The following is a 72,089-nucleotide window of genomic DNA, read 5'->3' on the forward strand; positions in this document are numbered from 1 at the left end:
ACGTGAGATTAGATCAAACGAATAGAAGGGCTATTTATGTAAATTAAACTGATTATAGATATGGCAACTGACGGAGTTACGAACGTGGAAGCATAAAAGCCACTATTGTTTATAAGGCACATGAGTGGTATTTTTGTAAATTCCGGGAATGCACTAGATGTGAAAGTGAAACCATCGGACACAAGTGGCGGCGACTGATAGCAACTTCGCCGTTGTTTGTTTGTGGTTGGGCTTCGGTGGATCCAAGCCAGAATGATTCCTATTGGCGACTAAGGATGTGTTTGGTAGTATTGGCTGGTCCAATTTTTGTGCGCTGCAGAAATGACCTATGGGATTTATAGGAAAGAAATGGCAAGGAATTTTTGCTGTAACAAATTCATCAACCAAACACAGCCTATGTAATTTCAATTATTTTAGAAAAATATTGCTTCATCATTCCAGCTCATATTAATTTATTTGTCACGTGATCAGTAGTTCAGTACTAGACTTCTGCACAATCTTGGCATTGAATCGTTTTTCTCTTCTTTCTGTCTGCGAGTTTCGATCCAATGAGGAGATCGTTCAATGGGTACCCAATACACATCCAACCGTTGGACTGTCAGGGCACATCGATTGGATTGTAGAAAAGACTTTTGAATTATATGAACAATAAGGGGTGGGAGTTAATGATGAACCTAGAGTTCAATCACAATTTAACATCAACAATAACAAAAAAGATTATTTTTTTCAAGTTAGGGGGAAAATTATTTCTATATAAAAAAAAATCGAATGAAAATATACACAAAAAAAAAAGGAAAATATTGATAGAAACGTGCAAAATATGAATACCATTTTTTTCCATCAACTACTACTTACATCCGAATTATGTTCTTCACAATTTGCATTTCAACAATTGAACTACCATAGAACATATTCAGGTCATTATCTCTATAGTTCTTTGGTTGAAAACACAAAAAATTGCCTTCTATCATGAATCCATTGATGCTAAAAAACAAAACTTTTACTTTTACATAAACTTTTGTAACTTAGAGGTACAAAACTAAACAAAACTAAGGATCCAATTTCTCTTCAACCACAGTGAAGGGGAACCCTTGACCATGAGTCTATACACTAGTAGGATGACATCATTTTGAGGGGAAGTGTACTTTCGACTCCGTCTAGTAAGGATCATAGTATTTGTTACTATGAGGTCATAAGTGTTTCGCTAACCCATGGTAGAGGAATAGTTTCTCACATAACTAAAAACAAATTATACCCAAACAAAATCTCGTTCAAATGGTAACCAATGATCCAACTACTCGTGAGTTGTGACATCGAAACCCCCCCTCCCCAAAAAAAATTTATTTGTGACTGGGCGTAGACTGCATTGCGGCACAGAGAACATCAGCCTACAAATTTATTTATGTAACTTCTATCTTCTAGCATTGGTCAAGCAACCGGTTGATCCAACCCCCACAAATATCTTCATCCTTGGATGAAACCTTAAGCCAAGTTTTTGTCAAAGAAAATTTTAGAAGTCAAGAAAATGTTCTTAAATGGCTGCTTAAATCTACCTACCACATTTCATTGTTGCTTAGTTGTTAATATACATTTCATCCTCATTCCCCTCTATTCTTGATAAGTTTTAGGCCAAACATATTTTTTTATGTGGTGAAATAGAATTTTTAGAATAGAATAGGTCCAAAAGTGAACAACTTTGCAAATTAGTTTAGTTTACAGCTAGATATGCACGAGGGATAAGTCCAATAAAAGGTGGTCTTATGATAAAGATGGGGCAAGGGGGAGCTTTCACTATCCAAAGATTAGGTAGACCTCTCTAAATGATAGAAATAGCCTATTATCCTGTCAAATAACAGTTTCTTTGACCTTTTAGTCTAAGAAAATGTTTTTTAATTATTCTAAAAGAAGAAAACCTTAGAGAAAATGTAGAAACATTACTTGGATAGGAAGCAAAGTTCTTTTTCTTATGGATTTGAAATTTCCCATGTGACCTAGGCTTGAAATGAAGAACATTTAAAGTCTTTTTTGGCAGATGACAACTGAGCTACCTTGTGGAAGATTTCTCAATCATTTTAATTGTTTTTGTTAGCTAACTCAACTTGGAATGCAGTTACAGATAGTTATTAGTTTTGAATACCCACCCTTCTTAAGCCATTGAAGGAACCTTATAAATTGATAAAGTCTTTGTTTGTTTCTAAGTAACAACTGGATAAAAGGAAAATTCTTAAATATAATCCAAATTTTTGGTATTGATTTTACTTAGACATATCCTTTAACCTTGTGTTTTTTTACATGAAAACAAATGAAGCCTAACACTAACAACCTTTTGATCCTATGGATGCTATTTTAATAGGACTTCTAGGGAATATATCATCTACTTGGATCTATTAAGATAAGCTTATCTTCATGACCCATTTTTCGAGCCACGTGCTAAATTTTGAATTTTATTCTGACCATAAATATTACTGTTTTTTATCCTTGTATTCTCAACCATTGAATTGAATCAAAGTTAATTGCTCCTTTAAATATTTTTATAAGTTATCTAGTTATAGTTCTACATGACAAGAGAATGTTTGTTTAGGCTAACTTGTCAAGATATTGACAAAACATTTAAGTTTGTGTAGACAATCTTATATTAACAAATCATTAAAAAAAAAAAAATAGGATAACTTGTTTTACAAGTTTGATTAAGAAAAGAAAGATAAATTATAGATGAGGTAGTTAATGCTTAGGGTATCTCCCTTAAGTTACCTAATATTTAAAAATTACTAGAGTTAACTAATGTTTTGGTGTAGAAATCCAATGTTTGTTATAGTTTACAATGATATAAGAACGGTTATGAACTAAATCAAAAATAAAAAATGTAAAAACACGATGTTAAATCATACTCTTACAATTGAATTTTTTTTTTTTTTTTTTATAGATATATAAATTTGCGATCATTTGTGCTTAGAATAAACATAACTTTTGTAGACATTAGATATCTTAAACATAGACCCCTAAATGTTAAGTATTTTAGGTGTACCTTAAATAAAGATACCCTAAATATGTGTTGGGCTTTTTGGTTGGCTTTTATCTAGATCGGTCGATGGGTTGGTTCAATGGTCTAGTATTTGAATATGAAGTGAAGAATCTTCAAGTGTTGGAGTTTTTCAAGAAGGTGAAGTCTTCAAAAAGTGGAGTCTTTCAATAAATGGAGGAATTGAGTCTTCAACAATGTTGGAACTTCTAAAAAAGTGAAAGTGGTTTTGATGATTGAAGATATTATACTTGGTTGAGTCTTCCAAGGGTCTCTTTGGAAGAAGTGTGAATGAGTTTTCTTTAAAGAGAGAGAAAGTTAAATCTTATCCAACAAGTTAGAGGAGAGAGAATTAATGGGTTTTCTCTAAAAAGAGAGAAAATGCCAAGAAGAATGAAATGAGGAGAAAAAAAAGGTGTGAAGAGAGACAGAGGAGGTGAGTGAGTGTCCAAGTTAGGGGTATAAATGAATAGCCGAAATCCGTTTCCGTATCCGTTTAGCACTATCCAAATCCGTCCGATAGCTAATCGGATGCGGATGCGGATATAGCACTATCCGAGCCGAATCCGATCCGTTTACAGCCCTAGTCCAAGTGAGAAAAAGGAAGTGAGAAAGGGTATACAAGGGACTTGGGTTTGGGTATCAAATTGCAAGGTTGTATTATTTGTTTTTCCTTCTCTTGTTCTTAGTGGAAGATCGATCACTCTGTGGATGTACACAGTATTATTAAACCACGTAAATCTCTTGTATCTTCTGTGATTTTTTTTTTTTTCTTTCTTTTCTTTTGTTTGTTCTTGTTGATTTTGCGCACACCGATTTCATGCGTTGCTCACATCGCATAGTGAAGGTTGTTTCCCAACCCCAACAATATGTTAGGTATGCCAAGATATAATTTACCTCACAAAAGAAAAAAAAAATAATTAAATTAAAAAATCATCTTAAAGTATAATTTTTCTTTATTTTTATTTGACATTTGCCACCATGGTTTGAGGAATCAGTATTGGATCAATCAGAGTGGCTGATTCATATCGATATTAGTGGAGAACGATACATATCCCATATCGATAGATCAATATGCATAAAGGTAACATGTAAAAAAAAATCTACTTTTCTTTGAAGAAAAGAGAGGTAAACATGATCGATCCAGACCAATCTGGATTGATATCAACAGAGACCAATACTGATACTGACTACTAAAACCATGTATGTCTCTTTTCTTAATGACTCCCGGGGTAGGGAAGTGTGTCATTATGGATCATTTTATGATGCTATGCTATGGCATGCATGGCAAAGCAAAACGGATGCCAACTTACCTAATTAGTCATTGGTAAGATATGTCACTAGGAATGTAATTAAATGGATCAAATTCGGTCGGATAGTAGCATTATCTTATTCGTATCCGATTATATTCGGACGGATTTGGATAATATCCTATCGGTTTTCGGATAGATTCAGATAATTTTCAAATAGTGATTTTTTGAATACAGGTTCTCCTAAATGGATATGAATACGGATCGAATACGATTTTTCAACTATCCGTTGACGTATTTACCATTTTTATGATGAGGGTTAGGGTTGAGACTTGAGAGTTCAGTAACTACCCTTTCTTCTACTCATCTTAGTCTTTTATTCTCTTACGTTTGTTACTTTTATTTTTTAATAAATATGTAATTCCATGTATCACATTGCATAAAACAATATATATAAACTAATAGCAAATCTAGAAAAAGAATCACATTATCTTAACTTATAAATTTATAAAATAAGATAACAAAATCCAATAAGGTAATTTAAAAGCATAGACAAACACAAAGGTATATTTCAGATATTTTATTACCGTCGGACTACTAAACGAATCGAATAATAATCGATCGGATAGGGGGATTATCATATTCGTATCCGATTAGTTTTGGACGGGTTAGGATTCTCCTAAACGGATACGAACGCGGATCGAATACGGATTTACGAATATCCATTTACATCCCTATATGTCACTATTATCCCTCAAAGTATCCAAACAGGGAAAATGTTCGTTTCTTGAAAGATGAAAATCTAATCTTACAATCTATCAGAATTCACCGATGGTTTTTTGTTTTTTGTTTTTGTGTTTTTTTTTTGCTTTAATTGGGTTATCTAAGGTAGGTGATTAATTTTCTCCCGACAATGTATTCTTCTTGCAATTATTTGTGGAATTTACAACGTATTCTTCTAGCAATTATTTGTGGAATTTAGATAGTTGAAAAGCACTTCGTCATGCGTGCCTTTTTTTTTTTTTTTTTTGCATGGTAATTGATTTTTTAATTTTTTTTGTAGGAATGATAATTGATTTAAAACGGCCATAGACAAGGTGTTTTCCATTCCTTCTTCCCAAGTGTTTAATGTAAATGTCCTTTACGGTGTAAAAAAAATTGTAATATTACTTTTTTGCCTTTTTAGTGTAACACATTTTTTCTCGTTGAAGGTAATATGTACTTGAAAATTATGCAAGACAATTAACTTTTGACAGTGACATAATCATAAATAACTTTCAAATTATTTTGAAAACTCTTTTTTATTTTTAAATTAAAAAACTTTTGAAAATAGAACAAAAAACTATGAAAAGAAGTTGTCAAGTTCTAGATACACTTTATAGGCCGAGTCTTCCTTCACCCATGGCTAATGGGATTCCATTCACCAATGTTGGATGAGCAAGAGGGGGCATCACGGGGATGTTTTGGGAAAAAACTAAAATCCATTTAGGTGTTTGTAAACTCTAGGATGGTGGGTTCACCGTCCTCTATAAGTGGAGAAAATCTTTGTCCTACACTTATAAATTCGTCATTTAGACAGTCCATTTTTTTTTATGAATCTTGATTCTTGAATAATTGAACCACTATGCATGCAACAGACATTAGCTTATAACTGTCAGAAACATATATAGAGTGGATCTTGTACCAAGACCAAAGATGTTTTCTTTTCATATTAACATATATAGATCTCTAACCTAAGATTAAAATATAAATTAATTTAATAGACTTAAATCTATTAAATTAATTTAAATTTATAACGTTCATGAACTATATTTTTTTATCAGCACTAGCATGGATCCCATGCAATGTAGGGGGTATTAAATTAAAGAACAAATAAAAATAGATTCTTGTTTGGTGCAAGCATAGTTGATTGCATCGATGGAGCTTCGCACTAAGTCAACTTTTGATACAGTTGGAGGATATTTCGGGTAACAAAAAAATTACTCTCATTATGTTGTGTTTTGTCGTATATGGAAGAGGGTTTTGTGGCAAGGGAGCATGCTTAAATCAACATGCGTTCTGAGTTTGACTCCCCTTACCCCCCCTAAGCCAAAGCTTCTGTGCTTCTCATAGGCTCTAATTCTGACCTGGTGCACGTGTGTAGGGACGTATGCACGTGTCTGGGAGACTCATTAGGCCGAAGGTCCAAACACCATCATTAGCCCTAAAAAAAATTTATAAATAAAACTTTACCCATAAAAGTATTCTAAATAAAGCTTAAATAACTTAGGAATAATAAGTAAGGAAAACATGCTAGTCCAGTCAAATGGATTCATATCGATATTTTTTAATTTAATACTCACAAAATACAAAAAGATATTTTTCTTTTTTGATTTAAAATGTTTCAAGCCTCAAGGTAGTTGCGACAATTTGCTTTCTTCAATCTTGTTTTCTCTTTTATTACCAAAAAAAAATATCTTGTTTTCTCTTCGATAAAAAAAAAAAAATCTTATTTTTTTGAAAATCTTGCCATATATTATTTGGAAAAAAGACCCCCATGCGCCTGAGGAATCCTTGCCCATATTATTTTGATCGTTGAAAAAACAAAGACTAAAAGAGTATAAATAAGTAAAGTAAATTATAAAAGGGAAATATATTTTATTTTTATTTTTTTATGGAAAGAAAATGTTATATTACTTAATACGAAAGATGTACATCACAGGAACTTGGTATGATATAATTACTATGAAACTTAGATCTAGCCAAACCCAAAACCGTATTATAAAAGGTTTTGTTACTACATCATTTCAAATTAACGCTAGAAAAGTTTGCAGTTTCATCAGCTAAACTAAAGTAGTGAATAAGTAAATTCCAAGTTAAGCACATATTGTCAGTAGGATGAAGGAGAGAGCATAGTTGTTTAATTTATTGAAGCACCACACTTCTTTGAGGTTAATATTAGCCTTCACAACATGTTTCCACCCCTACAAGAGTCCATAAAGTTTTGCTTCCTTCTCGTCGGTGGTTGTGAAATTACCTACAAATGTTAAAACATCTTGGTCAGCTAGCAAAATTTAACTTCACAACATGTTTCCACCCCTGCAAAAGTCCATAAAGTTCTGCTTCCTTCTCGTCGGTGGTTGTGAGACTACCTGCAAATGTTAAAACATCCTGGCCAGCTAGCAAAATTGAAAAATTCCAACAGGTTAAATTTAGTTCAGGGCCATAAATGCCTGCATAAATTAAATCAAGGTTAGAAGCCTGGTCTAATCCATGAGATGAGTGTGTGCAAGGTGAATATGCATGCATAGGATGGGATGGGGGTTGAATACGTAAATCATCAAGCCATCAAAATACATCTCTTAGAACCAGCTTGGGATCAGCCTTGGCCAATCCCTTAACAACTTTGTTTCTTACAGACCAACTGTAACAAGTAATAATAAAAAGTAAAAAAAAAAAATTTAATTAAAGATTGTTTATCGAGGTTTTGTGAGCAAAGAAGAGAAGCACACAGCTGTGCCAATGAAGGGTTGGATATATGCTTGGTTCTCAATCCGAGAGGGCCAGATGCCCAGATACGCTTAGTCCAATCACATGACAGGGAAATATTATTTTGTTATTTCATATATTTTTTATGGGAGACCGTTCTCTGTGGGGAGCGCAGGAGCCAAGTGCTCATGGCAGCCAATGAGAGCAAACGTTGGCATCTCGGGGGCAGAATTTCTACCTTTCATGGGGGCGAGGCGGTCATTTCGCCCCCCATTGTCTTGCCTTGGCCTGTGCCCCCTCCCCCCCATAGAGAACACATTTTTTATAATACAAAGAGAATTGGTCATACCGTCAGTGTTTGGTAAATTAGCGATATACATCAATCATAGGGCTTGACACTAGAGAACAAGGGGATCTTTTCCAAAAGAAGAGAAGAGAGGATGACACATTCTGGCACCCTAGCGTCGTGCCATTCAACTTGCTTTAACATCTTTTGCTCTCTCATGTCACATTGTTTATCATTTATTAGGTTCCCGCGAAGGGAAAGTTGTTTTTTTGGGTGACTAGCAAAGGGAAAGTTCGATTGGGTTAAGTGTGAGGCTAACCATTGTTTAATTATAAGGTTTAATTTGGCATGTGGCCAATGTCAAATGGTTTAGAAAATGCCTCATGAAACCTCAGAAAATATATTTCTACGGTTGAAAATTGCAATTGGGTCGGGATGGGCCCAATCTTTAAAGGCCCAGGCTCAAATCAGGGTACCTTAGCCTTGGCCTGGCCTGGGCCTAACCCACTTTGTGCTGAGAATTCTAAGCCCATGCCCATCCCACCAAGCTTTGGGCCGTGCTGGGCCGAACCCGAGTCATGACGTAACTCTGCACTAAAGCCCATTTCCAACGCTCTTCACCTATTCCCAAGAGCTCCAACAGTCTTTTCTCTCCTCCCCCCCCCCCCCCACCACATCTTATTGTTTTCTTATTTAAATATAGGGTAAATATCATCCCCCTCCCCCAAGTTTTGAATATGATAATGCCCTCCCCTACTTCTGAGGTTGATAGAATCTTTCAAAAGTAGGGGAGGGCATTATCATTATTCAAAACTTAGGGGAGGGGGATGATATTTACTCTTAAATATATGATTTCTTCTTAAGAAAGTTGAGCTTTGAATCAATCATATTGTACTTAGAGAGCTAATGGACCCCTTATGAGAGTAGAGTGAGGGAAAAAGATCCTCTCCAACCACTCAACCAATGGCGGGGAGGACTTGGACACACATCCCTGCCATTAGATGGGTGGTTGGAGAGGAGTTGGATGCCCAAGTAGTTGGAGAGGATCCAGAGTGCGTACCCAAGTTACCTATTGATCTTGTATGCTTCTTGTTTATTATTGAAATACTTTCAATCTCCTCCTATTTCAAGTCTGCCTTTTGAGCATGGCCTGCATTACCGAGTTTGAGTAAGAGCTAGAATTAGTATACCATTTTAAAGTTTCAAAATTGAAATTAAGGCCTCTAGGTGCCTTGATAATCTGTATTTTGCTAGTCATTTTAGATTTCCAGGATTTAAGTCTCCTATATTTTAATTTTTAATGTAAAATATTGTTAGTGTTAAATGACTTTTTAAAACAAATTAAGATTCAAGCAATAAATAATTGTTTAAATACAAAAGAGTTTCATAACACTTGTCTTTTCATTACATAGCCTCCTCTTGAAGCTCCTGATACGCATAAATATCACTCACCAATACGCGTAGGACACGTAGCGTAAAAGATCCACACTTCACCAAGGATCCCTAAGGATCCGGACTTGTCCATTTGTTATACCCGCACCCCGAGAATATAATTAATTATTATTTTCTTCCTCGTGACATGTAGATACCGCTGCCATGTATGCTGGTGACCTGTTCTCCATGATGGTCAAATCCAGCTGCAAAATCATTGACCACAGTACGAGCTTACCTGTGGAGGAAAGATTCCTCAACCGATGGTGGGGGAAATTCTTTGACGGCGACTTCATTGATTTTCCTCCGAGTACTAGTCCAGGAAGTGAAGAGTACCGGAGCATCACCTCACTTGGACACCTCGTTCAGTGATGAGCTTGACTCTGCCGTGGCGAGATTGGTCGGGTCATGGGGGACAAACCATGACGGCTGAGAAGTAAGTTTTAGCCCTTAATTTTATTTATTTACCCTTTCCTTCGGTGTCCTCAAAGTGCGGGTCGGGGTTTGAACCACCCGAGCTATTATGGTTGAATAGGGAATACTTCAATTGTGGGTCCCACTTATTTAAGGGGGTGTGTGATGGGCTTATAATCCCATGGTGGATGAACCCATCCCTAAGTGGGTTCTTTTCTATTTGAAACCTGTGGGCAGGCCCATTTAGTTAAGAGGCCCATTTAACTTGAGGGCCCATTTGACTCTATTTTACCCAAAGATGGGTTAACCCATTCCTTTACCCTAAATAAGACCATGGGTTAACCCATTACCTCTTGACCCATTTGACTTAAAAGATTCAAGACCCATTTTTACAAAGAAGTCTAAAGGGGGAGAGAGCACTCATCCCTCATTACTTCTCCCATCCAACCTAAATCGTGGAGGAAAGAAGAAAGGAGAAGAAAAGAAGGAAAGAAGGAAGAAGCGAAGGAAGGAGAAGGGAGAAGGGCTTGGCTAAAGCTTGAACCACATCTCTTGGTGGCCAAATCGTGGAGCTCCTCTCATTGGTAAGGTAAGCCATTAGAATCTCCTCCCCCTCTTTGATTGATTTTGGGTTTTGGGGTTGGAAGCCATGGTGGAGAATTGGTCTAGGGTTTGTTTTGAGACCCAAGAATCGATGGAAACTCATGGCCTTGATTTTGTGGAGCTATTTGACTCCATTGGCTAACCTCAAAGCTCCCAATCCCATCCCCATCAATAGATATAAGGTTTCTACCTTATTATGCCCTAAATGAGGTTCTCCATGCTTTCCTTTATTGAATCAATGGGTTACATAGGCCTAATGGGGTCTTAAGACCCTAATGTACCAAGGAGAAAGCCTTCTTGGTGTTTCCTTTCCTTCAATCTACTTGGAAATGGAAGCCTTGGTGAAGAATCCTTTGATTTTGGAGTTTGGAAGTAGGTGGTTTTACCTGCGATTTTAAGACCTACGAGAAACCACCCCTGCAACCACCCTGAGACCATCTCTTAAGAAGCTCTCTGTTGAAGTCGGTTTTACCTGCGGTTTCACATCTGAGGTAAAACCACACGTAAAACCACACCTAGAAGAACCCTTCCTGAGCCCCTGTTAAAGTCGGTTTTACATACGGTTTCATGCTCTCTGAGAAACCACCCATAAAATCGCCCGTTCCCAGAACTGCTGACATTTGACCTTGACTCACTATTTTGACCATAACTTGGTCTACGCATATCGTATTGATATGATTCAACTTGCGTTATAAACTAGACTAAAAGGGATACAATTACTATGAAGAAATCTTGGACCCAATATGAGTGTATGGTCCTCAAAAATATATTCAAACCTAACTAATGTGTTTAGATAGCAACTTTAGAATCTAAGTTTTATGTCGGTGACCTTGCCTACTTCGTGGCTATTAGAGTAGAACTTATTAGGGTTTAATGGGGGTATAATTACAACCTAAGGTACCCCTAATCATACTAATTAATTAATTTATTATAGTACAAAGATCTACCTTTAATGCCCTTAAACCCCTTTTCCCTTATTAGTTTTGGGTTGGGAAACTTTGAAAATTAAGGTTGGACCTTGAGGTTCCACTTGGAACCTAAGGGGTGACCTTGGTTCAATGTTGGACCTCATTAATGAGGTCTTGCCTCTAAGTACAATCCTAAACCCCTCTTTGCAACCTTGTTGTTGAGTTTGGGTTTCATTACTCAAAACCCTATAATGTGACCTTTGGGAGTTCAATCCCTTGAGTTCTCTAGACCCAATGAATTTAATGATGTAACCAGACCCTAGTAGACCCAAGGATACCCTTCCCTTGTCCTTGGGACTTAAAGATTCAAGTGGGACAAATTGGGTTAAAGAACACCTTCAAAACTGTATCATGCCTTGATCGAATGCAAGGGCGGATGCAAGGCTAAAGGCCTACAACCGTGCTTGCATCCGTGCTACCCTAAAGGCCTACTGGCTATGTAATTTATGGGGTTTCCCCTAAGGGACTTTCCCCCACCCTTTCTAACACTCTTCTACATTATCCTAGGCTTCATTAATTGTATGAGGAGACGCACTTAGCGGACATCGAACGACAAATCAAATCAACGGAACACGAACTATATTGTGAGTGGGGATTGGATCTTATTTTATTTTGAGTGTTTTTATGTTTAAATGTTGTGCTTGATGCATTCGTGTTATGTGATGCACTTCATGCATAAATACATGTTTACACCGTTTATCTATGAATGTGTTCATGTGTGTGATAATTGATGACTATGTGTTACAAATGTGGTTGAAATTATATGAGATGATACTGTGGTTTGTTTAATGTCTTTCTTCATATATTATATTTGGTCTGTCATATGCTGTGTCCTGCTGGTATCCGGGTACTAGATGGTATGGGATGTCGATGCACCCGGAATACCTCTCGATACGATAGTTTTATATAGCATGTTGCATATTTGATTTGATATTTGTGTTAAAGGGATACGGAAGGTAGATGTGTAAGTTCCTACGCCGTATCACCTTACTGGTAATCCAACCCGGGGATCAAGGGTAAGTTTTGGTACCGTGGTTGAGATTATCGGAGGCTTGTTGGGAGACCAATGGTGTGTTGGGATCGATCGGTGGATACAATGACCGTCTCTTCACGATACGTAGTTAGGGGTATATCTTTGGGGATCGAGACAAGGTGTTGTTCGTGTGGTGACAGGATATGGCATTACTATGTCATAGATTAATGGTGTTGTATCGTTGGGGATCGAGGGTGTGTTCCGATACCAGGGATACAATTCCATTATTCTACACAGCATAGCATTCATGCATACATTACATCTCATCATAATCATCATCATTATTCATATTACATATCATATTGTTGTGTTTGTTGCATGACTGTAAATCGGATCTGATGTGTGAATCATCATTGGTGGTATGGGACGTCAATGATGTTTGCTCATCAGGTTCGGCTTGCAGTCCTATATTTGTTGTGTGTGTGGGGATTCAATTTTTTGCTCATTGGGCTAGTGGAAGCTCACCCCTCGGGGAATCCTTCTTTTTAGAATGTGATGCAGGTTATATGGTACTGGTGGATGATAAAGGACCTAGTAAAGGATGTGGATGCAAAGCTGGTCTATGACCGTTGATGTTTATCTTCTCCTTGTTGCTTTCAATATTATATTATTGGATATATGTTTCATTCCTTTCTCTGTATTTATAAAACAATTTCAATTGTATTAACTTTTAAATTCAAGGATAATCCACCTTATGTATTTATTACCATTGTAGTTATTCCCTAAATGAGGATCAATAGTCTTTATTATAAGTCTTCCGCTATTCTGATTCTCATTTATGATTGTGAGGTAAGCCACTACGTCCATGATCCTGGAGGTGGTTTAGGATGTTGGTAAGCATCCTAGTCATACCCTTTTTATTATATTTTATCCCTTGTCGGGATTGGGGTGTGACACCACTACTCCGCGAAGGACCCACAACAAATCTTAACCATCCACATTGGGGCCTTTCCACACAAAGCACTTTCCAAGTAGGAATCTAACTTGATGGCTAATCCTAGAATCTCCTACTGCAAAGACTCCAATCGAGGATCTACCTTCTATTATTTTCTGCAAAGAACCAACTTCCATTCAAGGACGCATTCGCTTTCACGACCACCCTATACAAGGTATAAATATGCAGTAAACTCCACGGGTACGACTCAGATTCACTATTGGCTACTCTTTGCACTCTTGCTCTACCATTTCTATTCGTTGTCGATGAAGAAACTGACTTAGGCAATTGAGAGTCCCCCCCCAGAGCCATTTTTGGTCCTCTCTTGTGTCTCTTGTTTCATTTTTGCAAGCCAAACACAGTGCCACGTCAAGACAGTTCCAGTTTTTACGATACAAAATCTAGCACCGTTTGTGGGAAACGGACATAACAATTTGTCCTAGACCCTCCTCTAGGTGGTGACTCCTACATTCAATTCACTTCTTTTTTCTTCTCCAGAGAGGAATGATGCATGGTGATCCCTCGTCATGCCATTTGTCTTCATAGTGGTTGGCTGGAATCTTGAGGAAGGGTCCTGCCTGATCTCATTCTCACCAATGTGCGGAGAACAGTTTTTGCAGCATTGAATTTCTTTCAATGCCCTTTGGGGACTTATTGGTCCGTTGGTCTGGGTACGGGTCATCAGTCTGGGGAAGGTATTAGGCACACCAGTATGCTCCGTCGTGCCGGTCTTACTATTACTTGGCTTGGTAAGGGTATACCATGCTTTTGGGTAAAGAATAATGTACAAGGAAATAAGAAAATGGTAAAGTACAAAAGAGAGTAGGAAAGACATACCCAGAGGTTTGGCTGCAAGATTAGGATTAGTAAACATGAAAATAAAGGCTGGTAAGTCCAAGTAAAAAATCTAAATGCATCAAATACATATGATGACGTACATGGCAAGGAGATGTAGAATGAGATATGTGACCTATGTGATGAGGGTGTGATGACTAAAATATGGAGAACAAAAAGTACGTAACTATTCTGATATGCATGAAAACATAAGAAAGTAGGAATAAAAGAAGATTTGCAACTATGGACGTGTTGTACATGGGAGAAAAAGAGGGTTTGGGATTATGCATGATGATGAGTAGGGGTGTAAATGAATAGCTGAAATCCGTTTCCGTATCCGTGTCCGTATCCGTTTAGCACTATCCGAATCCTTCTGAAAGCTAAATGGATGCGGATACGGATAGGCTATAGCTATCCGAAAAGCTATATTTACATGTAAACGGATAAAATATCCGATCCGTATCCGTGTCCGTATCCGTTTAGCACTATCCGAATCCGTCCGATAGCTAATCGGATGCGGATGCGGATGCGGATATAGCACTATCCGAGCCGAATCTAATCCGTTTACAACCCTAATGATGAGACATCATAATGCAAATACTTAAGAATAAGAAGGCACAAGAGAGAAGGTATGAGCGTCCAATCACATTTAAAATACAACAAACACGACATGACAAGAGGAAAGTAAGGGGAGTCTTAGTCTATAGGGGATGAGGGTCATGTTTGAAAATCAATAAGACAACAAAAGAGATTGTGTGTGATCACCATCTAAAGAGATGGGATCACACACTTCAAGTAGAGATGCAAAGCAAAAGAGTGAAAGAAAGGTGATAAACCCGATGAAATTAAAAGAGGTCTTACCTAATTAGAAGAGGCTTGTATAAAGGGAGGTTGAAGGCTTCCCTTTGTGACTCAGGAGAAAAGTATTTAGACGTCGTCACACCGCCTGTATAGGCAACATCTAACCTTCCTTCGGCAACACTTCGTCGTGGTACTCAAGTATGGCTCAAAGTTGAGAGCCAAACACTTAAACTCTAGAACTCAGTTGAAGAGTAAGGAATTGAGTAGGGGACCAAGTAAAAGCCAAGGGATCCTCTTCAACATGAGAGGGGGTGTATTTATAATTGTAAAAGGGTGTGTGCATTCCCAAATTCGTGCTTGGATCATTGGTAAAAGCCAATGGATTCTCTTCAAAATTTAAATTTTTTTTAATAATTTAAAATCTTTGATTGGGATCCTTATGTGCTCGATGGTTTTTTTGGGACCATTCTGCCCTTTTTTTTTTTTGTTTTTTGGTGAAGGGGACCATTCTGCCCTTCATTCTTGGAGGAAAGGTTCAACACTTCGACACAAGGTCCATCGCCCCCCCCCCCCCCCGGAAGGTCAAATCTTTGCCGGCGGCAGAGTTATCGGCGATCTCTGGTAAGCATTTCACACTTCTTCCTCTCCTTATTCTATGTTTAGTACCCTTTACATTACATGGTGAGATCTGCTCTACTCATTTTCGACGGAGTTACCCAGGATTCTTTTAAGCCATGCCTTCCAGTTGATATTGGGTTTCGAGGGTTCTATATACTCTTAGTTCTTTCTTGTGTTTAGTCCTTCACTCCTTCCTTGTCACTTCTTTCATTTTCTCACACGATTTTGGACTGCTGATCATTTCACTCTATTCCTACCTCCGAGCAGTTCTGGTCAAAAACTCCCTCTGTTTCTTTATCTCTTTCTTCTTCTTTTTTTCCCCAATTTTTCTGTGGTTCAGTTCAAGGATTCTCAGACTCTAGTTACTACATTGTCTGGTCTGTAACAAATTATTTTGGTCACGGGGGAGGTGGTGTCAAAGGCTTCTTTCCAGCTTCCCACTGACAGCTCTCTCTCAGTAGCAGATCGGAATCTAAGTCCTAAGGGTCTGTGACTTCAAAACCAAATTCGGGGGAGCGATTATAATTTTTCCCGGTTTAGCTTTTCGGCATCTCTTTAATGAAAAATTAGAAAGGGGGTATTCTCTTCTTTTTCTTACCGTATGAATTTTAGTGGAGTGGGTTAGACATGTTTTACTTTTCTACTTCTTGTAAGGACTCTTATGGCTTCTGAAACTATAATCTTGTTGCTTTTCATAGTGGATATTCATTGCTGGTTTGCCTGGTTACATTTGGAGGACATCCTTTGACATTTATAACTAAAGTATTGATAATAGTGTCAATGAGGCTGGCATTTTCTGGAGTAGTATTAATAATTGTCTTCAGCCAACATGGATGGCTTCCAACAGATCACAATGCTTGCTCATAGACTTCTTTATGATCATAGTAGGATCAATTTGGTTAGCAAGTCTAGGTACAAACTGAAGGCTATTACTTGGAAGAGAGAAATGTCTTCAAAGTAGTAATGTAGTTTACAACTAATTTACCATAGTTTTTTTTGTGTATGTGATGGTAGAGGGCAATTCAGCTGATGTAACAGGATGATGAGAGTTCCCATGAGAAAACCATGGGTGATTTCTCATCTCATCAGATGCATTTGAAAACTTGTATTTTGAGTGAGTTGCTTATTTCGATGGAACCCACAAGTGGCCTATGAGATTGTAAATGACCTTGAAAATAAGAGGTTATTTGTTCTCATAGATATGTCGTGTCCTAAGTGATAGTGTTGACTTGTGAGTTGTGATAGCATTGTCTATGATGATATAGTTAGGGAGTGGTTGTGATCCATTGAAAATATCATTTATCTTTGGGGAAATATCATCCCCCTCCAAGTTTCCTTAATACCAACCCAATACCCAAGTTTTGAAAAATGATAATGCCGTTCCCTACTTTTTTAAGATTCTATCAACCATACCCTAACTGTTAAAAAATGCCATTAAGTGATGACGTGGGCATGTCCAATTTTTCTAACACCCCAAATTACCCATAATATAATTTAATTCCAATTTTACCCTTTCCATTCCAATAACCCCTCTTTCATCTTTTTTCCCCAAAACTCCTTTTTCTCCTCTTCATCTCTGCGTTTCTTCCTCCTCTTCTTCTTCCATCAGCACCACCAGCCACCACTGCTGCCTCCTCATTCTTTCTATGTGCTTTTTTCTTCATCAAACAGATATAGAAGATTTCGATGCTCACTCTTTCACACCCTCTCGGCCTCTTGTAGTCTCTCCCTCCTCTCCAGTCCCAAATCCTTATCCCTGATAATGAAATTCCCCTGAATCCAAGAGCTGGGCAACTGGTTTCTCTACCTTGGATGCATTCGTGGACCACACCACAGTTTCCAACCGATTTAGAAAGACAAGATTCCCATCTCCATCGATCTTCAAAACACCAGATGCATTTGTAATCGGGACATCTCTGTCTGCAACCCAAACAACGGTTTGAACGGAGATTTTCTTGTGCCAAATCCCCACATATTTGTTGTCAGAATTGGTGGGACTGAAAAAACCCAATTCAAATGTTCCACCGGAAGAAACTATGCTTTGCCCATCTCTGCTTGATTGATTTAGAGTTATACTGTTCCCTGCGATGGGACTTTGGGAAGAACAACCCAGCAATGCAAAGCACGAGACAAGGCAAAGATGCAGGCCACTGATGTACCTCATATTTTTGGTTTCTTCTTCTTGGTTTTTTCTTTCTTTTCCCGCCTTGAATTCCACCTGCCTCTTCTCTCGGGTCATCGACGCACTCGCCGCCCAACGGTTGTAGAAGCTCCTGGAGGTAACGTCTCCTTCCCTCTTTGTCATTGAGGTTTTCCTTTCAATGACACAGATTGGAGCTCAGGAAACCGTCTTATTGTAATCCCCGGACTCACGGCATAATAGTTACCGATGAAGATCCGACGCCTGCACCACCGTTCAATCTCATACCAGGACTTGCAGACAAGGGAAATGGCATTTCAGTCCTTATAGGAATGAATAAACAAAAAAACATGCTCTAGAACCTCTTCAAGAAATGAATACGACAGTGATACTTGGTTTACCAGATCTTCAACTGCTTCTAAAACTTACTGTAACTTACTATCAAATAATTAGCTCCGAGAACAGCTTTTTGATTTCACTGGCTAAGAGAGAAGTAGATCTGAGAAACCAAAGCAAATGTCTCAAAGCAGACTCGAGGATTCCCTAAAAATACGATTATAGATCATCAGCTCAGCTCAAATTTTGGATTCCTGGTTTCGCCGGAGAACAAAAACTTAGATCAGAGACTCCATTAACGAGCTCAACCTCAGATCACTTAACTGAGTTACACGAGAGAGAGAGAGAGAGAGAGAGAGAGAGAGAGAGAGAGAGAGAGAGAGAGGTACACTAGCAAGGACATCGTGAGGGCGGCGGTGGTGGTGGATATAGCTGTGGTGGTGACCATGGCTACTGGAAGAAGACAGAAGAAAGAATTGAGGGTAGAGACGAGGGTAGTATTGTCTTTTCATATGTTGTTTTAACAGAGTTAGTCACGTAGGGTACGGTTGATAGAATCTTTAAAAAGTAGGGGAGGGCATTATCATTTTTCAAAACTTGGGTATTGGGTTGATATTTAGAAAACTTAGAGGGGAGGGGGATGATATTTCCCCTTTATCTTTTATTCTCTTTCTATGACTTACTTTGTTTGGTTCTCCATGTGAATTGCCATTGAGCTTTGAAAGGATGAGGATACAGTACTCTGTAACTCTGGGGATCTGTGAAGATCCAACTTTGTGTATATATAAGAAACAGTCTAGTCCTTATTCCGGGCTTCGTAACCCCGGGGAGGATTGATCTCAGAATATACCTATCTCTGTAGGCACATGATCTGCCCATGCTTTCGTACGTCATGACTCCAAGGAGGATCATGCCCTAATCTTTGTGTACCTCATCTTATACTTGAGTCCCTATTGGAAAGGGTTGGCAGTCACCGGGTCTTTACTGTTCTTTTCTTTTACTTTGCTTCTCTTCACTTGAGCCTCTAGTGCTCGTTTGTTTTCTTTATTTACTTTACTTTCCTTACCTCCACTTCCAGTCCACAATGTCTACCTCAACTCCAAGGTGAGTTGGACATTGATGGAATCCCTATTATCCCCTATATTAGTGGGGTACACATTCAGGAACCCCATTACCCTTTTCATTCCTTTTGTTGAAACAGACATTGATGAATCCTTCAGTTTAAGTTCTTTTCTGTGCTTTACTATTCATTTACTTATCATGCCTCACTTAACAATTCACAAAACAACATTTCTTTTTTGGGAAAATTACGCATACATCCACTGTACTTTGCCTAAAGTACTAATCAACCCAAAGTTTCAAAAATCACACTTGTACACTCCTTGTATTTTTCAAAATACAAAATTAACAGTCCGTTAGCTAGAGTACGTTAAGTTATGACATGGGCTTTACTTTGGAAATGAAATGACTGTTTTACCCTTTCACCCTACCCTTAGCAAACCAATCGTCTTCCCTAAACCTCACCATCCCTGTCTCCGGCGAAGAGGCGAACTAGATCTGTTCCTCCGAAGGAGAGAAGATCAGCCTTGTTCCTCTGTTCTGGTGCTTTCTCTCAATTGGGGGTTTATGATAAAAGAATCAGAAACCCAACTCAAATGTATTCTCTCCCCCTTCTCAGCGACTGTCAAAGAGTATGTTATCAGGGTTAATGACAGGGTGAGCAACACCTCTCCGGTGACAATGAGCGATTGCCTCCATCAAAGGCAACATAATAGCAGCAGCTTTGACAATAGAGAAAGTGCAATTGGAGATACGATCATAGAGATCGGAAGAATTGCAGAGCTCCATAATGATGTCAAGATACGCTTCATCCTCTTAAACATCAACGATTTCAACAACATTAGGGCTGCTGCTGAGAAGCTGCATAATCTTGGCCTCGTTCTCAATGCATTCTCGATCAACAGTGTCGGTGAGGAGACGCTTGTCGATGGATTTCAAGGCGAAAAATTCACCGGTTGCAGGAAAAAAGCACCGAAAAACGGTACCAAATCTTCACTGGCCCATCTCTTCGCAAACCTGGCAGACCCTCTTCAATCCTTCGCTCATCTCCCAATGTTTCGGTTCTTTTGTGTAACGTACTAAAAACTGTCTTAAGAAGAAAAAGGAAAGCAGGTTTGGGCATTTATAGAAGGGGGAGAGAATACACTTGAGAGGGTTTCGCAAATCCGAATGATAACAAAATCAGAAACCCAACTGAGAGAAACTGAGGAACAGGGCTGGTCTTCTCTCCGCCGGAGGAGGAACAGAGCTGGTTCGCCTCTTCGCCGGAGACAATAATGGTGAGGTTTGGGGAGGACGATTGGTTTGTTAAGGGTAGGGTGAAAGGGTAAAAGAGTCATTCCATGTCTAAAGTAAAGCCCACGTCACCACTTAACATGCTCTGGCTAACAAACTGTTAATTTTGTATTTTTTGAAAAATATAGGGGGTGTACAAGTGCGATTTTTGAAACTTCGGGTTGATTAGTTATTTAGGCAAAGTATAGGGGGTTTAAGCATAATTTTCCTTTCTTTTTATATAAAACATAATAATCTTAGAGGCAATGATACTATATAGTATATACAATACTGGGAAAACATGTAAGGATATGACATTTCCCCTCACCTGTCTGTGTATCTCTACTGTACTGGTCTCTACTGTCCTCAAACAGTGTGTTTACTAGTTCTCTTTCGTCTTCGGATCAAATTGGACCCTACACGACATTTCATAAGCATTAAACCTCTCTTTTATAATCTTGGAATAGTGGGTAAGGTCCCCCACCATCCATACTTAACAAAACTCCTCTTTACAACCCTACTTGGGCATCTGGGCACTACCGGTCGATCCCTAGGATGAACTAGTAGCCCGTGTGGAAATCTCAACCCTAGAATAGGGTTTTTACTACTTTTTCTCCAATACCTTTATGGGATTTTATCCCCTTTTTCTATATAAATCACTTTAAAACTTTAATAATGCTATTAGGGAACTTCCTAACAGATCAAATCATAACAAAACACTAAAATGAATAAAAAGGAGCTTAGGATTTACCTTTCCAAGCTCAAAACCCTAACCGGAGAACTTTTCTTTGGTTTCTTTTGATTACCCTTCGACCTTAGAGCCTTTCCCTTCAATCGTACCTTGAATCTCTAGCCTCTAGACTCTCTTTTCTTCTTTCTCTTTCTTTCCTCTCTTGTGTTTTTTTTTTTTTTTTTTTTTTGAATGACCCAAATGAGCCAAAACCAAACTTAAGTGATCTAATTCGCGCTCTGCCGGTCGACCGATTGATCCTTGGTTGACCAGTAGGCCACCGACTCACCTCACTCTTCCGGTCTCATACCGGTCGGCCAATAGATCGACCGGCACGATCCGGTCGACTGGTTCACCTATCGGTATCGATCGGCAAGACACTGGGACTTGTCGACCGGTACAGGTCCGATCAACCGGTTCCCACTTAAAGGCACATATCTCTCTTGTCTGGACTCCATTTGGCCTGATTCTTATATGGTATGGACGGTTACTCCATTACCCTCGTTTTTTGTGTTTTGGGCTTCCCCAAACTCTAACCTGACGGTCCCCTAAAGTTCTCGTGAAGCCGCCACTTCACCTTTAACCATGCAACTGACAATCTTTTCTTATTACTATGGAACACCATTAGTGTTCACACTATTCTTAGGGTCAATCTAACCCACTCAATGCTGTAAATAATATAAATTATATTTACCCTATACTGTCAATAAGCTATTTGTTGGGCTGACTTGAACTGGATTCCATCAAAACGAACCTGTCAAGCACCTGTCAATCCTAAAATTCAATATTAAATACTTTTCTGGTTATGGGGTATAACATTGATGTCCCAAGCGTAAGCAGGTTTGGAAAGCTTCATACCTGCTTCCAATATGTAGATTTACGAAATGAAAGGCATTTCAAATTTCATTATGAGACTTTGCTTTTGGGTCGGTAGTCAAAGGATTGGTATGTGCTAAGGACTGGCTGGTACAGGGCAAGGTCTGGCCTGATATGAGGGTTTCAGGTTTTTTTTCAACTTCATGTTTATTCCAACAGGGTGTATTAGTGAAAGGTCGAGTCAGACTCTTCTGTGATAATTTTTTAAGAGAACGTATTTTGGTTGGAGGTCTATGGATCTCCCTAGACCTTCATACCATGGGGTTTTATCTTGGGTTAGTAGTTTAGGCTACGTTCTCCTAGTTTCCTATTCTATTTAGTCTTAGTTAGGGAGTTTCCTATTGTAACACTGATTCAGTTTATATATATACAGGGGCTGGGTTGATGGCAACACACATCCATTGTCCAGTTTTCTTCCCTCTCTTGATTCTCATCCTCTCTTCTGTTTCGATTACTGGTTACAGATTTTGAGTTTGTCACAAATTTGACCAGTGAAATTGTTTATTTGATTTGGTTTATCTCCCTGTAAGCAGGGAATCCATGTGTTAGAAAAGGCATTGATCAAGTTGCCTTGCCAAACCGTCAACAACATTGTGGTCTGATAAACTGAATAGTTTGATAGCTCTCCAAATTGGAGAGAATGAGGATTGCAGCTGGGCCTTAAAGAAAGGGCTGCTAGGGAAGTACTTTGCGTCAAACTTTGTGTAGCGCTGAGGGATAGATAAAATTGTGAAGTAATTTTGATAACTGATAAGTAGTGCTTGATTCATAAATGTTGCTTAGGAAGCCACACTATCATAGTTGTCATGGCATCTAAGCGACCCTAGGCATTGTAGAAGGGAAAAAAACAAGGAAACCAATAAGGTGCCTAGGCGACACATAGGCAACCAAGGCTTCCTTCCAGATGCCTGTATGCCTAGGTGACATCTTGACAACTATGCATGCTATAGCCATAGGTTTACAAATTAGATCTTATTGAATAAGAAGGTCTATGTATGGGGCTGTTGCCATATACTGTAGCTGGGCACATAGTTGTCAAGGCACCAAGGCAGTTTGGTTTTTCAAGGCCAAGGCGTTTGGTCACTTTACTGGCAAGGTGACCTAACTCACAGAAGAGAAACTCATGAAACATGGCCAGAAAATAGAAACCCTAGGGAAAAGGGTTTAAAACAGGGGAAGAAAAGGACAAGAAACAAGAAGAATTGAAAAGGAAGATGAGATGAAGCAGTGGCAGCTTTGTTGTTGCCGCCGAAGAAGAAGCAGTAGCAGCAACAGCAAACACCGAAGAAGAAGAAGATTTCAGCGTGAAATGGGGGCAAAATGAAGTAAATAAAGAAAAGAAGGAAGAAGCTTCAACAGTTGTTTCCCCTGCTGCTGCCGTCATATGCAGAGAAGCAGAAGCAGAAGAAGACCGAGCGAAATCAGTCTTCCCTTACAAGTACCAACAAAAACTTGATTCTTTCTATTCATTGATTAAAAAGGGATAGTTTATTTATTTGATTTGTCCGTGTCATTGTATTGTTATTAGTAAAGTAATTTTGTTTTCATTTTTCACATAAGTCATTTGAAATTAAAAATTAAAGTACAAGAAATATAGTTTCTTCCTCCTAAAGCTCCCCACTTTAATGGCACGCCTTGTTCAAACAGGTGACACCTAGTCGCCAATCAAGGTTTGATGGGCAAAATTTGTTGAGATGGTTGAAGTTTTGGGAAATGAAGAGAAATGAGGGGGAATAAGGGAAACACTAAGAATTTTGAAATGAAACTTTAGGGGATGCATACCCATGAATGAATGTTTAGATGTAAAATAAAAATAAAAAAAACACCCATAGTGGTTTTGGTTGCACACCCAATTTTGCTAGTATAAGTATTCAAACATTGCTTTGATCTCAGAAAAAACTTGAACCGAGATGATAAGTTGTAGGACTTACCTCTTTCTTAAATTTGAGTTTGGGAGACTTTGAAAGTTTTTTTTTTTAACAATTTTGGAGCTTTATAGCTATTTTTACTTATTTTCTTAATTTTGACAATTTCAACTCATTTTACCAATTTCGACCATTTCGAGTTAAAATTTAGTTTGTTTTATGAACAATGTATCATTTCAACATTGCGTTCATTTCATGTCTTTGAAAGGTATATGGGTCAAGTCGAGGTAAGTGCCTCCAGTTGCTAACCCATATTTATGCAAGTCATCCTTGCGGGTGTTAATGTGAACCGGTTCTGTTTCAGTTGTTAAGACAGATTCGCCAAAAGATGTTCGAACACCCTCTTAAGGATGAAAGTCTTCATCATCGTTGAGATGATCATGACTACCGACTTTGCGTTTTGAGGTGGTGGAACTGGTTCCTTCCTCAGGGACGCTGGGAGTTTCAGCTTCGGATTCTGAGTTGTCAGATTCAGAAGAGGAATCGGAGGATTCGGCATAGATGGTTTCATCATCATCATCCGAAAACAAAACAAATTGATGTGCCTCAAAACTCTGCTGGTGGTCAGCATAGAGTTGTTGCATCATTCCCAAAATACGGGTTTGTTCAGCGAGATTGGAACTGTCTTTATAACGATCCTTCCAATGATCCTTGCTTATTTTGACAAAATATTGTAATTCTTTGTATTTCGCATGTGATTTCGTTTGGAGGTCCATCGAAATTGACTTTGCCGAATTTCGACCATTTCGATTGAAATTTCAAACATTGGCGCCAATGGCACCTCGCCATTTGGCGCCATGACAACTATGTTGGACAAGCATCATTCTGTTTAGAAAACAATTTCGGTAAAGCAGAGGTTGACATGATATGGACAGAAATAGTCAATTTATAAGGTTTCACCATTGTGGCATGAGCACCTCAATTTAAAACTTTTCTGTGTCAAATATTTATAATTTTGTCTGATGTGATTAGTTATACTGAAGGTAATTCTTACGTGATTGATATCTAGCTAGTGCACTTGGTCTATATGGCTTTCCACAGACGTCTGATCTCTGGTAAACAACTTCTTGAGAAGATATAATTGCAATGGGCTCACAATGAAACATGGCTTTAAACATGATTTAATGGTGAAACAAGTTCCATGTAGCTAACCCATATTTGGTTGGGAAAAGGCTTAGTTAACTTGAGTTGAGCATTCTTAGGGGGATTGAGATGAAAAACATTAGGATACACGATGTTTGATGGTTTGGGAGCTATATCAATTTGGCGCTTATGTCTGTTCGTGGCTGCCTTTTCTGTTTATTGGATACCTCCTAATCTAAAATTATAATCAAAATTTTTTTTTTTTTTGTAAATGATGTTTATGGATCTTTTTGTACAGCTTTTTCTTAGGAATTTTAAAGCATAGTAAGTATCTTTTAGCTTTCTTATCAACGAATATCATTTGACTATATATATATAAGAGGGCTCCCCATACCAATGATGTGGAGAGGAGAGAGAAAATAATAAAAACCTTTGTGAGAGAGCGTACACTACATTGGCCGCATGGGAAAAATTTTTCCCGTATAGTATAAGCATATATATTTACAATATTATGTTATTAAATTGTAGAAAATTCCTGAGAGCAAATTGCAGTTGACACGCAGAAGAGACTCAATGTACAGTCAGACCATATGCGCAACAGCTTCATGTGCTTAATTAAATGATCTTCTTTGGCCTTCCTAGAACTTACTTTCTGTGCCATCTTAATATGTCTGCAAGGAGTGGCAGGGTTTTTGTTCAGTTAATAAGTTTTCCCATAAGTAAGACCAGATTTTGGAGTGACCAGTCAACTCTGATTCCTTATGTAGATCCTTTTGATTTATTCTTCCCTCATCTCTCTGCCCCCACTCCCCCATTGGTCAATATTTATTAAGCCTTAATACAGCCACAGTAGCCTCTCCAAGTTCTGAATTGGTTAATTTTCTTTTTTGATCTTACAAGTATTTCCGTGCTAACATTTTTGGAAGGAAACGGAGGGTTTTGAATCTTTTGACTTTTGCCATTCAAATGTAAGGGACACCTCACGTTATTTCCCTTACCAACTTCCCAATACTGATTACATAGATGCTTATAAATTCTCTCTCTCTCTCTCTCCCCCCCTCCCCCCCAAATGAATATTTTTGTATTAGTGCATTCTATATTTGCACTTGTAGAAACTGCTTATCTTACTTTCGTATGATTCAGCTTATGTTGTTGACCATGTGAGATTTCTTACATGTCTGTTTGTGTTTATTTTCTTTCAACCGCAGGGTGGAGTATGGTTCTGTCCGGTTCCAGTACCTTGTCTCTGTAGTATTTAGGCGCGGCATTGATAGCATCCTTAGATTGTTTATCCCAAACTCGGAGTAAATATGGGGCGTCTAAGGATGCAGTCCGGAATCAAGGCAATTGAGGAAGAGCCTGAAGACTGTGACTGTTCATCAAATGGAGGTGCTTTAGCATGTATGGTGAATTCAGAAGTAGGTGCCGTGTTGGCTGTTGTGAGAAGAAATGTTAGGTTGGGAGGTCGTTATATGACTGGAGATGATCAGTTAGAGCACTCTCTCGTCCAATCATTGAAGGTGTTGAGGAAGCAAATTTTTTCATGGCAAAGTCAGTGGCAATCAATAACTCCAGCCTCATATCTCCAGCCATTTTTGGATTTGATTCGATCTGATGAAACTGGTGCACCAATCACAAGTGCAGCCTTGTCATCTGTTTACAAGATCCTAACTCTTGACATACTTGACCTAAATACTGTTAATGTGGAACAAGCTATGCCTTTGGTGGTTGAAGCTGTGACGAGTTGCCGGTTTGAGGTGACAGATCCAGCTTCAGAAGAAGTAGTATTGATGAAGATACTTCAGGTTTTTCTTGCTTGCATGAAAAGTAAGGCATCAGCTGTGTTGAGTAATCAGCATGTGTGTAGCATAGTAAATACCTGTTTCCGTATAGTTCATCAAGCAGGATCAAAAGATGAGTTGTTGCAGCGGATTGCTCGCCACACCATGCATGAACTTGTCAGTCGTATCTTTTCCCACCTTTCAGAGATTGATAAAGCAGAACATGTATTGGCTAATGGAGGAAGATCTTCTGCCAAAGAGGTATTGTTGCACGCTTCCTTTTTTTGGTTTTTTTATTTGATGCAACATGACACCATATACTGTTTCCTTTTTCAGATTATGTCTCTTCACTCTGGACCACACTTGTTTTGCCTTAATATATGAAATTCCTCTTTTGCTTGTAGTTGGGTGACCTAGACAAGAACTACACCCTCAGTAGTAAAAAATTGGACAACGGCAGTGCCAATTCTGAACATGATGCTCAGATGCCTTCTGTTGGTTTGGTTTCAAATGCTTCCATAGGTTTTCAGGTAAACTTCACAGAGGAAAACACAATTGGGGCTGGTAATGGAGAAGAGGTCGCTCCAAATGATTTGCATCTCATGACAGAGCCGTATGGGGTACCGTGCATGGTGGAAATACTTCACTTCTTGTGTGCCTTGTTGGATAATGCTGATCATATTGGAATGGATCCCAGGTCAAATTCTATGGCAAGTCATGAAGATGTACCACTTTTTGCTTTGGGTTTGATCAGTTCGGCTATCGAATTCGGTGGGCCCTTTATCAGAAAACAACCTAAGTTATTATCCTTGATACAGGATGAGCTATTTCGTAATCTCATGCAGTTTGGCTTGTCAATGAGTCCACTGAATCTTTCTGTGGTATGTGGCATCGTTCTCAATCTGTATCACCATTTGCGTTCTGAGCTAAAACTACAATTGGAGGCTTTCTTTTCTTGTGTGATTTTGAGGCTTGCACAAGGCAGACATGGGGCTTCATACCAACAACAGGAGGTTGCAATGGAGGCTCTTGCTGACTTCTGCAGGCAGAAGACATTCATGGCAGAGATGTATGCCAACTTTGATTGTGATATTACATGCAGTAATGTGTTTGAAGACCTTGCTAACCTGTTGTCAAAAAGTGCATTTCCAGTGAACTACCCTTTGTCGCCAATGCATATTCTTGCTTTGGATGGTCTAATTGCAGTGATTCAGGGAATGGCAGACAGGATAGGCAATGGACCACTAGTTCTGGAGCAGGTTCCAGTGGATCTTGAGGAATATTGTCCATTCTGGACTGTGAAATGTGAAAACTATGCTGATCCTAATCATTGGGTTCCTTTTGTCCGTCGGAGGAAATACATTAAGAGAAGGTTGATGATTGGTGCTGATCACTTTAACCGCGATCCAAAGAAAGGGCTAGAGTTTCTCCAGGGAACACATTTGTTGCCCGATAAGCTTGACCCTCAAAGCGTGGCTTGCTTTTTCAGGTACACAGCTGGGTTAGATAAGAATCTTGTTGGTGATTTCTTGGGAAATCATGATGAGTTCTGTGTTCAAGTGCTTCATGAATTTGCCGGCACCTTCGATTTTGAAGACATGAATTTGGATACTGCACTGCGGTTATTCTTAGAAACATTTCGATTGCCTGGAGAGTCGCAAAAGATTGAGAGAGTTCTTGAAGCATTCTCAGAGAGATATTATGAGCAATCACCGCTGATTCTAGCCAACAAAGATGCTGCTCTCTTGTTGTCCTATTCTCTAATAATGCTTAACACAGATCAACATAATGTACAAGTGAAGAAAAAGATGACTGAAGAGGATTTTATCAGAAATAATCGACACATCAATGGAGGGAATGATCTCCCTCGGGAATTTTTGTCTGAACTTTACCACTCAATCTGCAAGAATGAAATCCGAACAATACCGGAACAAGGTGCTGGTTTCCCCGAGATGACACCAAGCCGTTGGATCGATTTAATGCGCAAGTCGAAGAAGACTGCTCCTTTTATTATGTGCGATTCCAGACCCTTCCTGGACCGTGGTATGTTTGCCATAATGTCAGGTCCGACAATTGCTGCTATCTCAGTGGTATTCGATCATGCTGAGAGTGAAGATGTTTTCCAAACATGTGTTGATGGATTCCTGGCAGTGGCAAAAATTTCGGCATGTCATCATCTAGAAGACGTATTGGATGACGTTCTTGTGTCTCTCTGCAAGTTCACAACTCTCATTAACCCATCTTCTGCAGAGGAACTTGTTCTTGCTTTTGGTGATGATATGAAAGCTAGAATGGCCACTGTGACTGTCTTTACAATAGCAAACCAGTATGGTGATTATATCCGCACTGGATGGAGAAACATTCTGGACTGCATATTAAGATTGCACAAGCTTGGTCTTCTCTCAGCCCGTGTGGCCAGTGATGCTGCTGATGACTTGGAGGTTGCTGCTGACCCTTGTCATGGAAAACCTGTTGCAAGTTCCCTATCTGCATCCCAGATACCTTCTATGGGTACACCTCGTAGATCCTCTGGGCTTATGGGCCGGTTCAGCCAGCTCTTGTCTCTTGACACAGAGGAGCCAAGATCGCAACCCACTGAACAACAACTTGCAGCTCATCAACGTACTCTTCAGACTATTCAGGAGTGCCACATTGATAGCATATTTACAGAGAGCAAGTTTTTGCAAGCTGATTCTCTGTTGCAACTTGCACGAGCTCTCATTTGGGCTGCCGGGAGATCTCAGAAGGGGAACAGCTCTCCTGAGGATGAAGACACTGCTGTCTTCTGCTTGGAGTTGTTGATAGCAATCACCTTGAACAACCGGGATAGGATTTTTCTTCTGTGGCAGGGTGTTTATGAGCACATATCCAACATCGTTCAGTCAACTTTGATGCCTTGTGCACTGGTGGAAAGGGCTGTGTTTGGACTTCTTCGAATATGTCAGCGTTTGCTTCCCTATAAGGAGGACCTCGCTGATGAACTACTGAGGTCACTGCAACTGGTCTCTAAGCTTGATGCTCGGGTTGCTGATGCATATTGTGAAAACATTACACAGGAAGTCATGCGCCTCGTGAAGGCTAATGCCACACACATCAGATCTCAGATGGGGTGGCGCACAATCACCAATATTCTTTCCATCACAGCTCGCCATCCTGAAGCGTCTGAAGCAGGATTTGAAGCATTAATGTTTATCATGTCCGATGGGGCTCATCTCTCACCTGCAAATTACATTGTGTGTGTGGATACTGTGAGGCAGTTTGCTGAATCTCGTGTTGGGCAGGCAGAGCGATCAATGCGTGCACTGGATTTGATGGCAGGATCCGTGACCTGTCTAACACAGTGGTCTTGTGAGACTAACGAAGCTGCAGGACAGGAAGCTGCTTCAAAAATGTCACAAGATATAAGGGAGATGTGGCTGAGGCTAGTGCAGGGATTGAGGAAGGTTTGCTTGGACCAGAGAGAAGATATTAGGAACCATGCTCTGTTATCGTTGCAGAGGTGCTTGACAGAAGTGGATGGGTTCTCCCTTTTGTACACTTTGTGGTTGCAGTGTTTTGATGTGGTCATCTTCACGATGCTTGATGACTTGTTAGAAATTGCTCAGGGACATTCCCCCAAGGACTACAGGAACATAGAAGGCACACTGGTCCTCGCTATGAAGCTCATGTCTAAAGTGTTCTTACAGTTATTGAATGATCTTGTGCAGCTAACCATCTTCTGCAAGCTATGGCTAGGGGTCCTTGGTCGTATGGAAAAATATTTGAAGGCCAAGGTTAGAGGTAAGAAGAGTGAGAAGCTTCAGGAACTAGTCCCTGAGCTTCTTAAGAATACATTGCTTGTGATGAAGGAAAGGGGAGTCCTTGTGTGCCGGAGTGCTCTTGGTGGGGACAGTTTATGGGAACTAACATGGTTACATGTGAACAATATTGCCCCATCTTTGCAATCTGAAGTGTTTCCCAATCAAGAGCTGGAGCAGGTACATAAGCAGAGTGAAAGAGGGGGAGGGCCAGTATCTGATGGACCCGGTTCTGTTCCATCAGGTGAGACATTGACAGCTTCTGAAGAAGGAGCTCAGACAGGAGGATAATAGATCTTAATGTGTTGAGGTACTTGAAATAGCCTTATTAATGTGCCAGGTGAAATAGCCTTATTTCAGACAGTCTTCTTTGTTCTTGTGCTGAAATTTACAGGTGAGAACTGATCATTGTGAGTTTCCGATTTGGTTGAGCTGCTAGATCATAGATGCATGCTAGCACCAAGGGAGATAGGAAGAGTGCTTGCTTGGGTAGATCAGTATGTATTCTACTAATTCGTCTTCTTCTGGCTGGAGTTGTTTCCTATCTTCAACCTCTAGGAAAGTTTGCTGCCATGAAGTTTCAAGCAATCTTAATTGCGGGTAAAGGATTTCTAGAAAATTTTTTTTGTATTGGTTATACGGGGTTGGTTTTGTAGTGTTATTATTTGGTAGGCATTTTCAAAATCTAGGCATGTACATTCTTTCATTCTCTCTCAAGCAATGTCAGCTACTCCAACTTGTATTCTGTAATTGTCTTACTCTACAGAGAGCTCAAAGTTGCTGCCTGTGCTGATGTATAGGTTGCCTCAACTTGTAATGATATTGTGTTTTAATATTGTCATGCTGTAATAGTTCAGAGAAAAAAATGAATTTGAAATGTTTTGTCAAATCAAATTTAACATCAACTGTGGGTGAAAGTTAGACTGAGATGAATGATGAATTTACTATGAAAAACCAATAAAAACTATACAGAGGTCATCACAAAATTCTATATAAATATTGCAGTTTGTTTTATTGTGATGAAAAAGTACAGTGCTCTTAGTATCTGAGTTTTTCCTGAAGTCAGCTCAGTTTCCTGTTAAGGAACCTACAGGGGAAGAGGAATTATACATCAAAGGTTACAGAGGAGTTCCACAGAAATAGTTCCAATCTAACATTCTTTATGGCTTCGTTTGGTTGCAAGGGAATGCAAAATTTTTTATGTAAAGTTGAATTTCTTTCTCAGAGGAAATAGTTTGGAATGTTTGGTTGCTGGGGAAGTGCATTTTAGATGTAAAATAAATTTCACTTGGTACCTTACATTTCCCTTGTTATTTCCCGACAAAAAACTCAAGTTAAAATCAAAATCCAACGGAGATTCTCGACCTCGACCTCACGGGCGCTGAGTCGGTTATGTTTCTTTGGAGAAGCTCAAAGTTCGACTATTTGAACAGGTATGCAGTTTTCTTTCCATGATTTTGTGTACCCCTTCTTGAAAAAATTGCTAGCGTGTTGATTCAACTCGGCATGCTCCATAGGACTCACACGGTATGCAGTTTGCTTTGGCAAGCCTTGTCCACCGGCACTTTTAGCTTGTTCTCCGGATTTTCACCACAAATTGACCGGAACTAAATCCTTTCTGATGCTGATGTAGGAATGATGGCCACAGGTTGTTAATTTCATTTTCTTTTAATTCTGGTTTAATTTGTAGTTTGGTTTAGTAGTTTGGGTCAATTTAAGTAATGGTTTAAAACCTGAGTCATTGGCTGAACCAGGCCATGCATGATCATGTGATCACTTAACTTTTATGGGAGAACAGACTCTGTCCAGGGGTGTGGCACCTACACCTAGACACAGAATGGGGCAAAATGACACCCAACCCCAATGAAAGGCGAAAATCCCATCCATATTGATGCTCCACCATTGGCTCTCCCATTAATGCAGGGGCCACTCTCCCTGACAAAACACTTTTCCCCTCTTTTTACATAGGCTTTATCTCATCTTTATTGTAAGTTGATAATTTCTTGTAGAAGAGTGCAACTATAGGGTATTAGTTTGTTGCAATTATTTGGTTTTATTCTAAGAGTCATGTTGGGGATAAACTATCCATGCATGGGAGGAGTTATAGTCTGTTTAAAGTCTTGGTTCCTTATAATGATTTGTTTTCTAGTAATATGATACAGGGTTAACGAGCCACATGATTGATTGCATACAATTTTCTTCTTTCTTCTAGTTTTCCTCTATAATCTTCTCCTTTCATCTTCTTAATTATTCTTGTTGCTATTCTCTTTTTCCTGATATAGGTGGAATCCATGTTTTCTTTATCATTTTTACTATATTATTTCTTTCTTATCTCTCTCTCTCTCTCTAGTTTGTGGTTTGTTGTCAAACTTGATATTATAGTATCTGACTTCTTTCTTAAAATCTGACTGTAGATTTTAGTTCTTAACTCCCTGTATTGTGTTATATATACCCTGTACCTACAAAATGAATAATTAAGTGTTGTTTATGGTTTGATAGGTGTTGGACAGGTTCACTTTGACGGAATCCGGCCTATGTTGGTCCAACAGATAGTTATTGTCATTTTAGGTAAATATGGATCATGGTTTATTGATTTAAGATAAGTAAATTAAACGTGGTTATTCAATATTGAATGAGTTCGATTGACCTCAAGACTAGTGTAGACCCTACTGGTGGTCCACAGTAAGGTGACAGAATAGTCAGTTATACAGTTTGGGATGAGTGACTTAACTTGATGTTTAAGAACCTTCTAGTTAGAGTTTGGGGAAATCCAATATAAGAGAAACGAATGTAATTGAGCTGCCTTTCTAATGGAAAAAGAATCAGGTTAATCAGAATTAAAACAAGAGATGTGGTTAGTTGAGTAAGCAGAGCTCAGTAGACCTGATCCTAAGATCAGGATCCAGTCGATCGGGTCAGGGTAGCGGTCGACCAGATGACCATAGGCAGAACTCACAGTGAGTAACCAGCTGATGTAAGTTAGTCTATCGGTCAACCAGATCAAGCAACTAGGCGAATTATCTTCGTCTGGTATGCGTCCAGTTGGTACAACAACTTAGTCGGTTGACAACCGGTCGACCGATTGGTAAAAAATTTGAGCTTTTAAGTGGAAACGGAGCTCATTTGGCACTTAGTTGAATTTCAGAGAAATTAGCGAGAGAGGAAATTTGCTATTGAAGACCTTCATCGATCGAGTGCCATTATTGACAGGTGTTTTGCTGCCTTTATGATTTGATTGAAGGAGAATGGGGAAGTTCCCGTTGTGGAGAATTTTTCATATTCGAATGGTGGTGCTATGGTTGATGAAGCGGCAGAGCTAGCAAGTGCTCAGGTATCCATTGTGCAGCGTATGTTCACAAGGTCCATGGGACCCGTTCCTTCTTTTACTAAATCGATTTGATGATTGTTCTTTTTTGGAACATCCATAGTTTGGGAAACAAGCCTTCGATTAGGCGTTTGAAATCAATTATTAAAACATCCCGGGTGTATATGGTGGCAATTGCAGAGCCTAAAATTCCTTTTGGGAATGCAGATCACATTATGAAAAAAATTAGAATGGAAGTGGTGTGCTCCAACAAAGAAAGTAATGGGGATAGAATATGGGTTTTCTGGAGAAACGAAGTCCAAGCTACAGTAATACAAAGGCACGTGCAATTTATTTTCTTGGAATGCCTCACGGGTTCTTGGGTTCTTCCACTAAATTTATTGTTACGTTTATTCATGTATTATGCTCGTCTGGGGAGCGTAGTAAACTTTGGACGAAGCTGAAGGAGGATGCCCTCTCAATCTCTTTGTCGTGGGCTATAGGGGATATTTTAATGCCATTTTAAGTCCGAAAGAGAAGGCTGGAGAGCGACTGACCTGCTCTATTTCTTTTGGAAGACTTTGGTAATTTTGTGAACGATACTGCTCTGATTGATGGAGGCTTCGAAGTAAATTCGTACACTTGGTCTAACAACCAAGAGGGAGGTGGGAAAATTTTAGCTCGTCTGGATCGGTTTCTGGTTAATGGTAGATGGGCGACTTTCTTTGAAGTAGGGTATTGCATCTGAATAGAGCTTGCTTTGACCATGCGCCTATTCAAATGGAGTTTTCGGCTTAGGCGACTCCAAGGTTTTTCCCTTTCAAATTTCAGCAAATGTGGTTGCTTCATCCGGACTTTATGGAATTTATTAGACAATGTTGAGCCACTCCGGTGGTGGGTTCCCCTCTGTATTCTCTTTCTCTGAAGTTGAAATTGCTTCGATTTCAGCTCCGCACCTGGAATAAAACAATTTTTGGTAATATTCATCAAAGAGCCAGGAATGCTGAATATATGGTGAGCAAAGCTGAAATCAAGTTTGATCAAAACCCCAATGAAGTAAATCAGGAAGTGCTTGTAGATGTGAGGAAAAATCTTCATGACACTCTTCTTTAGGAAGAAATATTTCGGAAGCAAAAATCCAAAGTTAAGTGGCTCAAAGAGGGGGATAGAAACACTAAGTTTTTTCACTCCATAGTGAATGTGAGAAGAAAGGAAAAAGGCGTGGAAAAAATCAAAGATAGCAATGGTGATTGGATATTGGGTGAGGTAGGAGTGACAAATGAGGCCATAAATTTTTTTTCTGACATATTCACGTCCCAAAACACTCAAAGAGATGAAGCTTTGCTTCATATGGTTCCACGATTGGTCACTGATGCAGATAATGTTTTTCTGTTAGCTTTGCCGTCCCTAGATGAGGTCAAGAAAGTTGTTTTTGAATTATCTAAGGATAGTGCTCCAGGTCCCGATGGCTTCTCAGGCAACTTCTTCACAGCGTGTTGGGATATTATTGGCAGGGAGGTGTGGGAGGTAGTCAAGGACTTTCTTTGCAGGGGGTTTCATACCAAAAAGTTACACGTCAACGCATTTGGTGCTTATTCCCAAGAAAGAGAGCCCCAAGGTAATGGCTGATTTTTTACCTATAAGCTTGTGCAATTTTTCCTATAAAATTATTGCTAAAGTTTTATCTTCAAGATTGGCTTCTATTTTGCCTTCCATTATTTTTGAAGAGCAAGTAGGGTCTGTTCAAGGCCGGAGTATTCATGATAAGATTGCCTTAGTTCAAGAGGTGGTACATGACATAAACAGAAAATCGTGTGGTGGTAATGTGATTTTAAAATTGGACATGGCAAAGGCTTATGATCGGCTGAAATGGGAGTTTCTGTATCACATTTTGGCCAGATTCAGTTTTTCAAAGGGTTGGATTAATTTGATGAAAAATCGGTGGAGAATTGCTAGTTTTCGGTTATTATGACTAGGGGCCCCAACGGATACTTTAAATCCTTAAGGGGTGTGCGCCAGGGAGTTCCCCTTTCTCCATCCCTTTTTATTATTCAAAAGAGATGCTCAGCAAAGGATTGAGAACTCTTTTTGTGGAAGGAAGGGCAAAATATTTCCAGCTTTCGCAGGGATGTCTAGGAATATCCCATAGCCTCTTCGCAGACGACACTATAATTTTTTCTCGTTGCCTTAAAAACTCTCTTAAGCAAATTTTTGGGCTTATTAGTAAATATGAAAATTTTTCAAGACAACTAGTTAACAAGCAAAAAAACTGTTTCGTTCTGGGGAGTAAGGCGGATGAGTCCAAGCGGCGAATGGTGGAGAATGTTACTAGATTTACTAAAAAAAAACTGCCGATTACATATCTTGGTGCGCCTCTGAATGCAGGTCGGATCAAAATCAGCTTCTTTGATGAATTCTTGGCTAAAATGCGCAAGAAAGTGGTGGGGTGGAAAGGTAAGTTGCTTTTTACAGGTGGAAGAGTTGTTCTCCTCAAACATGTTCTAGCCTCTATGCCCATTCATATCATTTCTAATCTGGACCTACCTGACACGATGATCAAAAAATTCAATAGCATTTGTTCGGACTTTTTATAGGGGTACGGAATGGGGAAGATGTCATCATTGGGTGGCATGTAATAAGATTACTAGGCCTAAGGGGGGGTCTGGGCATTCGGCATCTGAAGGACATTAGCAATGCTTTGAGGTTTAAGGGCCTTTGGAGAATTTTAACTAAGAATTCTTTGTGGTGTTCCTTTTTCAAAGCGAAATTTTTCAAAAACAAGCACATCGTCCTGGCAGAATTGAGAAGGATTGGTTCAATATCTTGGAGAAGAGTTTTAAGGCATCGAGAATTCTTGATTTCAAGATCTAGGTGGTTGATTGGAGAAGGGGAGATCAATTTATGGCTTGATAATTGGTCGGGGTGGGGTCCTCTTATAGATCAGGTTGATGGAGCTCACCGTATGGATCTTAGCTTAAAAGTTTGGGATATGTTGAATGTCGATGGAAGTTGGAATCAGGAGATTCTTATGCAAATTGATTCCAATGAAGTGTGTGAAAGCATCCTTGACAACAACTTTGGCTTATCTACAAAAGTAGATACTTTAATTTGGACTCCCACGAATGATGGGAAATTTTCTACAAAGTCTCTATGGAACCAAATAAGAAGTGCCGGAGTAACTAAGCACTTTGCAAAGTGGTTTTGGAACCAATCCATCCCTTCGAAAATCAGATTTTTTTCCAGGCAGATTTTGTGTGGTGGTATTCCTACAAAGGATGCTTTGAAAGGTGTTGGCATTCCCCTTGCATCCAAATGTCAATGTTGTGATCCCCCTAAAGGAGAAACAATGTCCCATTGCTTAGTGGAGGGCACCACGGTTACAAAAGTTTGGGGGTTTTTCTCTTCGATCTTTCACGTGGAAATGATTCGGGCGTAGGGTGTCAAAATTAGAATCATATCCTGGCACAATCATGCTAATGGTAGATCTCTTTGTGGGCTGATTACAGGTTTTATTCCTTCACTTATCATTTGGGAACTCTGGAAGGAGAGAAACAACAGGAGGCATGGAGAGAAGGCGCGAACCACTAATTCCATTATTGAAGCTGTCAAAGATTGGGTTAAGGAGCTGCCTTACTCGTCTCTTTCAAAACATCTGACGGTGAAGGAGGCGCTCATTATGCAGATTTTTTGTATTCCAATCCCTCCAATTATTCACAAACCGCGTATCCCTGTGTATTGGTGTCCTCCATTTAGTGCGTTGAAACTGAATGTGGATGGAGCATGCAGAGGGAATCCTGGTTTAGGAGGAGGAGGGGGCATCATAAGAGATCAAGAGGGTCGGCTGTTGGTGGCTTTTGCTAATTTTTATGGGGAATGCACCAACACCATTGCAGAATTTAGAGTAATGAGAGATGGGCTCAAACTATGTGTGGATATGAGCTTGTTCGTAGTGCATGTGAACTTGGATTCTTAAATGGTGATTCATTGTATTTCAAAAGGAAGATGCAAAACTTGGAAAACCTGGTTTTGGTTTAGGAGATCTTGGATTTAGTCGTCGCTCTTTGCCCGAGTATAACCTTTACTTGTAGAGAAGGAAACAGGGTAGCAAATTGGTTAGCAAATTACGCTTGTGACTCAGCAGATAATTCCCTTTTTATTCGGATTCTAATTTGCCTCAGGACCTTAGGCGTGTTGTACATGAAGACACTGCAGGTATTCCTGTGTTGAGAAAGCTGTAGTTGCTAAGGTCTGAAATTGTTTTTCAAGTGAGTGCCTCTTCTTTGTTACATTGGTAGGGGTAAGGCGGGAATGTCCCCCCCTTGTTTTTCTTTCTATTGATTGTTTGAGTTTAATAAAAGCCTAAGGGACAGCCCAAGTCCTAAAAAAGGAACCAGATGGTATTTTCTCATATTTACAAACCCTATTCTTCGATGTTACAATAAAACCCTTGATTCTGGAATTTTGTTTTAGTTGAACTCAATCTCTATCTTTCTTTCCAAGATTGACTTTTTCTTTTGATTTAATTTCTATATTGTCCCTCATTCATTTATTTTACTCTTAAAGGTCCCAAAATTTCCCGGAAATTACAAGATTGCCTATGATCTTTTAGGATTGAAATTTTTGTTTTTTGATGGGCCCATAATGATCCAATTTAAGGGTTACCAAATGCGGGATTGTATCAATCAATATCAGCCTAATTTTCTAGTAGTTACTTTCCATGATTTGGCAATCTCACATAACCAATCCCGAGTTGCAAAAGTTACTGTTGGGAAAATTAAACAAATTTCCCACTTGTGTGCAAAATAATGGACAAATACAACAGACAAATATATGCAAAACCAATGCCACAAATAACCAAATCAATAAAACCTCAAAATGAACACGCCAATTTTAACGTGGAAAACCCTTCCAAGGTGAAAGTGAAAAACCATAGGACCTAGTCCAGATAAATCTTCCACTATAATAATAATAATGGGATTACAACTTCTCTATACAGAACTAGAGATACCAGTCATTAAGAGAAAAACCCCCTTGGATCACAAAATAACGACCCAAATAGGTGGATTTACAAGAGTATAGAAACCATCGCCTCAAACCCGTCGTGACAAATACAGAAAAAAAACAGAGTACCTCCCTACTTTCCTTGACAAAGAGAACATCGTCACACCGCGATCCATGTACGAAGAACACCCAAATACACAAAATCAGAATAAAAAAATGGAACTGTGAAAAGCTTTCGCTAACACTTGTATGTGGAATAGAACCCATCAAACTCCCCCTTCGACTCACGTAGAGGAATCTACCAAACCCAAACCTGCCATGTTTCTACAAAAGTCATGTTTCACCTTGGGTAAGGCTTTTGTCATCATATCTGCACCATTCTTGTCAGTATGGATCTTCTCAAGTTGCAAAACTTTTTGTTCCAACACATCTTGAATCCATTGATACCTCACATCAATATGTTTGGTCTTGTAATGGAAACTCGGGTTCTTACTCATATGGATGGCACTCTGACTATCACAATGAACAATGTACTTGTCCTGCTTCAAATCCAATTCTTGAATGAACCGCTTCATCCACAACATTTCCTTACAAGCTTCCGCTGTTGCACTCAGCTTCTGTGGTAGTTAATTCTACACACTTTTGCAACTTCGATTACCATGAAACTACTCCCCCTACAAAGGTAAACAGGTACCCCGATGTAGACTTTCTAGAATCAGCGTCACCTACCATTTCTGCATCTGTGTATCCCTGTAACACAGGCTTACCACTTCCAAAACGCAAACATGCATTGGATGAACCCTTAAGATACCTCATGATCCACTTGACTGTTTCCCAGTGCTCTTTGCCAGGATTGGCAAGAAATCTGCTCACAACTCCAACTGTATGTGCAATGTCGGGTCTTGTACACACCATGACATACATCAAACTTCCTATAGCTGACGCATAAGGAATTTTCTTCATCTTTGTTTTTCCTTACTTAGTTAGGGCTCTGCTCACTGCTCAATTTGAAGTGACTTGCAAGTAGGGAACTAACCGGCTTTGCTTTATCCGTACAGAATCTTTCAAGCATCTTCTGGATGTATCTTTCTTGTGATAGCTAAATTTTGCCTGTTTGCCTATCACGAGAGATCTTCATGCCTAAAATTTTTTGTGTCGGTCCCAAGTCCTTGATGACAAAGGACTTGCTCAATTCTTGCTTCAACCTATTAATTTTGTTGATATCCTGTCCAACAATTAATATATCAACATAGAGCAAAAGAATAATAAAATCACCTTCTGAGAAATTGTTAACAAACACACAATGATCTGTAGTTGTTCTCTTATATTCATGATCCATCATAAATGAATCAAACTTCTTGCACCACTGTCTTGGTGCCTGTTTCAAATCGTACAGACTCTTTCTTAACCTACAAACCATGTGTTCTTTACCCTTGACATTGAATCCTTCAGGCTGCTCCATATAAATTTCTTCCTCCAAGTCACCATGGAGAAAAACTATCTTCACATCAAGTTGTTGAACTTCTAAATTCAAGCTAACTGCCAATCCCAACACAACTCGAATAGATGACATTTTCATAGTAGGAGAAAAAATTTCATCAAAGTCAATACCTTTCTTTTGCCCAAATCCTTTCACAACCAATCTTGCCTTGTACCTTGGTCGTGAGCTATTCTCTTGATTCTTTAACTTGAACACCCACTTATTCTTGAGTGCCCTCTTACCTTTAGGTAACTTCACCAAATCATAAGTGTGGTTCTAATGCAAAGAATCCATCTCTTCTTGCATAGCCTTTAACCACTCAGCTTTGTGCTCATCAACCTCTGCTTCTTTAAAGCATTCTGTTCACCTGCATCTGTCAACATTGTATACTGATCTGGTGGATACCTTATAGACGATTGGCGCTCCCTAACAGATCTTCTCACTTGAGGTTCAACTGATGGCTCTTGAGGAGGCTGCTCCCCCTGTTCTCAATCACCTGTATCAGTATTACCATCTTGCACATCTCCCCCATCATCATCATGAACCATGGGTGGAGGAATTGGATCAAGATCAATCAGGTTATCAATAAATGGTTGAGGTTTTTCAATTTTCTCAAAATTTTCAATTTTCTCAAAATTTTCAATTGTTTGGTCTTCAAGAAAAACCACATCTCTGCTTCTTATCACTTTCTTCTCAACCGGATCTCATAACCTGTAACCAAATTTGTCGTTTGCATATCCCAAAAAAATACATTGTTTTGCCTTATCGTCAAGCTTAGACCGCTCATCTTTTGGAATATGTACAAACACTCTGTAACCAAAAATCTTCAAATGATCATAGGAAACATCTTTTCCGCTCCACACCCTTTCGGGCACATCTCCCATCAAAGGGGCTGATGGAGATAAATTAATTAAGTAAACAGCTGTACGCAAAACTTCTCCCCAATAACACCGTTCCAACTTTATCTGTGAGAGCATACACCTGATTCTTTCCATAATAGTGCGATTCAACCTTTCTGCTACACCATTATGTTGTGGGGTTTTGGAAACTATCTACTCATGCCGAATACCATTATCATTACAATAATTCTCAAATGGACCCATATACTCACCACCATTATTGGTACCAATACATTTGAGAGTCTTCCCTGTTTGTCTTTCAACCATAGCATGAAAATTTTTGAACACATCCAAAACCTAATCTTTAGTTTTCAAAGCATATATGCCCACACTTTTCTTGAAGCATCATCTATGAAAGTAACAAAATAAAAAGCACCACCAATTGTTTTCACTTTCATAAGACCACAAACATCAGAGTGCACTAATTCCAAAAGATTTCTTTTTCTTTGAGGAGAATTTTTAGTGAAACTAACTCGATGTTGTTTACCAACTAAGCAATGAACACAACGATTTAAAGATGTACCTTTCTTATTGGGAAGGAGGTTTTTTTTTTTATTGAGGATCTACATCCCTTTCTCGCTCATGTGACCAAGTCATCAATGCCACAAATTTATAGCGGATTCATCCTCTGTTGTGTTCACCTCAACTTGCATATTTGTGCCTTTGTTTTATGTAGAGTGCAGTGTTTACTACCTCTTGCCACCACAAAAGACCATTTGGTAAGCTTTCAATGTCCATTACCAAAATGATTGTCATAACCTTCTTCATATAACTTCCTTGTAGAGATCAAATTCAGACGGAGTTCTGGCAAATGTCTCACATCCTTAAGAATTAATTTGCAACCAACATTTGTTTCAACACACACGTCACCCATCCCTACAATTTTTGAAGTATCATGGTTGCCATTTTTACTGCACCAAAATCACCTGCCTTGTAAGAGGTAAATAATTCCTTGTGAGGGGTAGCATGGTATGAAGCACCACTATCAACAATCCAATTTGTATCGTGACATGATAAAGTGAAACAAGATTCTTCACAACCTACAAAAGTAATAATTTCTCCATCTGAACTAAATGCAATAATATCATTTTCTTCTTTCTTCTTCTCCCCTTTTTCGTTCTTTAATTTATTTTTAAGCTTTTTGTATTCCTTTTTCATGTGTCCTTCCTTTTTATAATAATAACATGTAATCTCTTTTCTTGACTTGGATCTACCCTCAGACTTCTCACGATCATGAGATTTTTTGGTTTTGCTTCTCCCCCGATTTTCTGTGACAAGCGCCTCTTATTGAGATGAACTCGAGAATTTTCTTCTTGTCTCTTCATTCAACAAACTACCTGTTACTTGACTCATATTAAGAACCCCATCTGGTGCAGAATTACTGAGAGACACCTCCAATGTCTCCCAACTGTCGGGTAACGAACTGAGAAGTAACAATGCTTGTAACTCATCTTCAAGTAACATCTTCATGGAGGAGAGCTGATTCACAATACTTTGTACCTTATTCAAATGTTCTGCAACTGAACTTCCTTCATTGTACTTCAGGTTCACTATCCTTCTGATCAAGAAAGCTTTATTGCATAAAGTCTTCCTCTCATACAATCCTTCTAATTTCTTCCACAGTGAATGTGCCGACATCTCTGTGGATACTTGGTGGAAAACTGTATCATCCAACCATTGCCGAATAAAGCCAACGACTTTCCTGTCCAAGAGCTTCCATTCAGCTTTGGCCATCTTTTCAGGTTTAACAGTATCACCCTCCACAGGTGTATACAAATCCTTACAGTATAATAAGTCTTCCATCTTTTCTTTCCAAATCATCCAGTTGCTTCCATTCAAACTAATCATCCGTGTTGAAGTGTTTCCCTCCATTGTTACACACAATCATAAAACCTTGGCTTTGATACCACTTGTTGGAAAAATTAAACTGATTTTCCATCTATGAGCAAAATAATAGACAAACACAACGGACAAATATATGCAAAACCAATGACGCAAATAACCAAATCAACAAAACCACAAAACGAATACGCCAATTTTTAACGTGGAAAACCCTTCCAAGGTGAAAGGGAAAAACCACGGGACCTAGTCTAGATAAATCTTCCACTATAATAATAATAATGGGATTACAACTTCTCTAGACAGAACTAGAGATACCAGTCATCAAGAGAAAAACCCCCTTGGATCACAAAAAATAACTCACCCAAATAGGTGGATTTACAAGAATATAGAAACCCTCACCTCAAACCCAACGTGACAAATACAGGTGAAAAACAGAGTACCTCCCTACTTCCCTTGACAAAGAGAACACCATCACGCCGCAATCCACGTACGAAGAACACCCAAATACACCGTCTCACAAAACCAGAATAAAAAAACAGAACTGTGAAAAGCTTTTGCTAACACTTGTACGCAGAATAGAACCAAGAGAGAAAGTCGTTCATCCAAAAACGGATTTATTTTTTTTTCCTCACAAGATATTAAAAATTACTAGAAATACTCAAGTCGAAACTTGAGGACCAAGTCGGTTAAGAAATCGACTCAAAGTATAGTTTGAGTGGGCCCCCTCAATACCGTACGTGAGGAGGAACCCATTAGTTACATTGGGAAGTGGTTGATAGTTAGCAAGAGACTGAGGCCAAGCTTGATAAGTTCATGGAAGAAACACAAAGCCTTTTTACAGAGTTTCGTGCTTTCATTAGAAGGATTGGCAAACTAGAAAAGGTTGGACCGTCTACACCAATCCAGCTTGGTATAAACCAGATCGAAGTTATGCGTCAAAGCCAACAACATGATCCAACTATACCTCAGGATGTTACACGACAATTTTCAGGCAGGGGCTATGGTATCGAGATTGAAGTTCCAAAGTTCAATGGTGAGAAGGGACCAAAGGAATTTCTTGATTGGATCACTAAGTTGAAAAAAATTTCGCTCACAAATTTTTTCCCAATGAGAAAAAGTGTGAGCTCATCCTCACCAAGTTTATTGGGTATGCATATTCATGGTGGGATGATGTACTATACTTGAGAGTTATGAGATGACTTGGACTTGTCACTAATTGGGAGGCCATGAAGCAAATTCTGAACGAGAAATTCACCCTTCTTAATTACAAGAAGGTGTTATTTCACAAATTGGTTAACTTTCAACAAAGAAGCAGTGATGTGGATACTTACACAATAAAATTTCACAATTTATCTTTGAGGTGCCAACTTCAGGAGATCAACAATGGGGTTCTGAGCAAGGTTTTAAGTCTCTTAACGTATCCGCCGATACTAATCAATACGTATCTTATTTTTAGGGTACCGATACGATACCTAAAAAAAAATCAACTGTATAGGGTCAATACATGACCCAATATGGTCGATACTGATCGATACAGTTGATACATTGCTTATAAACTATATTTACATATTACTTATTTATAGTATTTTATGTGTCAAAATTGTATTTCACATGTATCCTAAACATTTCCATGTGTATCTTGCGTCTCTTCGATATAATACTATATGTCTCTTAAAATCACCCTTCCGATACGATAGCCGATACCGATACTTTAAATCTTAGTTCTAAGGTATATGAGTTGAGTACTGAGATTTGACTAGAGTTGGCCAATGGTGATTTCAGATCCGTCGATGTGACAGTTGCATATGCCAAGATAGTTGAAGAGAAGTACAACTAATTGAAGAATATACTTAAAACTTCTTTAGCTTACAGACATCCACCCCGGATCGAAGAAAAGAATCTTGAATCCCACCGAGTGGAAGACAGGAAACCAAAGGATATCAGAGGTAGTGAGTGGTTGAAGAACATTGTATATCGTAGTTATGGCGAGAAAGGTTTGGTATACAAAGTATAGTTTATTCTCTTTAACCACGATTTAGAGTTGAGATCTTAGGAGTTTGGTGTCATGACCCACAAGATATTGAGATTAAGAAGATGAGATGATAAATAAACTACCAAATAAAGAGAAATGTTTTCTGTGGGGGAGTGTACCCCCTGCGCCCAAACACATGGAGGGGTGAAATGACCAACCCACCCCATGAAATGCACAATGACTTCCTGTAGATGCTTCTGTGTGCTCCTATTGGCCTCCGCATAGGCGTAGGAGCGGCACTCCTGGACAGAGAACACTTCCCCAGTAAATAAATAGTGGGTCTGGATGTTTTAGATTATAGGTAGAAGACTAAGGCTGTGTTTGGTATGCATTATGGGAAATGCATTATCAACCTACAATGCATACCAAATGCAGCCTGACTTTCCCTTCAATATGTTTAAGGCGAACCTCTTAAACCATTATATCTGACCCTTAGATTGGACTAGGGAAAGTTAGATTCGCCCACTTACAATAGGAGGCAGAATTTAGATGATGAACTCATTATCTAGGAGTCCAATGATAGGGTCACATCACCTTGAATGAAGAGATTCTCTCTTCATCTTAAGTGGTGAAAACTTTGTTGAACTCAATTTCTTACCCATCGTCGGCAACATTTCTTTTTTTCTTTTTCTAATAATTCAACATCTAGTGACAACTTAGGAACTTAAAAAATTCAGTAACTTAGGTGAACATTAAATGGGGTGACTGGCATGAAAACTTCCTCAAAGTCAGCCTGCAAGATAATAGTTTTAATGACTTCAATGAATGTTAATCAGTTTGATGGTTGGACATTGTTACGTTGTGATCTTTTGGTTCAGAGCTGAGTAGGCAAGTGGGTCAATTTGTACGAAATCTGAAGCAGAAAAGAAAAAAAAAAGTCATAAGGTCCTAGAACTGAGTCTAACGCTAACCTTCCAGAAAAAGCTGTTTCTGCTGCTTCTCTGCACAGAAACAGCAGAAACGGTTATCAAACAGGCCCTAAATCCTGTCCATGCTCAGCTTACGGGTTAGGATTCAATGAACTACGTATCAATAGGTCTGCTTTCATGTCCAATTCCAGCTGTCTTCTTCTCCAGCGACAGCGACGCACTGACAGTGGTGGTGGCGATGCTATTACATATTAGTTTAAGCAATTGAAATTAAAGACATAGAGAAACCCTTAATCCCCCCCCCCCCTCTTCTCAAAAGCAGTTGCACCATGTAGGATCACCCTATTTCATCGCCTTCTTTTCAGGAACTTTTTCTTCCATGAAGTTCAATCCAATGTAAGAGTCCTCTAGATGGCTGACCCATATATCTAACATTAACTTGCATTTCTATTTATTTTGTGGGAGTTGAGACATGCACCTAATTCCTGTCCTCATGGAAATGGGTTCTAGAGGTAAACCAACTGTTTGTTTTGGATTCTCAAGCATCAACTAAACAACAATTCTTAGGGTCTTATAAAAAATAAAAAGGGAAAGAGATCACTGCCTGGGCCTCTAGAGCCTGCACATCACGCTGGCCAATGGAAGTGCGTGTGCAAGCATCACCCTTGGCAGGATTTTGTGTCTAGGCGCAGAAGCCACACAACCAAGTAGCTTCTTTTCCCCAAAATATTAGGGGGAGAGAGGAGAAGAGGGAACTTACAACTTCAACAATAACTCCAGTAGATTATGAACAAAAAAATCCCAGTATATTAAGTAAATTTACATTTTAACAACAAAAAAAAATTTACATCAATTAAAAATGAAAAACTGTACCATTTTTTGTCTGAGTGCTTCAATCTTCAAATGAAGAGGCCAACTCTAAGACGACTTCAAGCTCAATGGTCAGGCTCACCTAATGATTTCTTACTCCAGCTACCGGAACCAGCTTTCCGCTCCCCTTTCTTTCTCTTGTTCTTAGGGACATGAAAGTCAGAAGCTAAGCAAGACTTCATAGTTGACTGCTCCTGAGCAACAATGGTCTTTTGGGCAAAGTTAGGTTCTGGTGCTGAAACTGGGGAAATCCTGTTCTTCTCTTTCTCTTTCACTGGATCACAAGGCTTCTCTAAGGGGTGACTCTTTAACTTTTCAAAACTGAGCAACTCTTCTTGAATTGACTGATTATGTATCAAAACATCATCTGCAATCTGGTGGGAAAAACAAAACCAAAAATTATAAAATATAACCAATAAAATAAAACACAAGAACTTTTTCAGTAACTTCTCTCTGTAGTGCAATTAAGAAATAAGGCGATATGCTTTAAAATATATGCACAAATGCTAGAACTGATATATGACAGCAAGACTTTACATCTTCACATGAATCACCAATCTGTAGCTGATCCAGAGCAATATCAGCAGCAGATAATAGTTCCAGTGTTATTTTAATTATATCAGGAAGAGGATTTGCCACCCCATAACTTGAAACTGCACTTTCAGGCATCACCAGATCACCAATCTCATGCTCTGGTACATGTGGAGGTGGAATATGTAAAAACCCAGTCTGTGTGGTGTATCCTTTGCCCAAAGAGACAGTAGGACTTCGAGCAGAACTTGAAGGCACCACCTCAGATGGCAGATGCAGGTTTAAATTCTCTGCAGAAGAGAGCCTCCCAGCATTACTGTTCATCACCTTGTCAAGCTGAGTCTTCAATTTGTGGACTCGAGATTGCACAATCTCGATCTTCCAAAGGATTTGCTCTAAAGAATTATCTCCATCTCCAAAGTCGAGTAATGGCCACTCATAATCAACACCAAACTTACCATTGCAATTAGCGTTTTGATCTGCCACAATAACTGCCCCAAAGAATAACAAATATATTAAAGATATAAGCAGTTGGACAGTCGCATTTAATAGTAGATAAAGTTTACAAGATCTAAGAAACCTTAATTCTTCCCAAATAATTGCAATACTGAAACAAAAGTAAAACATCAATGGAACTTTCTTGAACACATGCGTAATTGTGTAAACTGACACAATGAAACCATATTGGACATCCAATCAACAGTCAATGACACAATAGAGAAAGCTTCGGCCAAAGGTCAGACCAGTTGAGCAGAGATCTCTATTATTTCCAATTAGATGGTCCATAAAAGAAACCTTTTTGCTTTATGCTCAATTGGTGGAAATCATCCTTTGCTAATCAAGAGTGGTAAGGTTCAATCAGGAAGCCTGCTATTCAGATGACTTAGACACAACTGAAGTTTTCTATTCCAGTAGATGGTGGAAATGAGGAAAAATAAATTTACACTTCCAATATTCTTTTGACTTATCATGGTCTTCCGGGCCATGGCACTAAACAAAGCGCCATATGCCAATTGTTTCCACCCACATAAATGGGATGCAAGTGGCGTTTCAACAACATCAAATAACATCCTTCCTACTGAGGTCACTGCACTGTACAAGAATGTGCAAACAATATACTCCACTAAAACCAAAAGAGACTCATCCTACTAACTTCTAAATATAAGCTACACAGATCTCAATTTGCTGTCCCACTCTCACTAGAGCCATATCTTCTGCTAGATCAAAAGTTGTCAGTCTTCATTCACAGAAACATGGACAAGTAATATATCAAACAACCAAAAACATATCACATAAATATGCATGAAAGCATCCAAAAGAAGTGTGTAGTATCATTTCATAATGTAGCAGGCTTTTTTAATCAAATGAATAAATTAATATTTTTTTCTTAAAAAGGATTGAGGAATAGGTGTTCAATGTACACAACAATCCAAAAGCATTGTAGAACCCATCAACAATATACATAAATCCAACATAAACTGAATGCAATTGCATATAGTAGGCATTATTTAGGCATATACAACAAATCATACAAACAGCATAAATTTGAGTTGCATGAAAATGTTATAATTATGACACATTATGCTAAACATGTTATCCATTATAAAACAGTTGGGAAAAAAGGGTGGCAACCCAGTTCAAGTTCCACTTTTGTAGGGTCTGGGGAGGGAAGGCTTGGAGATGGTCCAGACCTGCCATCACATGGGTAACCTGAGCTTTTTTCATTGCACCAAGCAACAGCGCCTAATACTAAAACCAACAGTAAATGCTATTTAAGTTTCAATATTGTAAAGTTCAAAGCACTGGACTTTCAGTTGTCAGTTATTTCGGTGCTTTTCATATTTTATGTCTTAATCTGTTTATTACTTCATCAGCTGTGAAGAATATTATGTAGCTATATAGAAAGGCAAGCCCACTGCAATGAAAAAGAAAGCGATTACTTAAAATAAATGTTCCAAACTTTGAACTTCAGCGACATTCTCAAGCCATTTGCTAGCTAGTTTTGTTGGATTGTATGGGCCAGAATACCATGGGGGTATTCTGGACTTTTTACCTCTTTATTGCTCTTTATTATTCATTCTAGTATGTAAGGGCAATTCTGTCCATGTAATGTTTTTTATTATTATAAATATAGAGCTTGGGGTCAGTCTTGACATCCAAGCTTTAGTCTTTCCTAATTCTAATCTCTCAACATGGCATCAGAGCAGGTTTGAATTAGGGAATTTTTTTTCCATTCTCGATTTCCCCTTTCACCCTTTCACTCTCGATCTCTTCATCCCGCCCCCCTCTTCTGTTTGGATCTTCTCTCTCCATCATTCTCCCACTAGGGCAGCACTGATGAGGTGATCGACAGATCCAGTTGCTGCCCTCCATTACCTCATTCTATGATAAGGTTTTTGATCGATAGGGACAAGTTCCAACTCCAGTTGCTGCTTGCAATATTTGATGCTTCAGATTTTTTTTGGATTGCTTCCACTCCTTTCCAAGGAACCAATCTACCTCATTGAAGACTCAAGAACTGCAGCAGTGTTTACTTTTCTGGATCAGTTCCTATCTCCAACAGAATTGAAGACTTCGTAGATTGATTTTTTTTCCACCAACTCAGGGTTTTCTCAAAACCCTGACAAATATCGATCTGGGAGTTTTAGGTTCCCATTGAGGCTGTTCTTTGGCAGGGTGATTCAGCACTCATAGAAGACCTCTCGATCCAAATTTCAGCTCCATCCACTGTGTTTTTGCTTGCCTTCTTCCCTACATCGATCTCAACATATTCAGGTTTTTTTCCAAAACCCTGCAAAAATCGATCTAGGGGATTTTTATCCCTGTTGCTGCTGCTACTTTGGGACACCTATTGTTGCATTTAAAGAAGTATCTCCTTCAAATTCAAGCACTTATATTGAGGTTTACCTGGGTTTCTCATCACATCAGCTCTTCCTTGCAATTTGGGTTCTTCTCGGCTGCAATTATGGGTGATTCTGACAATTCCACTGCTACTTCTGATCACAATGGCCAAGGCAAAACTGAATATCACAACTTTCCTCCTAATCCAATTAAGCTGGAAGGCTCCTCCAACTACCTGCTATGGTCTAGATCAGCCTCCTTTGCCATTGCTGGCCGTGGCCGTACAAGCCATATCAATGGCACCAGTGTTATGCCGGCTGAATCAGGTCATGCTCAAGATAGGTAGCTTGCTAATAATGGCGTTCTTATGTCATACCTGGTCGGTTCTATGAATTCAGACCTTGCACAAGGGTTTCTTCTCCTTGATACTGCTTCTCAAATTTGGTCAACTTACAAAGAAACATACGGGCAGCTTGGCAATGATGCCCAGGTTTATGAACTCAGGAAGAAGGTCCTTCATACTACTCAGGGAGAGTTATCAGTCTCTAAATACTATGCTACTCTGCGCAGCCTCTGGCAACAATTGGACCAATTCTCTAATTATCATCCTACTACGGCTGCCAACATTGCTGCCTATAAGAAACATGTGGACAAGATCAGGGTATATGACTTCTTGGCAGGGTTGAATGTGGAATATGACCAGATTCGTGTTCAAGTGTTGGGCCATTCTCCTTTTCCCACACTTGAACAATCTTATGCCTTGATCTCATCTGAAGAAAACTATAGGCTGCTATGTTACATCCTCTCATCACTGAAAGATCAGCCCTACAAACTGCTGTCCCGGCTCCTAATGCACCTGTTGGGAATCTATCTCTTGATACTACTACTCCAGGCACTGTTACTTGTGAACACTGTCACAAACCTTACCATACCAAAGATAAGTGTTGAAAAAGTCATGGGAAACCAGCTAACTTTAAAGCTAAACGGGCTGCTAAGAAGAAGACAAAAAATAAGGCAAACCATTCTGAATCTGTTACTACAGCCCTGGCTACTGACAATGGTCTATCCCAGGATGATCTACAGGCATTCCTATGTGTGCTAAGGTCTTCCGCTACTGCTGCATCTACTACATCAACTGCTACTGCCAATTCTTCTGGTCCTTCAGGTTCACACTTTTCCCGGTCAGGTATTCCATTTGGTGGTCATTGTGCTTCTGTAGCTTCCCATCCTTGGATCATAGATTCAGGAGCTACATATCACATGACCGGTTCCTCTAGCCTATTCCATCGATATTCTCCTGCTTTTGGGAAAGACAAGGTTAAAGTAGCTGATGGTTCCCTTCTTCCATCTCTGGGAAAGGAATCATCAACTGCACTTCATCCCTTCCTTTGTCTTCTGTTTTACACATTCCTAATTTTACAACTAACCTTCTTTCAATTAGTAGTGTTACTCGTGATCTTAACTGCTAAGTAATATTTTTTCCTTCCCATTGTGTTTTTCAGGATTTGACATCTGGGAAGACGATTGGATTTGGTAAAGTGCATGGTGGATTGTACTTGCTTGATGATGGTCGTCTCTTTCCACCACCATTACCTTCTCCGCTACACCAGAACTCCTTGGTCTCTTCTGAACTTTACCAATGACACTCTAGATTAGGTCACCCTCCATTAGGAATTTTAGCACATTTATTTCTTGCTTTGGTCACCAAATGTAATAAAGATGACTTTTTTTGTGAGAATTGTGTTCTGGCCAAATAGACACGTTCTACTTATTCTCTATCAAATAAAATGTGTTCTTCTTGCTTTCATTTGGTGCATTCTGATGTTTGGGGACCTAGTCATAAAACTTCTCTTTCTGGTCATCGTTGGGTTGTTTCCTTTATTAATTGTCATTCTCGAAACACATGGGTATATCTTATGCACACAAAAAATCAAGTTTTTTCATGTTTTCAGCATTTTCATAAAATGATCCAAACTCAGTTCCAAGGTACTCTCATAATTTTGAGAAGTGACAATGGAACCGAGTATAAAGAATCTTAATTTTAAAAAGACTTTATCGATCATGGGATTATTCACCAGACTAGTTATGTTGATATCCCAGCCCAAAATGGTGTGGCTGAAAGGATGAAACCGCCACTTCCTTGATGTCTGCTCGACATGTTCCATCCCAATATTGGGGTGATGTTGTCCTTACTGCAGTTTATCTAATTAATCGGTTGCCTTCCCGTGTTCTTGATTCCCGTAGTCCTGCTGATGTTTGCTTGGGGATTCTTCCTTTGTGGTTACACTCAAAGTGTTTGGATGTGTCTGCTATGCTAGGGATACAAAATCTCCTGGCAAACTTGAACCCCGTGGGTTACGGTACATTTTTTGGGTTATTCTCCAATCCAGAAAGGCTATAAGTGTTACCATCCTCCTTCCCGTCGTACTATGGTCAGTATGGATGTCATCTTTCATGAAAACCTTTCATTTTATTCTTCGCCACCTCTTCAAGGGGAGAGTTCTAGTGAAGATGCGGTTCCTTCACTTGAGGTTCCCCTTCTTTTATCTCCTATACCTGCTATCTAGCCTGCTGCCCAGCCCCCTTTGGCTGCTGTCCAGCCTTCTATGGCTACTACCAGCCTCCTTTGGCTGTTGTTCAGCCTTCTATGGCTGCTGCCCAGCCTCCTTTGACTGCTGCCCCTTCACCCGAGGGGAATCCTTTCCAAGGGGAGACCATGGAAACAAGTAGTGGTAATATTCCTATTCAGGGGGAGTTCACTCTAGTACAGAGAACCATTAGTAAATTTCGAAGGCCATTGACGACTCCAACATTATCACTTATAAAAAGAGATGTTCCAGCAAAGGACAGCTTCAATCCACTGTAGCGCCAATCCCTATGCAGTTGCCGACTCAAGATCCAGATCCTTCTTCTTCCGACCTACCTATTGCTCATCGCAAAGGTACCAGGACTTGCACTCAGCATCCCATATCTCGTTTTGTGTCTTATAGTTCTCTTTCTCCTTCCTTTCGTGCATTTGTATCTTCTCTTTCTTCTGTTTCTATTTCTAAACTTGGCAGGAAGCCTCTACAGATGGAAAGTGGAAGGCAGCAATGTTGGAAGAAATGAGAGCATTGGACAAAAATAATACGTGGGATCTTGTGGCTCTTCCTCCAGGAAAAAAACCAGTTGGATGTAAATGGGTGTTTGTTGTCAAACAAAAGGCAAATGGGACAATGGGTCGATATAAGGCACGTCTGATTGCAAAGGGCTTCACTCAAACATATGGAGTTGACTATCAGTTGACCTTCGCACCAGTGGCGAAACTCAACACTGTAAGGGTGTTATTGTCGTGTGCTGTAAATCTTGGGTGGGATCTTTAGTAGTTGGATGTCAAGAATGCCTTCCTCCATGGGGAGCTGGAGGAAGAGGTATATATGGATATTCCACCAGGCTTCTCTGTTGATAGGACCAGGGGCAAGGTCTGTAAATTGAAGCGTGCTCTCTATAGGTTGAAGTAGTTACCTAGAGCCTGGTTTGGTAGGTTTCACAAGGCTATGATTTCAGCAGGATATAAGCAAAGCAATGCTGATCATACATTGTTCATTAGGAGAGTTGGTGACAAGGTAACTAACTATTCTCATAGTCTATATGGATGATATTGTGGTCACCGGTAATGATGGTGAGGCGATCAAGAAATTGAAGCACTTCCTTAGCCGTGAGTTCGAAATAAAGGATCTAGGACCTCTTAAATATTTTCTAGGGATGGAGGTTGCCCGGTCTTCAAAGGGCATCTTTCTTTCTCAAAGGAAATATATCCTAGATCTGTTGTTTGAGACAGGGATGTTAGGGTGTCATCCGGCAGACACTCCCAAGGAAACTACTACAAGGCTCAAGGAGAAAGAAGGTGAACCAGTTGACAAAGGTCGCTATCAGCGATTGGTTGGCAAGCTAATCTACCTCTCTCATACACGGAAAAACATAGCTATTGTAGTGAGTCTTGTGAGCCAGTTTATGCATGATCCTTATTCCTCTCATATGGAGACAGTTATTCGCATCCTGCGATATTTGAAGTCTGCTCCGGGAAAAGGAATTCTTTTATCTCACAATGGCCATCTATAGGTTGAAGCTTTCACTGATGCCAATTGGGCTGGCTCCACAGACAGAAAATCCATCTCTGGATATTGCTCTTTTGTGGGTGGGAATCTTGTCATATAGCGTAGCAAAAAGCAGAATGTTGTGGCAAGATCCAGTGCTGAAGCAGAGTTCCGTGCCATGGCTCATGGAATCTATGAATTATTATGGCTCAAAAGTCTGTTACAAGACATTGGTGTTGTTGTCGATCTTCCCATGCTATTTTGTATTGTGATAACAAGGTGTCATTAGCGAGGATTTAAGTATATGTATCGGGTATCGTATCGGTTGGCGATTTTAAGAGACGTATCGTATCGTATCGTGATCGGAGATACGTGTCGATCAGGTGCGTAAACGCATGAAAATGATCAAAATACACTTTTGGACAATAAAAACAATATAAACAAGCAATTTGTGTCATATATCATGCATATATACTAAGAATTGTGAATAATCAATAACCGGACAAGTGCGGCACATTGAAATTGTTATAAAAGATTAAAAGATGAAATTTCTTACATGTAAAGTCACTCAATTGCCGCATGAAGAATGTCGGGGTGGATCGAAGTCATATCAGTGGTCTTCAACAATAGGAGTGACTATTGTGATAGATTTTAGGGTAAATATATAATCTTCTTGGAATGTGATAGATCTATGCATAATATAGTACATATATTATATACATTAGCATTTGTTTTAAATTTTAGAAGAAAATTAAAAAAATCATTTTAAAGAAGCAATTTTCGGTTTTGGTAAAAATGCAAAGAAACATGGATTTTGAACTCAAATCTTTGTAAATGTATACAAAGAATGCAATACTAAGTTAGTTTAACATATTCCTTTGAATCATAGCAAAAAAATACCAAAAATCAAAGATTTAAACAAAAGAATCAAGTTTTTCAAAAAACCTACCTTACCCTTCAAGAACACCTTTTGATTTCGAATGTGGGCTGTTAGATGCAGCAAATGATGAGATTTCACCTCCTTTAGGATCGTTTTGGCAAAGGAATCAAAGCCCTCAACAAATCTTTGGCAAAAACCAAGTTTAAAGATGTTTTTTATGGTTTCTCAAAGCTGGAACTGTTTTTTTCCGCCAGCCTGCTCCGCTCGAGTTTTCATTTTGAGAAGACTTGGGCCCATGTGGTTTTAAGTTGCCGATACGTATCGAGGCGTATCGAGACGCGTCTCGATACGTCTCGATATATACTTAATTCCTTGGTCATTAGCATTGCTCACAACCCTGTCCAGCATGATCACACCAAACATGTTGAAGTTGATCGACATTTCATCAAAGAGAAGATTGAAGGTGGCCTTATCTGTGTTCCTTTTGTGACGTCTACTGAACAGCTAGCCGATGTGTTCACTAAAGGGCTTAGTAGCAAGGTGTTCCATCCTATTCTAGTCAAGTTGGGCATGTGTGATATTTATGCACCAACTTGAGGGGGAGTGTTGGATTGTATGGGCCAGAATACCGTGGGGGTATTCTGGACTTTTTACCTCTTTATTGCTCTTTATTATTCATTCTAGTATGTAAGGCCAATTTTTTCCATGTAATGTTTTTTATTATTATAAATATAGAGCTTGGGGTCAATCTTAGACATTCAAGCAGTAGTCTTTCCTAATTCTAATCTCTTAACAAGTTTTATGAGAAGTTTACCCAGTAGAATTACAATATAAAACCATTCGTATGATGTGCAAAATAGAATCACTGCTTTGAAAAGGATTGGGAGGGCAATTTACATAAAATAGTAAAGATTAGAAGTAACTGGTCTTGACAACAGAATTCACCTCCATTGACTCTGACACAAAATAAAAAGAAAAACATATCAGAAGAAGATGAGAGAAGAGCCTGCTAGAGATGGAGCAGTCTCGGTTGTGAGAGCTGCTCCTCTCACCTAGGGAATATATTAAATAACCTTTTTAAATATGTTTCCTAAATTAAGGAAACAGAATTACACCAAATAACTGAAATAAGGAAAGTAAATAAAGACAAAATAAGACTACAGCTGGCCTATTCTAATTATATTGGCTGGCTAGCTGTATCCATAATACATTAAGTCATGGACCCCATACAACATTTAACACTCCCCCTCAAGCTGGAGCATACAAATCACCCAAGCCCAGCTTGCTGAGATTGTTCCGAAAGGTAGGCCCAAACAATGGCTTTGTAAACATATCACCCAACTGATTTGCAGAAGAAGTAAATGGAGTAGTAATCAGCTTCTTCATAACCGCATCTCTAACAAAATTACAATCCACTTCAATGTGCTTTGTACGCTCATGAAACATTGGATTCTTGGCTATGTAGATAGCAATTTGATTATCACAAAACATCTTCATAGGAGGAACTGAAAAATCCATCTCCTGAAGGAGATTGCGAAGCCACATTAACTCGGCAGTTGTATGAGCCTGCTTATTACTCCGCCAAGTTACTAGATTTCCTCCAACAAAAGTACAATATCCAGTAGTAGAACGCCAATCACTGTCAGAACCAGCCCAATCAGCATCAGAAAATCCAACAAGATCAACACTGTTATGTGGCCGATAAATAAGACCTTTCCGTGGAGCACCCTTTAAATACCTCAAGATGCGACAGGCTGCCTCCCAATGTATTTGCTTTAGAGCGTGCATAAACTGGCTAACTACTCCAACAGCAAAGGAAATGTCAGGGCGAGTGACAGTCAAATAAATAAGCTTCCCAACAAGTCTTCTATATTGATGTACGTCATCAAAGTTATCCCCATCATCTTTGTCAAACTTCTGATGAGGATCCATGGGAGTATTGGCTGGTTTAGAACCTAACATGCCAGTGTCAGATAGTAGGTCTAACACATACTTTCGCTGTGATAGACTGATACCCTTTTTACTCCGGAGGACTTAAATGCCAAGAAAATAACTAAGGTGACCCAGATCCTTCATCTGAAACTGCTTGTGTAGATAGGATTTGACATCTGCAATGCCATACTCTTCATTACCAGATATGATAATGTCATCAACATACACCACAAGTACCACCAGCTTGGAACCTTGGCGACAGATAAAAACTGAATGATCCGAATAACATTGGGAAAAACCACACTGTGTCACAACACTGCTAAATTTGTCAAACCATGCCCTTGGGGACTGCTTCAAACCATAGATAGCCTTTGCCAACTTGCATACACGTGCAACATTCTCCCCCTGAGCAACATACCCTGGAGGTTGCTCCATATAAATTTCCTCCTTGAGATCACCATAGAGGAATGCATTCTTGATATCCATCTGATAAAGAGGCCAATTCAGATTAACAGCAATAGATATAAGAACTCGAACAGAATTGAGGCGAGCCACGGGAGAGAAGGTCTCAAAGTAGTCAACCCCATAGGTATGGGTATAGCCTTTAGCAACAAGACGAGCCTTGAGACGCTCAACCGATCCATCTGGATTATATTTGATAGTGTATACCCAGCGACAATGGACCAAATCCTTACCGGGAGGCAAATCCACCAATGTCCATGTTTGACAGGACAATAGAGCATCAATTTCCACATCCATAGCATCCTTCCAACCAGGGTGAGAAAGTGCCTCCTTGTGAGTTTTGGGCACAAAAGATGAGGACAAGGAGAAAGCAACATTACGAAATTCCAACATAGTCCTCAATAGGATAGACAGGGCGAGTAGTACAAGAACGAGTACCTTTCCGCAATGGGTAAATCTGGTGAAGGAACTTCAGCCGGTACAACATCGGTGGAATGTAGAGCAGGAGCCTGTACTATAGCAGATGGAACTGTAGCCTTGCGCCGTTTGTAAACCAGTAAAGGAGGTGCTGCTGCAGGATCCAAAACAGGAAGAGGAACCACAAATGGAATAGGTGGAGTGGGGTTAGGAAGCATAGCCTCACTAGGTGAGGGAGGAGGAGAGTAATAAGGAGTACTCTCAAAGAAAGTAACATCAGCGCTAACAAAGTGCCTATGAGAAATAGGGTCATAATACCGGTAACCTTTCTGAGCCCTGGAATAACCAAGAAAAACACACTTGATAGCACGAGGAGATAATTTGTCAATATTTTGGTGCAAAATATGGACAAAACAAACACTCCCAAAGACACGCGGTAAAAGAGGAAACAAGGATTTGGTAGGAAATAAAATAGAAAAAGGGGCTTTATTGGACAGGACAGAAGAAGGCATTCGGTTAATAAGAAAACAGGCAGTAAGAACTGCATCACACCAAAAATACTTAGGCACATGCATGTGAATCATAAGAGAACGTGTGACTTCCAACAAATGCCTATTTTTCCGTTCAGCCACCCCATTTTGCTGGGGGGTGTAGGAACAGCTGGTTTGATGAATAATCCCACGTTCCGAACACAAGGTAGAAATCTCATTTTGCATATATTCTAAAGCATTATCAGACCGAAATACCTTAATATGAACATCAAACTGATTTTGAATTTTAAGCAAGATTTGAATAATAAAAATTGAAGTTTTTCCAATAGTTTTAAGCTGTTGAACTTTGCAAACATAGGTGAAGGCACTTCTTCTGGCATACTGCTTTCTTCTTCTAATTCTGAATTCTACTGCAAATCAGATGCTATCTCTTATCTTCTACTATTTTCTTCTCCTCATTATTACTTACTCTAATAATCTAATTTGAGGAACCCCTGTTCTAGATCAATTTTCAGATTGCAATTTTCTTCAATATCCATCTAGTGTCCGCTTGATAACCTTACCAGAAACAGTTTCTGGTGTTTTTCCATTCTGAGAAACGGAAAAACACCCAAATACCGCTTGATAACGAAGTGTTTTTTGTGACGGTTTTTTGAAACATAAATCAAAATTTATGCTCCCTAGAAGACTTTTGACAGAACATGTCCAACATGTTCTGTTGTTTCTCAGCACAAATTTGCAAACTTGTTCCCGATAAAAGTCTCAAAATCCAAACCTAAAATGCAGCTCTCACAAGAAGGTCGTCCTCTCTCTCTCTCTCTCTCTCTCTCTCTCTCTCTCTCTCTCTTCTTTCTTTCTTTCTTTTCTTTCTCTTTCTTTCTTTACCATCACCACCTCTCTTCCTCCTCCTGTCCTCCACCTCCTCCACCATCACAGTCACTCCCGCTCACACTTCACTCACTCACTCACTTCCTCACTTCCACAGTCTTCGTTTTCCTCTTTTTGACTCACTCTCTGCAACGACTGTGTTTTTCTAAAACTTTCTAATGGGGACTCGAATCCCATCTCACCAGCTAAGCAGTGGCTTGTACGTCTCAAGCCCACCAGAACAACATAAGGAACGCCAACCCACAATGGGGTCAAGAGCCGTACTGTACACTGGCGGCGACGTCAAGAAATCAGGCGAACTGGGCAAAATGCTCGACATAGCTGTGGTGGATTCCTCTTCCAACGCCGGTACTTCGTCTGGGTTACCTCCATCAAGGCCTTCCCATCACTCCTCCTTCCAACACAACAGTGGATCCCTCCGATCCGCCTCCAATTCAGGTCCTATCTCCAAATCCTCTACCGGTTCAGGGCCCTTGCATCCCCAGAAGAAGTCGTCCGGTCTTATGCCTTTGCAGCCCACCGGGCTTATCACCTCCGGTCCCCTTGGGTCTTCCGGTGGAAGCACTGCTGCCGCTCGCCGCTCGGGTCAATTGGAGCCCTCCGCTTCCATGACCAAGGCTGTATACGGTGCGGCTGTCACCAATCTCACTGACGATGTGAAATTTGGGTTTAAGGTATCCAAGGCCATAATGTGGGTTTTCGCGGCGGTGATTGCCATGGGGCTTTTAGTTGGTGGTTTTATGTGGGTTACCGTTAAGAAGCCTGTGATTTTGCTGGTGGTTTACCAAGCGGGTCAAAAACAGTTTCTCAGGACAGAAAATGAAAAAACTGTTCTGCTGTTTCCCAGCACATAACCAGAACAGAAACACCCATAAGGTTATCAAGCGGGCACCTAGTTACTTGCCTGTTTTACTTCAAAATTCACAGACTAATTTCTCATTTCACTCTCTGATATTCTGAATATATTTAATAAAAAAAATCTAATCGATATTTCTGTTCAAATTCTGCTATTAGTTTTCCTATTAGCACTATGACTTCTCTGCAGATCCCTATTCTGTTATTGGAATTTTGTCAGATTCTGCAGTCTATTCCACCAATAGAATAAACCACTTGACTGAAATATTGGGTTATTCTAATTGTCAAACTTAAGTTGAATGTTGTCCCCCAATTCTGGTTTCGTTCTCTGTTCTGTGATCGTATTATGTGCTAGTCTCTTGCTGGATTTTCTGGTTTGGGATTAGCCTGCATTACCTTCACTCTTTAGGATTTAACTTTCCTTTTTAGATTTTCAAAGAATAAAAATTGCTCTAACCAGTTCTCAGATGCCCATAGAGACCACATTGACATGGTTAAATCAAACTGCTTTGATCAACCAGTCATGCAAATAGACAGTCCAGCCCCTATACCTTGGTTGTCCATATTAGGGATTCTGGTTCATGTGTCAGGCAGTATCTTAGGTTTAAGCACTTGCCCAATATACAAATCCAAAAAGGAAAGAACAACACAGCCACCAAGTTGAAGTAGTTCAATGCTTCAAGTAGCTTTAAAAATTGTGCATATATGTGTGCAAGTACTTCAAAATCTAGTATCCTATTTCCTTACTTCTGATTTATACGTCAAGTGTTATACAATGACACCAAGTTTCTCTAGGAAGGCACAGTGGTCAATTCTTACCTTGATTACCACAATCATCATCCAGAGAAACCCCGTTTACACTAGACCTCTTATTCTCTGCAAGGTATCATGTAGAAAAATTACAAATGATAAAAAACAGGTTAATAAAAAAGCATATTTATAATATAAACAAGATATTTGTACCATAGGACGAGAACAGGCTATGGCGTGACATATATGATGATATATCAACTGTGTCCTCAACTCTTTTTCGTTTTCTCCTCTCCATGGCTTTTTTCCTCCGAAACTGTCTACAAAATGGTAGTGACCTCATACAACACCCTTCTAATGCAAGCTGCCCTGAATCGAACTGCTTTCTTTGATCATATCCTACAAGCTCTTTATCATACTTTAATGCTTGGGACTGAAATTCCTTTATCCTCAGTTCTAACCATTTGCACCGCCACATTAGAGGTCTTATATATCTCCTCCAATGAGCTGTCAACTTCTTCTTCCTTAAAGATTGAAGCAGAATATAATTTGAAGTTAGACAATGCAATATAATTCGAGCTATAAATGAAGATCTACTCAAAATAGCATCAGAGGTGTTTCCTTAGCCGCTGATTAAGAATGTTCTAATGATTATCTTCTGTTGTCTAACAATTGTTTCACATGGTTTCTTTACTTAAATGGCAGCATTACAAGGAGTCAAGGATAAAAGGTCAACATTAATGTCTTTGGTCCAATGGTTGAAAATACAAGGAAAAAAGCTCAATACATAGTAGACAAAATGGTTGTGGTGGGACCCCAACCTTGAAACATGGCTAATCCAAGGGATGGGTTACCAATGCAGAAATTCTGCTGTAAAGGAAGAAAAGTGAGGGAAAAGAACACTAGCTGGTAGGAATGAACTAGACTAGAAACCAGATATGGAGACTTATAATTTTAAGCACTGTAATCAGATACGAGAAGAAACTGATTGGGAGGGTAAGGATCCATGTAGCTGACCCATTTAGTTGGGACAAGGCTGAGTTGAGTTGAGAATTAGATATGAGAAGAAGCAAAGTATATTCTGTTGTAAATTAAAAATCCAACTGATAATTGAGAAACTAGGATAAATCCATATGTTCAAAAACAGGACAGAGAAAAATGTAGATTATGATCAATTTTCTGACAGGATGCCGATTCGTGGAGGGATTTAATTTTAAAAGTCTAGTCAGATTAGGATTTCTCTTTCTAGCCTATTTCTATCATTCATAGTTTTATTTAATTAGGAAAGGGGTTGAGCACTATGGGAGCTGCTATATTGTAATTAGATTCATATTAGAAGTCTATTATTAAAGAGAGCATTTTCTAGTAGTTTTAGGATTACATCCAAGTCTAATCTAGTTTTTGGGAAGGGTAGTATAAATATAGCGCTGTAAATAACTTTATTTGTGGTACTGAGTTAATGAAATTGAGGCTTAGGATATTAGTAACGGTTTGGAGTAAGAATTGAGGCTTAGGAAATTTCTCCTTCCTTTCTCTTTTTCTGCCATTTTCCTTCATATTCTGCTGTTCTCTTATTTTCTGTATTTGATTACATTTTTTATAAGTTCTGTTATGGGATTTTCTCCTTCGAATTCTGTTCGCCACCGTTTCACCTAAAAGCTCAAGCTGTTAGGGAAGGGTAGCGTCAATGTATACATCAACCCTTCCCCACATGTGCAAGCCAAGATCCCATGGTCCTTGCACCTGGAGCTCACACGGCATTTCCTTCACGTGGCACCGAGGGAGAAGAAATGTAGGGAAAACTCTTCTGATCTTCTCAGGAGTCGACCACTTGACCTCCCTATTCTGATACCATGTTCGCTACCATTTCACCTAAAAGCTTGAGCTGATAGGGAAGGGCAGCGTCAATGTATAAATCAACAAATTCCTTTGGGCCCATACCTGCAGACATAAAAGGGGTTTTTTCAATCCCTTGCCTCCATCAACTACCCTCAAACTATCAGTTGGACCAGAAAAAACCCTCTATGTGGTTCGAACAGGTGGATCATGAAGGAACCTTTTCCTTCAGGAACGTAAAAAATAATATTTTTCCTAGAATAAGACCCCTGAGGAATTTATTTCATCAACTTTACTAAACATAAATGAGTGAAAAGTAAATACAGAAAAAAAATTCCTCCTTCCCACCACTTAGTACACCATTCATTACATGATCCTGTGTCATTCTCTTACTTTTTCTTTAAATAAAGGATTAGATTCTTATCCATCTACTATACTAGCAACCACATCTAATAACGTGAGTTGAGAAGAGAGGCTCTGAAACCAAACTATGCATAACCATTATATAGTGTACAGTTATCAACCGCTGTCTTGAAAAGATTTAGTTAAATTGGTCACAAGGTGACAAAGCGCCCCCATTCAGCCCACAATCAAACACTGTTGGCACCCAAAAGGTGCTACACAAACAAAGAGCAAAACTGTGCTCAAACATCCCCAGCATAAATACTAGTAGATATTTAAATGCTTTAGTAATAATAAACATATTATTAGTTTTTTCAATAACCACCAGTTACTCTAGATTTTGAAGCACTTTAATTTAAATCATTTGTAACTCCTAAAACAGAGCTTTTTTGGGCTGGGGGGGTGGGGAGGGAGGGGAAGTGTATGCAACAGAACTAATCAAGTTAAAAGAGTTTTATCCAATTGCTGCTAATAACCTTTGACAATTTACCCAACTAACAATTACCACTCCTAAAAATTGATAATTCTTCAAGCCATCATTGTCTGGAAAGGCCTTGGGCACTTCACAAACAATCATGTGACACCATACAAATGAATATGCAACATTAATTGTTGGACTAGGAGATGGATTTTGAACCTTTACTAGCATTCCTCTTTTTCATTTTTAAGGAGGGGTATCAGAGAGCAAAGATGTGGCTTGAACAAAAGTCTAAGATATCAAAACTCAAGGAACTTGACTAATTTAATATGTAGCAACTTCAGAAATATCATCCTGATTTATCACTGCTAACAGCTACAATGAATTAAGGGATTATTAGGGTAGTCCAGAGAGAGACAAAGAGAAGTGGGATAAATATAACAGATGATACCTTGTTTGGAACATGCTATCAAATCCATAAAAAACAGACCCACTGCCACTACAGAATCTTGACTCCACTTCTGCATCACTCAACCTTGAACCATCTTCAGTTCCTGAAATTGTGTCATCGAAAGAACTGGAATATTCAGTTGCATTTGGATCTTCAGTATGAGAGAACCTGAGGTCATCAGCATTCACACATTCAATTATATCGACCTCTGTATCAACAGTCTCCACTATTGTATTAATATGTTGATCCAACAAAATTTCCATGCCAAACGTGGTGTCCTCATAATTACTCATGCACTTCAGACCCTTTTCATCTTGGATTGCTGAGGAATTCGAATTGTCTTTGTCAGAAGTAACATTTGCAGTGCTTTCCAGTTTCATTTCTGGGTCTAAATCAGTTAAGACTTGAGCAGGAGCCACACTGCAATTCACCCAAACTCAACTAATCCACCTAACAAAGTTGAAGAAACTTTCCATAGATCCCCAGCAACTGTATTCCACACCCTCTTTAGATGGATCAAATCCAATTAAACCTAAAAGACAACAAAACAAAATTCAGCATTTGTATTCAAAATCAAATAGATACAGGCTACATTAGAAAAGAAATACACTACCTGGTTAAAAGAAAACTTGAACTTTCCTCTAGTGGGAAATATTTTAATTTCAAAATGGGACTCTTAACAGTTTTATTCAATCTTTCAATTCCAGGCAAATAAGAAAGATTCTATTAAAGAGAAAGAAAAGGATGTACACGCATAGCAAGGCCCAACAAACAACAATAATACAGAACAAAGCTGTACAAGAAGGAAAAACAAAATTTTCAAAACTCTTTATAAGCAAAGCCTGGAAATGCACCAACCAAAGAAAATCTCTGAAAGACCACCAAGAACAGCAACAAAGTAGGGCTGAAAACAAAATTTGCTGACAACAGAATGTGAACCTCACAACAAAGAAAACATCACTTCCAGACCAAATTGCTATAAATAAACTCTAACAAATTAACAGCTACTCAGCCAAAAGATAAGCGACCAAGGCAATCCAACCAACTACCCAAACAACCCATCATCATTGGATCAACATCTCGAATAACCATGGTTCAAAATTTCGCGAAATATCGCCGATATATCGGCATATTTCGGAAATCTCGAACCATCCGAGACGAAATGTCCAGGCGAAATGGAAAAAGTTCATATTTCGGCGAGATTTCGTGATATTTCGGTCATATACCGAAATATCGCCGAAATCTGTTACAATGACTTAAAGCCTCATGTAACTCATGCTATAAAAACAGAATCTCGCAAGGTCTGCAGAGACCTCTCAAAGCTTCAGTTTTTTTATTTCTTCCACTCTTCCAAGACTCATTCACGCATTCTTCTTCATCATTTTTTACGGATTGTTGCCGGAAACACGTCGGAGCCTCATCCAAGCACATCCTCCAAGGATTTTTCACTATTTAAGGTAATTCTTTTTTCTCTAAAACTAATTTTTTTGAAGATAGTATGTTCAATACATGTTGGATGGTGATGATATTAATATATGTTCACACTGGAGGCCGATCTACAACCTCACGGTGTCGAAATTTTTTTCCATACTTATTTTTTTTTTTTTTAATTTTCTGATTTAAAAATTTTATTTTCCTACAACAAAAATAATTATAAATTAGGGGTAATATAAATTGGATGGGGATCAATTAAATATATGTTAGACACCAATGGCCGATCTACGGCTTGACGGTGTCGAAAATATTTTTCTGCCCATAAATAATTAATTTTATTTTTAGAAATTAAAAAAAAAATTAAAAATTCCAAAATAAATAAATAAATAAGGAAAAATATGAGGTTTTGGTTAGAAAATCATGCAAAAATATGAAAGTAATTTCTACATGCTTTTTAAGTACATTAGATATATATTATGTTTAATCATTTCGGCTTTATATGAAAATTATTTAATCAAAATTGTTTAAAATTATGATAAAAATATAAGGGTTAGGGGAAAAATATAAAATAGCTATACAATTGTGTCGATATTCTCAAAGTTTCAATTGAATTGCTTCTACATTAAGTTTTTAATTATTTGTTTTACTTACATTGCAGTAAACAAGTATTAGTATGGCGGATTGTGAAAGACAATGTTCAAAAGGAAAGCATAAGGTAGGGGAAAGTAGTCAACAGAGGGAGTAGAGGGAGCAAAGGCCAGTCAGGCATCTTAGGCATGACATTGCATGGTTACATGGCACTCCAATTGATGGGGATAAGAGAAAATCACAATGTAACTATTGTCACATGCAGTTTTTGGGAGGTGGGTCCAGTAGACTGAAACAACATCTGACTGGAGGATCTAAAGATGTTGTAGCCATATGGTCCCTACTAAAGTAGCTATGGAAATTGGTGAAAGTTTGAGGGGAAAGAGGAAGAGGAAGGCTAACAAGCAGAGGGTAAGGGAACAACTTGAGGAGGCAATGAGGAGTTCAATGGGAGGAGGGGAAGGAGAATACCATGATGATGATGATGATGATGATGATGGTGACAGTGATGACCCCATTTATGTTCCTGATGATATACAAACACCACAGGAGGATAGGGACTTTCGATGGTCTGTTTCGAGGAGTAAAGTTAGTTTTCGAGATGATCAGCAGAGACAGGGAGTAAGGGGGTAGTGGAGGAGCTGGCACATCTGGAGGTTCTAGAGTTGGTGGGTTGTTGAATCCTTTTAAAAGATCACAAAGTACGAAGGCAGCTCCAACACCTCTAACGGTACCAGTACCACCATCAGCATCAGATCCCAAACAATATAAGAAGAAAGGAAGCACTCAACCCAAAATCAAAGGAGCATGGAAGAATATGAAGGGGTTAGTGAAAGAGTCAATAGCTAAGGGGATGCTATACCATACCATCCCAGCAAACACCGCACAAGGCCCCCATTATGAGACCATGATTGATACAATTGCAGAGGCTGGCCAGGGTTCAAGGGACCCACCCCATATGAGGTAATGAATGTTTATTTACCTCAACAAAAGTCTGAGATTGATGAATACATTGGTGAAATGAGGAGTATGTGGGAGATATATGGGGTGACTATAATGGCAGATGGTTGGACTAGGCCTACAAGAAAGTCCATCATCAATTTTATGGTCTACTGTGATGGGAGGACAGTTTTCCTCAAATCTGTGGATGCATCTAAAGAGATAAAGGATGCAAAATACATTTAAAGATTGTTGAAGAAAGTGGTTGAAAAAGATGTAGGAATAACGAACGTTGTCCAGATTGTAACGAATAAAGAAAGCAACTTCAAGAAGGTCGATGAGAAGATGATGAATAATAGTAAGAACCGGCTCCTCTGGAATCTTTGTGCGGCCCATTGCATTGATCTAATGTTGAAGGATATGGAGAAGTTAAAATTGCTGAAGACTGTGGTGGATAGTGCAAGACAAGTCACCAACTTTGTATACAACCACTCATTTGCACTAAATCTATTGAGGGAAAAATGTGGGGGTGACTTGGTGAAGTCGTAATGTAGTCCTATATAGGCAAGGCCTAATAGGAGCTAGGTAAGATTAGAGTTCTGAAACTGTTTGCTAATTAGGCAGATTTAGGGCTGTTTAGGGTAAAACTAGGGTTAGGTTTAGGAATTTGGGTAAGGATTGTATATGGTTTTAGTATGCAGGTTTAGGAGGTTATTATGGTATAAAGAAAATAGGATTTGGATAGGTTTAGAAATTCTGCAAATCTAGGGTTAGGGTTTGGGTTTTGGGTTTAGGATCTAGGCTGTAAACTAGGGTTTAGAGTTAGGTTTTGAGGCTGGGTTTCTGGTCGAGTGTAGCTGGCAGTGGGGGAATGGTTCGATCAGAATTTAGAGGTGTTCTGATGGTTAAATAGGTATGGACGGAATTTAGAATGTTTTTAGGGTTTTCCAGCTAATTGGGTGGAGGAATTTGGAAGTTTCCTTCCCTCAAAGGAAAGCACAAAAAAGGTTCTAAATGGCTTTGATGGTGGTTTTAGGGAGGCCAAAGATACCACACCAATAAATGTAGGAAGATTGGAGGACCGATCTAATGCATTCGAGCCTACCTGCATAGAAGAGAAGTTTTCCTTTCCAGAGTTGGAGGTGCTTGTGGATATTGTCAAGCATGGGGGTGCAGTGGTGACTAGAGAGCCTAGCAGGGATGAGGGGGAGGCCTAGGTATTTCACTGAAAGGGAGCCCAAGGAAAAGCCCGTCAGGCTCAGAAGGTAGTCTTTATCGGAATTCGAGATCCCAGAGAGAAAGAGCTTGGATTTAAGGAGGTTGATTCGGAGGCCAGAAAGGCTCTCGAAGAGATGAAGGGAAGACATGATGGCAGAGATAGACGAGGGAGAGGCCTTGGAAAAGATCATCAAATCATCCGCAAATGCCAGGTGGGTTAAATTGAGATGCTTACACTTGGGAATAGAGGAGATAAGGTGGAGGTCAGCTTTGGCTTGGATGCTCCTTGCGAGGATTTCCAGGGCCAAAGAGAAGAGGAAGGGAGAGAGGGGGCAGCCTTGACGGATCCCGACTTGAGAGTGGAAGAAACCTGCGGGGGAGCCATTGACAATGACAGAGAAAGAGGGGGAGGAGATGCAGGCAAAGATCCACCTGATGAAAGCCAGGGGGAAGCCCATTTGGGCAAGCACATCATCTGAGGGAATTAAAAGCTTTGTGGAGGTCAATCTTCATAAGGGCGGCGGGTGAGTGGGATTTTCTATTAAAGCTGCGTACAATTTCGGAGCAAAGAATGATATTGTCCGCAATGCTCCTACCAGAGATGAAAGCCGATTGGTTTGAACTGACTAAGGAAGGGATGACAAGTTGAATTCGGTTAGCCAAGATCCTTGCAATGAACTTGTAAAGAAGATTACAGAGAGAGATAGGCCGAAAATCAGACAGAGAGGAGGCTCCATCTTTTTTAGGGATGAGGCAAAGAAAAGTCTGATTGACCTGGGCAAGCTGGCAAGGATTAAAGAAGAAGTTGCGGACGGCTTTGAAGAGGTCCTCTTTGATATGATCCCAGTAGTTGAGGAAGAACCCCATACTGAACCTATCAGGGCCCAGGGCCTTGTTGGATTTATGGGAAAGGATGGCCTTAAAGATCTCATCGTCCGAAGGGAGGGCAAGGAGAGAGCTAGCCAAGGAGGAGGGGACAAATTTGTTGATTAAGCCAGAGGGGAGGGGAGAGGGAGGGGAAGGGGGGATTAAAGAAGGAGGTGAAAAAGGAGACAGCCTCAGACTTGATGTCGAGGGCAGAGGAAAGTTGGGATCCATCACAGGCAATGAGTAAGGTGATGGAATTGGAGCTCAGTCTGGCTTTTAAAGAACGGTGGAAGAAAGCCGTGTTTGAATCTCCAAGCTCCAGCCACTTAATACGGGATTTTTGGCGGAGAAAACTTTCTTCATTAGAGGCGACGGAAGAGAGTTCTTCAGAAAGCTTTTTCTCCTCAGCAGCGAGCGAGGGATTGAGCGGATCCAATTGAAGGCGAGATTGCACATTGGTCGGATTGGCAAGAGGAGACTCGGGAATGGATATTGCCAAACGTGGAAGAGTTCCAAGAATTTAGGGCAGATTTGGTAAGATGAAGCTTTTGGCGAAAGCAATGAGAGGGAGGGAGGGGAGGGACGGGAATCGGGGGGGTTCCAGGCTTTGAGGATGATTGGGAGGTAGAGGGGATGAGATGTCCACATGTCGTAAAATTTAAAAGGCTTGGGGCCAAAGGAGGAGTACTGTTGAATAAGGAGGTGACAAGAGCTGTGGTCAGACAGACCTTGAAGAAGAAAATTGGTATGGGAATGGGGAAAGGTGGAGAGCCAAGCTTCATTGATGAGGAAGCGATCCAGCTTGCAAGCAATTTGGTCTGGTCCCCCTCTGCGATTGTACCAAGTTAAGGGGACCCCAGACCATCTAAGATCATCAATACCAGCTTCCTCAAGGCAGACATTGAAAGCATAGACAGAAATGGAATCAAGAGGGCAACCTCCAATTTTCTCAGATTGAAATCTGACTACATTGAAGTCACCCACAATCCCCCAGGGAAGGGATCCAGATCTGGCTTTAAGGAGAACCAAGAGTCATCCCAAAGGGAAGAACAGTCGGTAGCCCGATTGAAGGCATAAACCATCGTGAGGAAGAAGGAGAGGGAGGAGTTAGGGATGGAGCAGAAGAGGTGAATAAACTGAGGGGAGGAGTGGGAGAAGGAGATGTGGATCTTGGAGGGGTCCCAAAGGATCCAAATACACCCATTAGGAGAATGGTTGTAGTTAGAGATGAAGGACCAAGAGGGGGCTATGGAAGCGGCAATGCAAGGGGCATTGGCTTGGAGGACACGAGTTTCAAGAAGGGCACAAAAAGATGAATGAGAAGACTTGATAAGGGCTTTAATTTCATGATGTTTGGCCAGGGAATTGAGACCCCTGACATTCCAAAAGAATCCTGCAGACATGGAAAACTAAAGGGGGTAGGGCACCGAAGTCCTAGGGAGGACACTTTTGTACCTCCTGCGAAAGTACGCAAGGGTAGGGCGATGACGGGTAATGATGATGGCGTCAAAGGAGCTAACCAGCTCACAATGGGAAAGCAAAGGGGGAGGGGAAGGAGAGATCTGACCAAAAATAGGGGGGAGGGGGCTCTCATCGAACAAGGAAAGAAGGGAAAAGGGGTTTGAACAGGGGAGGGGGGAGTGAACGGGTAAGAAAGTGTTAAAGTTGTGGGGAGAGGGTCAGGTTGGGTGTTGAGACCCGTTGATGGTGTTGGTGGAAGAGGTAGACGGGTTGGGGTTAGGGATACGGTTGGGATAAAGATGTTTTAGGGGGGAATAATGGGGACATTATAGGTAAAAAAAGAAGGGGCAGGTTTAGGTAAAGGTTGGGCCAAGTTAAAAGGGGTTTGGATTAGGGAAGTCAAAGAGGGAGTAGAACGGTCAGGGTATGCTGTGGGACCAGGGTTATGGTGGGACCCTAGGTTAAGTGGAGGGTTAGGTAAAAGGGGTGGTAGGTGAGGTCTAGGGACTGAAGAGGGGTGGTCGAAACGGGTAGAGAAAGAGGGCCTAACTTCAGACTGGCTTCGCATATTCTCGAGGCTCCCAACTAGAGAGGAGCATCTGGGGTTAAGATAAAAACGATCCCTTTTAGGATCTACGACCAAGGAAGCCAGGGGTGGCAGAACTCTAATCATCGAAGCATCCATGCATGGAGAGGATATCTCGCTGGCAGCAGGTACATCTGTGAAGAACTCAACACTGCGACAAAGCGAACTGATCAGCCGAGATTCAGGTTCTGCCGTAAGAGAACTTGACCTAAAACAGGGAGCAATCGATCTTAAAGATCTTCAAGCAGCTGGAGGAGCCAACCCATGGGGACCAAGGATCGAGGTTCCATCGAGGTTTGCAGACCGAGAAGGAGCATCGCAGATTGTCAGCGTAAATTCAGGCACAGGAATCGAGACTTCACTGTGCAATGGAGACTCAGAAATTGGAGCACGATGGCGGTGGCGACGTCGATGGCGGAGGCACACCTTGACCCTTCCTCTGCAAGGGGTTCTAGAGAGGCCAGAAGATGGGGGAGGAGCAGGGTAGCAAGCGGCACCAGGTGAGTGACCAGGAGATGGAGCGGCGAGAGACTAAAGCGTGTCAGCAGTAGGCGAAGGTCTTGAAGATGAAGGAGCTTGAACCGATGAAGATTGAACCAAAGGAGCCAGGGCACTTGCAGGGGCGTGAGCAATAGTATCTTGATTTGAATGAACCAGATCATCATCAGGGGAGACAAGAGGAGCTTTGCCGGAGCAGTCACGAGAGTGGTGTCCAAACACCCTGCAGTGGAGGCAGTGAGGAGGTAACCAATCAAACTTGATAGGTTGTTCAAAGCAAAACCCATCTTCTTCCACGATGGAGATGGAG

The 72,089-nt window shown here is 39.7% G+C and overlaps 4 protein-coding genes across 4 annotated transcripts; 2 read left to right on the plus strand and 2 right to left on the minus strand.

Moving 5' to 3' along the window:
• Window positions 1-26,390: 26,390 nt before the first annotated feature.
• Window positions 26,391-31,007, plus strand: LOC122669738 (ARF guanine-nucleotide exchange factor GNOM-like). Its single transcript, XM_043866579.1, has 2 exons — window positions 26,391-27,125; window positions 27,269-31,007. The coding sequence occupies exons 1-2, from the start codon at window positions 26,394-26,396 to the stop codon at window positions 30,950-30,952; spliced, it is 4,416 nt and encodes a 1,471-aa protein (XP_043722514.1). The 5' UTR covers window positions 26,391-26,393; the 3' UTR covers window positions 30,953-31,007.
• Window positions 31,008-46,841: 15,834 nt separating this feature from the next.
• LOC122668656 lies at window positions 46,842-50,597 on the minus strand. Its single transcript, XM_043865193.1, has 3 exons — window positions 50,566-50,597; window positions 47,496-48,096; window positions 46,842-47,332 (listed from the first exon to the last, which is right to left on the minus strand). The coding sequence occupies exons 1-3, from the start codon at window positions 50,595-50,597 to the stop codon at window positions 47,024-47,026; spliced, it is 942 nt and encodes a 313-aa protein (XP_043721128.1). The 3' UTR covers window positions 46,842-47,023.
• A 9,124-nt stretch (window positions 50,598-59,721) lies between these two features.
• On the plus strand, window positions 59,722-60,330 carry LOC122668657 (uncharacterized membrane protein At1g16860-like). The gene has a single exon (XM_043865194.1). The coding sequence runs from the start codon at window positions 59,722-59,724 to the stop codon at window positions 60,328-60,330; it is 609 nt and encodes a 202-aa protein (XP_043721129.1).
• A 38-nt stretch (window positions 60,331-60,368) lies between these two features.
• On the minus strand, window positions 60,369-65,138 carry LOC122667117. The gene is made up of 3 exons (XM_043863317.1): window positions 64,189-65,138; window positions 61,295-61,605; window positions 60,369-61,207 (listed from the first exon to the last, which is right to left on the minus strand). The coding sequence occupies exons 1-3, from the start codon at window positions 64,566-64,568 to the stop codon at window positions 61,140-61,142; spliced, it is 759 nt and encodes a 252-aa protein (XP_043719252.1). The 5' UTR covers window positions 64,569-65,138; the 3' UTR covers window positions 60,369-61,139.
• Between the last annotated feature and the right edge of the window lie 6,951 nt (window positions 65,139-72,089).

The sequence above is a fragment of the Telopea speciosissima genome, chromosome 7 (assembly GCF_018873765.1).
Source record: "Telopea speciosissima isolate NSW1024214 ecotype Mountain lineage chromosome 7, Tspe_v1, whole genome shotgun sequence".
In the NCBI taxonomy this organism is placed as follows: Eukaryota; Viridiplantae; Streptophyta; class Magnoliopsida; order Proteales; family Proteaceae; genus Telopea; species Telopea speciosissima.

What these genes read in the sequence shown, in the direction of transcription:
- LOC122667117 (XM_043863317.1), bottom strand. Translation starts at nt 64,568, where the DNA reads ATGAAACTGGAAAGCACTGCAAATGTTACTTCTGACAAAGACAATTCG. An exon ending in GATAGCATGTTCCAAACAAG is followed by an intron (nt 61,606 to 64,188) that starts GTATCATCTGTT and finishes TCAATCTTTAAG; the next exon opens with GAAGAAGAAGTTGACAGCTC. An exon ending in TAGCCTGTTCTCGTCCTATG is followed by an intron (nt 61,208 to 61,294) that starts GTACAAATATCT and finishes GATACCTTGCAG; the next exon opens with AGAATAAGAGGTCTAGTGTA.
- LOC122668657 (XM_043865194.1), top strand. Translation starts at nt 59,722, where the DNA reads ATGGGGTCAAGAGCCGTACTGTACACTGGCGGCGACGTCAAGAAATCA.
- LOC122669738 (XM_043866579.1), top strand. Translation starts at nt 26,394, where the DNA reads ATGGGGCGTCTAAGGATGCAGTCCGGAATCAAGGCAATTGAGGAAGAG. An exon ending in GAAGATCTTCTGCCAAAGAG is followed by an intron (nt 27,126 to 27,268) that starts GTATTGTTGCAC and finishes TTTTGCTTGTAG; the next exon opens with TTGGGTGACCTAGACAAGAA.
- LOC122668656 (XM_043865193.1), bottom strand. Translation starts at nt 50,597, where the DNA reads ATGGCAAAGGAGGCTGATCTAGACCATAGCAG. An exon ending in GCTGATCTAGACCATAGCAG is followed by an intron (nt 48,097 to 50,565) that starts GTAGTTGGAGGA and finishes CTTTTGTTTCAG; the next exon opens with TATTGCAATTATTTGGGAAG. An exon ending in TTGGTGATTCATGTGAAGAT is followed by an intron (nt 47,333 to 47,495) that starts GTAAAGTCTTGC and finishes TTTTCCCACCAG; the next exon opens with ATTGCAGATGATGTTTTGAT.